This window comes from Neolamprologus brichardi, unplaced genomic scaffold (assembly GCF_056152115.1).
Source record: "Neolamprologus brichardi isolate AB-2024 unplaced genomic scaffold, ASM5615211v1 NODE_ptg000031l+_length_7269946_cov_1, whole genome shotgun sequence".
In the NCBI taxonomy this organism is placed as follows: domain Eukaryota; kingdom Metazoa; phylum Chordata; class Actinopteri; order Cichliformes; family Cichlidae; genus Neolamprologus; species Neolamprologus brichardi.
In genome coordinates, this window is record NW_028270136.1 from 2,154,514 (window position 1) to 2,208,797 (window position 54,284).

Consider the following 54,284-nt stretch of genomic DNA (forward strand, 5'->3'; position numbering starts at 1 on the left):
GTTGTGTTAACTTAGAAAAACTAAGTAAAATGGAAGTTTTGCTTCTCAGTGCAGAAGGATGAAAGATGTGTTTTGAAAATGCCACGTGACTACCGTCCTCCTCCCTCTTGGATCAGTCCGCTTGTTCATGTTAGGATGCCTGGGTCGTTGACCCAGGGTTTTTGAGTTTATTATATTATTTATAATTTCTAGTCTTTGGGTTTTCGTTAGAGTCATGTCTTATGGTTTGTCTCTGTGTAATCCTTAGTTGCTGTCTCCCCTGTCTGCTATATCCCTGTGTCCAGTCAGTGTCTGTGTCTGCGCTGGTCCCACATCTCTGTTCCCTCTGTTGTAGTGCCTGCATGTGAGTCTGTGTCTTTTGTTCAGTCTGTGTTATGTGTTTCCTGTTTTACTTTGAAGGTCTCTGTCTTATCTCAGTGTGTTCAGTTTACGCTTCCTTGTCTCGTCAGTTCTGATTTGCCCCAGCTGTGTTTCCCTCCTGTTGTCCATTCCCTGATTGCTCCCTCTATGTATTTAAGCCCTGTGTTTCAGTTTGTCATTGTCGCGATCTACCGTTTATCTAGCTGTGTGTTCTGTCAGTCTGTTTGTGTAAGTTATTTTTGGATACTCAGTTTTGTTGCTTTTTTTGAGTTTAACATTAAAGCTGTATTTAAGTTCACCTTTGATTTCCGTGAGTCTGCATTTTGGGTCCTTCATGTCACCACCCCTGCGTGCACACAGCCTTCACATAACAGAAGATCGCGACCATAACATGGACCCAGCAGACTCCGTGTGGTATCGGCAACCCGCAGCTTCTGCCTTCCTCAAGGAGAGCGTGAGGCAGGAGGCTAAGCATGCCCGGGAGCTCGAGTCACCTTTCTATGGTTCACGTTTGGCTTGGGGAGGGCCCCGCAGCCTCCAAACTGCCATGACTACGGCCGAGCCGGCGCCTATGCCTCGGGTGATCAGATTGAGCACGTGCTCATTCTCTCCAGTCGCTACACCTCTGCTTCCACCCCTGGATTACCAGTCCGACAAGAGGGTTAAGCGGCGGAGGAAGAAGGATTACGTGACGCCGGACGTTAGACTCACTCCACTGCAGTCCTTCGCTCTGTTTTTGGGTCTGCCACGTTCTGAGCTTCACAAACTCTCTGCTTCCTCATCGCAGCCCGGTCTTTTGGAGGATTCGCAGCCCAGTTTGCCACCTCCCACTTCCCGGAGAAAGCGACGCTCACGCGGTCGCCACTCTGTCTCTGCTGAGCCACTCCCCATGGTGAGGTATAATGACTGTTTTCATTCTGCTCCCTCTGAGCTGGAAAAAGACAATCATGTGCACACTGTAAATTCTGAGACTGTGAAAACTGTTAAGACTGTTAGACGTGGTGGTGGTAGGAAGCTAAAAAACATTTTAGAGGAGTCTGTGTTTGCTGAGCCTGCTCCTTTGCACTGTTGTGTTCCTGCTCCCAGGGCAGCTCGGGCCCAGCATTCCCCTGCACCTGTTTCAGTGCTTCAGGTGAGGGAGGCTGAGGTCCAGCTGGTCCCTGCTCCGGTGTCCAGGCCGGCTGAGCCTCTGCCTGTCGCTGCACCCATACCAGCTCCTCGGGTGGGGACAGCAGCTGCCCAGCCATTGACGGTGCCTGTCCCGGCTCCCAGTGTGAGGATGACCGGGAACCAGTTAGCTCCGGCACCCGTACCTTCTCCTCGGGTGGGAGTGGCTGGTGTCCGGCAGGTACCTGCACCTGTTTCTGACCTCGCTGGAGGCTCAGGTGAGCCCGTCCAGCAGTTTTCTTCAGGTTCTGGAGGCTCAGGGGAACTAGCTCAGCTTACTGCTGATCCACCTCCTTACCCACCATTACTACAATCTTTACAACAGTCAATACATATTAAACTTCTCTCCGTAGCTCAGACTTTAGCTCACCTATCAGCTCAGTCACCTGCTCAGTTCTCACCTCAGTCATTTCCTCCACCGCCTGTTCCTGCTGGAGGGTCCGAGGGGCCCGTCCAGCCTTTGTCTGCCTCCGCTGGAGGGTCCGAGGGGCCCGTCCAGCCTCCGTCTGCCTCCGCTGGAGGGTCCGAGGGGCCCGTCCAGCCTTCGTCTGCCTCCGCTGGAGGGTCCGAGGGGCCCGTCCAGCCTCCGTCTGCCTCCGCTGGAGGGTCCAAGGGGCCCGTCCAGCGACCTGCCTCCGCTGGAGGGTCCGAGGGGCCCATCCAGCGACCTGCCTCCACTGGAGGGTCCGAGGGGCCCATCCAGCGACCTGCGTCGCCTGCAGCGCCACCACCTGCAGCTCCCACGCCGTTCCCTGCAGCGCCGCCCTCGTCAGGTCCAGCCTCCGAGTCTTCGGCCGCGTCTGGTCCAGCCTCCGAGTCTTCGGCCGCGTCTGGTCCAGCCTCCGAGTCTTCGCCCTCGTCTGGTCCAGCCTCCGAGTCTTCGCCCTCGTCTGGTCCAGCCTCCGAGTCTTCGCCCTCGTCTGGTCCAGCCTCCGAGTCTTCGCCTTCGGCGTCGCCTGGTCCTGCCTCCGAGTCTTCGCCTTCGGCGTCGCCTGGTCCTGCCTCCGAGTCTTCGCCTTCGGCGTCGCCTGGTCCTGCCTCCGTGTCTTCGCCTTCGGCGTCGCCTGGTCCTGCCTCGCTCCGTCTATCTTCGTCTGCGCCTGAGGTCCCCATGCCGTCTGGTCCTGTCCGGCCTGCACGTCCTGCTCGTCCTGCACGGCCTGCTCGTTCTGCACGTCCTGCTCGTCCTGTCCGGCCTGTTCGGCCACTTTCCGGGCCGATGACTGGACATCATTGCCGTCACGGACGGTCCCCTGACCTACGTCGCCGCCGGTGCCTCCCGCCCGGACGGCCTCCTGACCTGCTCGGTCGCCGCCGGTGCCTCCCGCCCGGCCGGCCTCCTGACCTGCTCGGTCGCCGCCGGTGCCTCCCGCCCGGCCGGCCTCCTGACCTGCTCGGTCGCCGCCGGTGCCTCCTGCCCGGCCGGCCCCCTGAACTGTCCTCTTGGCTCTTGGGCCGCCTGCCTCCGGGCCGCCCCCCTGAACCTTTTCGAGACCGTTGCCTGGGCCTCTGCGCCTTTCATGGGCTTGTGGTCTGTTTTCTTTTGGACTGTTGCTGGGACTCAGTGCTGTTGTTTTGGGCTTTTGCTCCCTGTATTTTTTGTCACTGGCTCCGTGTGTTTGTTTCATTTCGGTCCCTCCATCCTGTTACCCCGCCGCCCACCCTGGTTGGGTTGTTTTTTGTTTTGGTGTTTCGGGTTGGGCTGTCTGGGAGCCAGCCCTTTAGGGGGGGATACTGTTAGGATGCCTGGGTCGTTGACCCAGGGTTTTTGAGTTTATTATATTATTTATAATTTCTAGTCTTTGGGTTTTCGTTAGAGTCATGTCTTATGGTTTGTCTCTGTGTAATCCTTAGTTGCTGTCTCCCCTGTCTGCTATATCCTCGTGTCCAGTCAGTGTCTGTGTCTGCCCTGGTCCCACATCTCTGTTCCCTCTGTTGTAGTGCCTGCATGTGAGTCTATGTCTTTTGTTCAGTCTGTGTTATGTGTTTCCTGTTTTACTTTGAAGGTCTCTGTCTTATCTCAGTGTGTTCAGTTTACGCTTCCTTGTCTCGTCAGTTCTGATTTGCCCCAGCTGTGTTTCCCTCCTGTTGTCCATTCCCTGATTGCTCCCTCTATGTATTTAAGCCCTGTGTTTCAGTTTGTCATTGTCGCGATCTACCGTTTATCTAGCTGTGTGTTCTGTCAGTCTGTTTGTGTAAGTTTATTTTGGATACTCAGTTTTGTTGCTTTTTTTGAGTTTAACATTAAAGCTGTATTTAAGTTCACCTTTGATTTCCGTGAGTCTGCATTTTGGGTCCTTCATGTCACCACCCCTGCGTGCACACAGCCTTCACATAACAGTTCATGGTGCCAGCATTTGTTATGGAATATGTTGAGCAAACCTGGAAAAGCGTCAGCTCAAGATATTATTGTTTTCATTGCTGTGAATCTTTACCTGATACACTGACTTGGTGAGTAAATGTTTACTTTTATTCAAACTGATTTTGTGGCTTCTCTTAGTTTAGGACCAGGTTTATAATCTTGCTAGCTAGCGGCTGGGCTCATGTTACTTAAATAAACACCACAGCCTTAAAAACCTTACATAAAAATATGTCTGTGAAATTTTCTGTTGATTGTTTGAAATAAAAAAGTGAGATAAGAGCTCAGACGAAAATCTTCGGGAGCTGCAGCCATTAGGGGTGGGGTGTGGGGGGTATTTTCAATCCATAGCCATAACTAACTAACTAATTATATATATCATGTTTAACCTGAGTAGCAAAAGACAGCAGGGGGGGTTGAAAACAATACGCCAGGAGTTAGCTGTGCTCGCGGACTCGATCAAGCCTTGACCTCCCGGTCAGCTATGGCGCTGGTGGATAACAGAGCTCACCGAAAACGTGGAAGCACTTTTGCAAATATGTGATATTTTGATAAATTAAGTAGATATTTGAGCATTACAAAGCTACATTCTCGCCTGAAAATATTTTTAAAAGATCAATAACAACAACAGTAGAAGCATGAGTTTCGTACGATCGGAGGGTAAGTGAATGCAGCACAGTCGGAATCAGAGAAGGTAAGCGACTCATGTTGTAACTGACGTCAGACGCCGGAGATTTTGGCGGAAAATTAAAGCAAATGGTAGTTTAGATTTGAACAAATTTCTTTAAGCTTCAGTATTACCAAATACACTTATCAATTGTCTCATAACTAACAATATTTGTCTAAATAATCTCCAAACACCCTGGAGAACAACGGGGAGAGTTTAGAGGCTCTCCAAGATTATATTGATCAGTGCTTTCAGGATCTCGTGATGAAGAAGGCCCAGAGTGCAGCTTCCCCGGCCAAATCTGAGACGCCGTCGTCGAAAAGACAACGCCCGGCAGATTCCCCCGGCACAACATCGCCAGCCGGCAAAGATATTGCCGACATACTGGAGTCAATCGACAAGCGATTGTCCAGTTTCGACGCAAGGCTGTCCCTGGTGGAGATTCTTCACCGGGAATTTAAATGCTTGCGAGAATCCCTGGAGTTCAGCCAGCAGCAAGTGGAAACGCTCGCTGCTGAAAATGCCACGCTAAGGGAGTCGGTGAAATCTCTCACAGAAAATGTTACCCAGCTCAATAGAGAAAATAAAAAAATAAAACAAACGGTTATTGATCTACAAGCTCGTAGCATGCGTGATAATCTAGTATTTTCTGGTATTCCAGAAGCCGCTGGAGAGGACGCGGAGACCATGGTAAAAAGCTTCATCAAAACCCACCTGAAGCTGCCGGAGGACACGGTGAAGAACATCGTCTTCGATAGGGTGCATCGCCTCGGCCCCATTCGGGCTACGGCCGGGAGACCACGTCCTATCGTGGCCAAATTCGGCCACTTCAAACAAAAGCAACATGTGAAAAGCCGCGGCAGGGAATTAAAAGGAACGGACTTCAGCGTGAACGATCAGTTCCCCAAAGAGATCTTGGAACGACGCAGGGTCCTCTTCCCAATTCGACGCGGCTTCATCCAGAAAGGCTCCCGCGCTGTCATCGCTGTGGACCGGCTGTACGTGGACGGACAGCTCCACCGCGACCCCAACATCACTCCGTGGCTGTATTAACTTCAGACCAGATAAGAATCCGCTACACCCTTTCCCCACTCACACTAACTTGCATTAACATCTGTTTAACTTACCGGTATCAAATCGCATCTTAAGTGTGATTTCATAGCAGTATTAACACCGTCACTCTCCGTCAGTGATTTAATTGGAATGTTTACGTTTTCTTTTCTCTCTTCTCGCTTTTTTTCTCTCTTTTCCCCCTCTTGTTTTTATGCTGCTCACCCTCGTCCTTGGTTTCTTTCTTTATTTCTTTCACTGCTTCGATCACCTGCTTCCACACTCATCCACAAACAACATCATTTATTTCGACACTTACTCACCGCACGATCACGCACAGTCATGCGCTCAACGGCAGCACATTTACATCAGTCAGACAGTGCACACAGACCTACAGGATACACACACTTAAGCCAAGCATACTCATATTAGTAAATATGCAAACACATAGTCAGACTCAGGGAGCATCTCGCCACACATTTTTTCTCTCTCTCCCTCTCCTTATTTATGAACAAGTGATGTATTCTCTCCACCTGTCTAAGCGACACACACAGAGTACACCCCTAGTTATGTACAGACATCTATGGGTGCACTAAGATTCGTTACATGGAATGTAAATGGAGCTGGCTCCAGAGAAAAGAGGTTAAAAATATTTAACCAACTCAAAAAACTACAGGCAGATGTTGTCCTTTTACAAGAGACCCACAGACCTCTTAGAGGTTCGAATGAACTTAAAACACCTGAGTTTCCTAATGTGTTCTCAGCTTGTTATAATTCTAGACAAAGGGGAGTAGCAATTTTAATCCATAAAAAAATTAATTTCACAGTACTCGATACAGTTATAGATCCAGAGGGCAGATTCTTAATCATTAAACTATCTATACTTGATAAAAAGCTATGTATTGTAAGTGTATATGGTCCAAATGTTGATGATCCCTCATTCTTTCACGGTTTTTTCAGTGCACTCTCTGAACACTTAGATGGCACACTTGTGCTTGGAGGTGACCTCAACCTTGGACTAAATGAAGAAATGGTTAGGCTCAATACAGCAGAAACTCAGCGTAATTGGCAGTCCACAAATATAATCAAACAGTATATGAGCGACTTTGGTCTTTGCGATGCATGGCGCTCCCTTCACCCCACCAGTAAGGAATATACTTTTTTTTCACATGTTTATCACTCCTACTCTCGTCTGGATTATTTTTTGGTCAGCAGCTCACTGCTGAGTGACGTTTCAGACACTGAGATTCACCCTATAGCTGTCAGCGATCATGCTCCTGTATCTTTAACACTAATGCACAAGAATAATACTATGCCAAGTAAAAACTGGAGATTTAATACATCACTGCTTAAAGATGAAGACTTTATTAAATATTTTAAAAAAGAGTGGACTTCATATTTAGACTTTAATGACACTCCCGGAACATCAGCTTCTGTTTTATGGGAAGCAGGGAAAGCTGTGATGAGAGGTAAAATAATTTCTTTCTCATCACATAAAAAGAAAAAAGAAAACAAAAATATTCAGGAATTAGAAAAAACCATCAAATCACTAGAAGAAGCCTACGCGTCCCACCAAGATCAGGAAACATTGAACAAAATACGCAAAACAAAACTAGAATTAAATGAGATAATTGATAAAAAAACAAAATTCTTAGTACAAAGACTACGCTTACAAAATTATGAACATAGTAATAAATCCGGTCAATTTCTAGCAAACCAGCTAAAAATAAATAAAGAAAAAACAACTATATGTGCTGTTCAAGATTCATCTGGGAACACAATATATGAACCGAAACAAATAAACAACATTTTCAGGGATTTCTATAAAACGTTGTATTCACCACAAATAAACCCATCTAAAAAGGAAATTGATCAATTTTTAGACAACATAACTCTCCCAAAATTATTAGACTCTCAAGCAATGGCACTGGATTCGCCACTGACATCAGGTGAACTCCAGGAAGCCCTGATAAGTATGTCCAATAATAAGGCTCCAGGTCCAGACGGCTTTCCTGCAGAATTCTACAAAGAATTCTGGACGATTCTAGCACCAGTTTTTTACAGAACGTTGTTAGAAATCAAAGAAAAGGGCAGACTTCCATCAAATATGAATTCTGCAAACATTAATCTCCTGCTAAAACCAGGCAAAGACCCTGTATATCCCTCAAGCTATCGTCCAATATCCCTTATTAATGTAGACCTCAAAATAATCTGCAAAGCTCTCTCGAAGAGACTAGAGAAAATAACCCCCCTCTTAATTCATCCTGACCAAACTGGTTTCATAAAAGGTAGGCACTCATCAACAAATACACGTAGATTACTTAATTTGATAGATTACTCATACAGTAAAAACCTTGAAACTACAATATTTTCCTTAGATGCAGAAAAAGCGTTTGACAGAGTTAACTGGAAATTTCTATTTGCAACTTTACACAAATTTGGTTTTCGATCTTCTTTCATCAACTGGTTAAAAATATTATATAATTCCCCAACAGCCTGTGTCAGAACAAATGACCAGACATCCTCCAGCTTATGTCTCCTGAGGGGCACCAGGCAGGGATGCCCACTCTCCCCTTCACTGTTTGCAATTTTTATCGAACCACTAGCAGCAGCAATTAGACAGAATTCAGCAATTAAGGGCATAAAATGCAAGAACGTGGAACATAAAATCAGCCTTTATGCTGATGATGTGTTACTCTTTCTCCAAAATTCACAAACCAATATCTCTGGGGTGATTGAATTGATAAACTCTTTTGCAAGAATATCAGATTACTCAATTAACTGGTCAAAATCTACAGTCCTTCCTATTAATTGCTGCTTCCATAATTCCTCTTCTACTCCACTGCAATCGGGAAATATAAAATATTTAGGTATTAATATTTCTCCCAAGCTTGCAGATCTAACTAAATTAAACCATACCCCACTTTTAAAGAAAGTAGAAGGTGATCTGGCTAGATGGAAATGTCTACCCATATCACTCATGGGAAGGGTTGCTGCTATAAAAATGATGGTATTACCAAAAATAAATTATTTATTCTCAATGATCCCAACTAAACCGCCGCAAGATTGGTTCAGATCTCTAGATTCATATATGTCCAAATTCCTTTGGAAAAATAAGCCCCCACGTATAAGCTTAAAAACACTACAAAAGACCAAGGATAAAGGAGGATTAGAACTACCTAACTTTCAGCACTACTTCTTAGCCAACAGGCTTCAGTTTATCTCAGGATGGCTAAAACATACCCTCTTAGATGAACCTTGGCTAGATGCAGAACAAGCACTTTGCAATAATCTAGAGATTTCAGATCTACCATTTATCAGCTCAAACATCCAACGACATGAATGCTTCAAAAGCATCAACATCAGCTCTTCTCTGACAGCATGGTGGGAGTTTCTGAAATTGACAGAGTCTTCATTATTCCCATGCAAACGTACACCTATCTGGAACAACCCTGACATATTACAAAACAATAATATGATAAACTTTTCAGATTGGAATGGTAAAGGAATCAAATATGTAGAACATATACTAGAAGGAACAGAATTTATTTCATTTGACAGACTAGTTACACAATATGGGATCAACAAGAAAAGATTTTTAGAATATCAACAAATTAAATCCATAATAAAAAAGAAATTTAAACCGGGTCAAGTTGAACTACAAACACCACCAAGTGTGGTTCAATTTCTTACTCTTAAAACCCCCAAATTACTATCCAAAATATACAGAATGCTTTCTAAAACAGATGAATCAATATCACTTCCTATTGCAAAATGGGAAGCGGATTTATCAGTTAACTTAGACCAAAACTTCTGGTCTCAGATTTGCTTAAAAACCTTTCATCTAATCAGAAATCCCAGTCTTCAATTAATTCAATACAAAATTCTACATAGAGTGCACTATACAGGTCATCGGATGTTCAAGATGGGCTTTGCATCTACCAACAACTGCTCACACTGCCAAACCAATTCACCGGAGAATTATATCCACGCTCTTTGGTTCTGTCCACCAGTTCAGAAGTTTTGGCGCGAGATATGTGAAGACTTATCAAAGTGTCTGAAATGTAACATTCCAACTTCCCCCTTAGTGTGTTTGTTGGGCAGCTTAGATAATGTCACTTCAGAAAAGAATATAGCCCATATGGTTTTCACTGCCCTATGCATAGCCAAGAAAACAGTCCTCATGAACTGGAAAAATAAAAACAATCTTAATTCTAACCAATATAGAAATTATCTATTAGATTACATTAGTCTTGATACAGCCTCTGCCACCACATCAGATCAATCGCTCTGGGCTCCTCTGATCAGCTCCATCACCTAGTGGGGGTGGGGGGTCATATTTTGGCCTCGCCTTCACTGTTGTGATTGGTGTGGGGGTAGGGTCAGGCTTAGGGCGTCAGGGGGTTCCCCGGGAGCATCTTCCTTGGGGGGCTCAGCCCGGGGTAGCGGCCATGGCCAATTAGGGGCTCTGTTGGCACTTAGGTGGCGGTTTCCTCGTGGCTACGTGCAGCGGGGCTAGGGGAGGGTCTGTGCTGACGGACGGGGGTTACTGACCTGGTAGCCTGGCTGCCCCTGGGTGGGTCCGGGACGGGCGTGAGGTTCTGGGGGCGCTCCGGCTCTGGCCTGGGGCCCTGGCCGGGCCTCGGGGGCCTGGGTCCTGGTTGGTGTGTTGCCGGGGTTGTGGGCGGGTGGGTGTATGGGGGCCCGGCCCTGGCGCAGGGTGCCACCGGTGCATCGAGCCACCTGGGGGGCTCTTCAACTGGTGGGCGGGGGGGTTGTCACATCTTGCAGGAGCTTTCCTCTCTCAGGAACTCTCTCTGCAAGAGGGGGAGATACAGGAGAGGTGGAGGAAGATCTCAGCCTGGGCGTCTATTGTCTTATGTAGTCTGGAAGATGAGTGGATGATGGGGTGGGTGCAGTTTTCTCTGTGGTGGGGTTGGGTGGACTACCCCGGGCTCTGTGGGGCCGGGCGGCGCCGCTGCTCTGGGCCCCGGTTCTGATGGGCCTGGGCCCCCCTTCCCTGGCGGGTCGCGGAGTATGGGGGTGCCTACTGGGGTCAGCGGGGGAGCTGGCCCCAGGGAGGGGTCACTTGCCCCTCCCTTCCTTCCCTCCCCATCTCCAGCTGCCTCCCTCTTCCCGCTCCACCACAACCACCCACACATGCAGGGCCTTGGAGTAGGGGTGTGTCACCAGGGTGCAGAGGAGGTAACCCCCCCATCTGTCCCCTTCTGGCTGCCTCTGCCTCAATTTTATCCCACAACTTAGACATTCACATTACTCACACTCTCATTACACATACATATAGGATCTTGGGGGTGGGCACGTTACACGGATGGAATCTCAATTACCATCAGGGTGTACACCTCACCCCTGGCGTTGTTGCCCACCTCTCAATTTTAAATACACGTAGACATTGAGGGCTAGCAGGAGGGACTATGCGCTTACCTGCTGCTCTCTGGCAGGTAGCTCCATGCCCTCCTGGGTTTTAAATGCACCTTAGAACACACATACATCAACACTACAATGAGCGGGTGGAGGGAGGTTAGGAGTCTTCTCTCACCCTCGTTCTCTGCGGCCTGCTGGAGCAGGGGGGCTAGGAGGAGGAGTTGGCCGTCCGACTGGGGTCCGGAATGTGGGGCCTCCCTGCTGCTGCGGAGTCGGGGCGGTCTGCTTCTCCCCACCGCAGGGAAAAGGGTAACACAACCTGGGTCTGGGTGCGGTTCCCCCCTCCAGGGGCAAGGGTACCTAGACCCGGTTCGTAGAGTACGCTTAGGGAGTGTGATTGTGTGTACAGCGTCTCTTTATGTCTGTCTCCACGTTGGTTGAGTGTGGAGTAAGTGCATATGAGAGCATGAGGGTGGGAATGGATGTTTGTATCTGTGTGTGCCTGTATGTCTGTATATATATGTCAGGTTGGGTATCAGACGCCATCTCTCTGAGGACATCTCAGGCCCTCCAAGGTTTAGAGGCCTATCTCCCCCCACCACTTCCCCTGCCGGGGGCGGACTCCCTCAGACATCGGTGCGTTGGTGGTTCTTTGTGTCCGGGGGTGGGCGTCCAGGTACACACCGGCTCACTCCTTGGCGGCTGCTTATCGGGGCCTGGAGCCTGGGGCTCGCTTGGGCCACTTCGGAGGTGGGGTGCCCCCGGCCTCTCGGCCTGGGGCTCGGTCACTCAGGCACAGCTGGCTGCCGGCGGGGCTCACAGGCACGTCACTGCAACCCCCCCTGGCTTCTGCTCCGTGGCTGCTGGGAGACCCCTCATCTGGGACTCTCCTCAGCTCTTTCTGGGACAGTGGCACGGCTGCCCCTCTGTTGGTCTTCCTTGGTCTCTTGTGTTCTGGGGGCCTCTGGATGTCTGGTGTTTTGATTTCCTCCATACCTGCTTCATGCCCTGGAGGACGGGGCGGTGGCCCCCCACACCCTCTAGCAGATCATTACATGAAGGAACCTTTTAAGAAAACAAGCGCGTCCATGCTCACAGGTGTACACACGGGTGATCACACACACAAACTACACCCTTTTTGGCTCCTACCTCAAAGCACACTGTGCTGTCGATCTTACGTGCTGCACAATAATGTTTAATATTTAGTATTTACTGTCATATTCCCATATATCATTGTGATGTTGTTTATTCTATTACTCTCGTTTTCTTCTGCTTGTTTTCTTTTTTCTTTCTCAACAGGTGATCCAGGTGATCGATATATGTATTTTTTATTTATATGTATTTTTTTTTTTTTTTTTTTTTTTTCTGCTTATTCTGTTGGTTTTTGTTTTTTGCCCTTCTCCCCCGTCCCTCTTCTCAACTGTTTTTCTTTCCCTCTTTCTTTCTCCCTTTTCTTTTCCTCAGTCAAGTCTGTCCCGTATTCAGCAAGTGAAAATAAAATAAAGAATAAAAGGTGAATCAAATGAACCATTACGGCAAAGCTGGGATGGTCAATTTGGGAAAGAAAATCCGTTGGGCATCTTTCTTCGCCTTTAGACAATAATTCTGATGGCAAAAGAGCCAAACGGGACAGGTTAAAAAAAAAAAAAAAAAAAAAAAAAAAAAAAAAGAAAATATTTTAAAAGGTTATTTTGTGACCCAGAAAGGGTAGTCTGGGGAAAAGGAGGATGGCATTTGTCGGCCACGGTTGTCGGAGCCTGTGCTACTTGTAAGCGCGGCAATGGCGGAAGAGCGCGGCTAAAAAAACTTATTAATTTTTCTGGGTCACAAAATAAACTTTTAAGATATTTTCAGGCGAGAATGTAGCTGTGTAAAGTTCAAATATCTGCTCAATTTATCAAGACATCACATATTTGCAAAAATGCTCAGACGTTTTCAGAGACGTCCATTTTTTTCATGCTTTGTGGCAGCTTTTGAACATCTGTGGCATCTATTAATGTCAAATCTAGACTTTATTTTACAACATAACTCTATGTTACAATGATTGCACAGCCATTAAGGATCAAATTAGTTTCTGAAAAATGTTCTGTTTTTTCTCCCTCTGCTTGCTTCTTACCGTCTTTGAGGCTCGGGACCAGCACTCCTGTTGTTGGACAGAAAAACATCAACTCAGTGGTAAGTATTTTGGTTTTCCAATATATTAGCAACTGTCAGTGACATTTATATTAATCAGGCTGGACTTTAATCATACTTTAGATCAGCCTGTTTTACTTATTGTTTTATTTGTGCTTTGGTTTGGGGAAGTTGTTTCTGTACTGGTCTTCTGTTATTAGACTTGAGATATGACTGCACTATGCTGTTGCTGTTGACTCCAGTTAATTCTACAAGACATGCTGTGTAAGTAAACAAACAACAGTTTGGTCTGCATTTCTTGAAAGATCACATCCCCCAAACTTAGTTTAGAGGGTCTACACTGCATATAGTAAAGTCTGCAAGTTTTCTAACAGCAAAATCTGTTTTGTGCCAAAAATCATTTTGCACATCATTAGAATAAAAGTTATTGGCAATGTTTGCATAGCCCTTTTTAAAATGATGCTTTCATGACATTATTGTATGTTGGGTGGTGGTACTTAAGGGAAGTTAAAGACTTTCTTCTGCACCTACATTTGGATCACCTCGATCCATGAGACTGCAGTTGTGACAGAACAACATATATTTTATTTTGATTATATAAGTAATGTAAGTACAAAACAAACTTGTGGTAGGCCTAAACTTATTTTCAGAATAATTACATCTGAGACTTTGTTTCATTGTAAGATTATAACCGTGATGGCAATATAATTGTTTGTTGTTCAGCAGAACAGTGTCCAGTATGTTGGCTGTTATACTTTGTTGTGTTTGAAAATAAAAGTTGGGCTCATCTTAACATCATTACAAAAAGTGTTGTTAATTATTTTTAATCATATTCAGGTTACCACAAATTGTTTTTTCATTTAGTTGAACTTGAACTGTTTGTCAGTAGGTAAACAATTAGTATTGTACAGTCAGAAATATCAAGTTATTCTTAATACTGCAGACTTGCAATGAATAAGTTGTCCTAACAGTCATCTTAAGTAAGCTTTACTTAGTATTTTTGAGGCAACAAGTTTCCTTAATTTTTTTGAGTTCTGGGAACTAACAAGGCTGTACAGTGTACTCAAAATGAGTAACGGTGTGTTCACACCGAACGCGATAGAGGCAGCCAGAGCGTCAGGTTTACATGTAAAGTCAATGGAAAGGCGCGATGACCCACGATTGCGGCTCCCGCGAAAATTCGGAAGCAGATTTGCGTCGCAAAAATGCCAAAACGTGTGAAACGCGCGTCAGTGTAGCGAGTCTGGCGTGTTTGACTCGCAAAAAAAACCACGCGCGTGAGTTTTTGTGTTGCTTTTTGTGCATATGCACATTTTGTGTCTACCACTCGAGTTGGAAAAATCTGAACTCCAGCGTCAAATCGCGCCGCGACAACCAATCAAGAGCCTGGTGACGTGGCTCTGACATAGGTCAAAGGGGCAGATCCAGCCAAAGCCCTTCATTCTTCAATGGAGGGAAGGCTAATCAACGCTGTAGCAAACCACCCGGAGCTGTTCGACACCAGCTGCTTTCTGTACCGAGACAGGAATATAAAGGACGAGCTTGGAGGAAGATATGTGAAGAGATCGGGCAACCTGGTAAGTTCATTCATTTCTCTTTTTACATTTTTGACTGACCCAGGGAAGCCGCACAAAAGCTAGCAAGCCACCGCTATTTTCCCACTGACGTACAAATACCGTTCTGCTTTTATACATGTTGTCATGCAGGAATATATTTTGTTTATTAATAAACAGCACACAGTGGTCCCGCTGTTCATCCATCACTGCTTCGCTTTTTCGCAGATTTTTTTATTGCACCGTACAGCATTGCATTCTGCAGCCTGATTGACAAATCTCCTCCGTGTCGTGTCTCCTGCGCTTGCCAAATTTATCACGTTTGGTTTTGATAACCTTCACATCCAATAGAAAAAAAACAGCACAAAAACAACCATAACTATGACCTTCATTCGGAAATAGACACCTGCGGATGGGTGAGGGGAAAAGGCGCACGAAAGTGGCAGGCAGATGAAGACAAAATGCGGCATAATAATACTTTTACGTTTTGCAATCTACAAAGGTTTGCACTTTGAGAATCATCTTGTGAGAACTGTGACTGATGTTCATGTTTGTGGGGGAAAAAGTGTATAAAGTGCGTGGCGAGGGGCTAGTAATTCTGAGAACCCGTGCTGCAATAAATGAGGGATCACTGTATACACTTTCTCTATGATTTATTCAACCTGTTAACATTTAATATGATAATATAATAATCTTTAAAAAGCTCTATTTTCTGTTGTCTATAATGTAGAGGATAACTGTGCCTCCACAACTAAACAGGAAAATCAGTAGAGTGAAGGGTTAAAGCAGGATTCGCCAGTGCGAATGGTGGCGAAACCCTAAGATCAGTTGTAGTGGCTCAGCGTGAGGAAAAGAATCATAACTCATAATAATTGAATAATAATTAACGTGAGGTCCAGTAGATTTTCTTAATGTGGAGGCGGCTCTTTGTGGATTTGCACAACTGCATTCAACAAGATATGAGCAGATCTTTCACATCTACCTTACAATATAAAGCGCCTTGTTGTTGTGATTTGGTGCTGTATAAATAAATTGAAAATGAAAATTGAAATTGAACACAATCTCTTTCATAAACTAACCGTATACTGTATATTGTTTTTATACTAGGCTGTATACAATTGGTGCAAAGGTAGAATTTAGTGAATTGATCTATGCATCATCAGCTTTAATGCAGATTAATTTCCTTTACTTCATGTAACCTAACACTAACCATGAGCACCGCAGCCACTGTGCACAAGCCCAAGACAGTACAACAAGCTGACCTGTTTATCCTGGGCAAAACTACCCAATATTTTCATGCAACATTGAAATAACACTAAGTTAGTAGAGCTTAATTTGTTTTGCAGGATGTTTTACAATAAAACATTTTTTAAATCAAAACACATGATGTAAAAATCCCATATGTAATTCGACTTATGATATTAAATGTAAGCTTAATTTTGCATTTAATTTAGTGTCACAGTCCTTACCTTTTGTGTCTCTGTTGATCTTGAGCTGATAGAAATGTTGCATTTGGAATTACCTGCTTATTAAAAAACATTACTCCCAAAATGCTTGCTCCTCTTCTTCAGGACTAGCTGCTGAAGTACCGTGACTTAACTTGTGTAATTTACAGGCGCCTGCACTCATTCCAGCCCATGTTAACCCCCAAGTAAAAACACTATAAAAGACACTGTTGAATATAATGTGTGTTTTGAAAATATAAGGATGACAAGTAAAAAGTTGCCAGAAAATTAAATACTCAAGCAGAATTCCACTGTAGACTTTTTTGAGAGCAGTGCTTAAAAGTGGACTTTTTATGTTTTTATATCTCCACCTACAATAACCCCTGTTCCCTGCTGGAAAATCTCACCTTGCAAAGTCTGTACATTTTGTTACAGCACTCTAATCCAACAGCATATCGATTACAAATGGCAGTGGAACTTTTCAATTAGTTTTTCCTACAGAATATAACCCAGAAATATCAGCTTCACTTCAGCTTGTTTAATAGTTTCAATGCATCTTCAGAATCCTTAATCGACCCTAAATTGTGTTTACTCTGTCTCACTTTTACCCAGTGACACTGCAGCAGCCCAGCATCTGCCTGACATCTCCTAACACCGGGCTGCTCCGGGCTAAAAGACTAGCCAATTTAGCTTCCACTTGGCTGACTTGGGGTTAGAAAAGCCTGGGACTTCCAGTGTTAACACTTAATTATGTTACTTCAAATTTGTTTTTCAGACACTGACCATGAACACAAGAGCCTACTGGTCATCAGTTCAGCATTGCTGTGCATTACTGTAAACTTAGCCACTATACCACTTCAGCCTGTAAGCATACTAAACTCCCCAGTTTTCATGCAACCTGTAATTAACACTTATTATGTTACTTCAAATTTGTTTTTCAGACACTTCATAAAATCACAATCTAGAAACAAATAATTTTTGGGGATATTATGAGTAAGCTGTAAATTGTCCATTGATGAGCAGTGTTTACCTTTGAAAATAATCTCTCATTGGCTTCTCCTATTCTTCTTACATCTTTCTCCATCACGGAGTGTCACACTTTAACTTATATTTTCTCGCTCTGTGAAATATGACTTTATAGTACCATATTATCCCAACAGAGTACTTATTGTTATTAAAGAACAACCACTGCGATTACACAAATGGTGATATATATATATATATATATATATATATATATATATATATATATATATATATATAAAAAAATAGAACTTAACTGTCCAAAATGATGTCTAGTCTAGAAAACATGGACATTACCAGATGCTGTTTTCTCCACCATGAGTAGCTGCTTGTGTGTGACGCTTCCTGAGTTAAGTTTTTTTTTTAAATTTATAACTGAAAAGCTTGCTTTATTATGTTAAGATCAGATGGGTGGTTTGGCCATTGAAAAATGGCTAAAGTTCCTTTAACCCTCAAGGCACCCAATGTTTATTCAACTAAGCTCGGACATCAGGGACAGTATTGTTTTTTTTATTGTTGCAATTATCATTTTTAATTAAAATGACAATACAATCTACAGGCCCCATCTTATCTTAATGACCTTGTAGTACCATATCACCCTATTAGAGCACTTCACTCGCACACCTCTGTCTCTCTTCCACAGCATGTCTTTTATCCTGTCTTTCTTCTCTCACCCCAACCGGTCGCAGCAGATGGCCCCGCCCCTCCCTGAGCCTGGTTTTGCTGGAGGTTTCTTCCTGTTAAAAGGGAGTTTTTCCTTCCCACTGTCGCCAGAGTGCTTGCTCATAGGGGTCATATGATTGTTGGGCTTTTCTCTGTATCTACTGTACAATATAAAGCGCCTTGAGGTGAGTTTTGTTGTGATTTGGCGCTATACAAATAAAATTGAATTGAATTACAATACAATTGTTTCAGACAGTTGTTTCAGGTCTCTCTCATAAAAAAGACATTGAGTCTCAATGGGACTATCTGTGTAAACAAACAAATGGGCAAAACCTTAAATGGCAGTCAGTGATTCTATGTCACTAGCAAATAAATAACAAAAATCTCCAGAAATTGTATTTTCCATAAAATGGTTTCTTAACTGTAGCGTCCATGGTTTTTGGATTGAAGGAACAATTCAACAAATGCTAAATTGGGGCATATTAACCCCGATTCTTTTGTCCCCGTGATAGAACAGAGAAAACTGACTCATAGTGTGTTACAACATTTATATTTCTTTTTATTCAATGATCTTCCGGAAGAGAGAGACCCCTGCACAGCTCAAACGGCAGTTGCAAGAGCTCTAACATTTTTAGCTCAACATGTGTCTTATATGGTGTTATTTCTGTACTTCAGACGTCACACAGTCTCAAGCATTGCTTATATGGCAAAGTTCCTCTTTTCTGTGTCTTATCTATTAATATGCCTGTGCACTAAAACTTCATGTTTTTCAGTCTGGCTGAGCACTTTGTGAGTCAAAAGTGGCCTTGCTCTACAAGCCTTCAAGTACATAAAACAATATAATAGGAAAATAAGGATACTAAGGATATTGATTTCATGACAGGCAGTGTAAGAGCTGGACAGCTTTGAGGATTCAATTCGTAGCTGTTAGAAGCAAAAATTTTGTGTTGTTTTTGAGTTTATTTCGTTTTGGTTTTATACAGCTGAGAATTCTCTGACAATACAGAAAATACAGAAAGTTGAACTTAATTGAAATGAATTAACTAACAAACAGAAACATACTGAACATTAGAGTCTGTGCTACACCACTGTCACTCATCATATCATGTGACGTGATAATTAATAGTCATAATTTCATCAGATTACTACTGTTTTTCCACATTTTGCTTTCACCTTGTCGAGTTACTGCTCAGGTTTGGATCTTCCTGATGCAGTGAGGCAGAAGAAGAGAGTGAGAGACATTCATATATTATAATAAGTAATGAATTTCAGGTATCTTTTCCACTTGGTTAACTTGCACAGACAAGGTTTTTCTATTAACTTGACTTGAACTGAGAAATCAACAAATATGTTTCATCACATTCTGCTGTGTTTGGCAGGTTTCTCTGTGTCACATTCCCGTGGAATTTTTCACCAAAGAAAGAAGTTTTCTTCCCATGTAGAGTGCACCTAGGACGCTAATGCTCTTCTCAGTTTTTACAGAGTCAAACTCAAAGTAATGTTGGTACTTCCAAGCATTGGTCATGTTCTGTCCTGCTCTCCATGTTATCTGTTATCTTTTAATTTAACTTTTTGTCCACTACAGAGGACATAATGAACGCTGGGTCTCAGGAGGATATGAGGATGATTGTGCTGGATGTCCAAATTGGGTGAGACGAGTTTAGGTTTGATTGAGTTGTATGATCCAAGTTCAATTTGATGTGATTCCATTTTATTTATATTGCGGCAATTCACAAGACAGTCATCTTATATTGTAAGGTAAGCCCCTTACAGTAATAGAGAGACAAGTTACTGGAAGTCCCCCAGCAGTCACAACCTAAAACAGGATAACTAAGGGTCAACTCAGGGTCAACTGATCCAGCTCTAACTATAAAATGCATCAAAAAGGAAAGTTTGGAGTCTCATCAGAGGAGAGTCTCTGTCTTCTGAATATAAACGGTGAGCTGGTTCCACAGGAGAGGGTCCTGGTAGCTGAAACTCTGCCTCCCATTCTACTTTTAAAACTCAAAGAACATCCAGAGTGATTCTCAACTTCTAATGAAGGACAGAGTTTTTAAAAAACGGAGTCTTTGTTTGTGACTGGTGGAAATAACCTCTTTGGGCACAGGTAGATACAAGCATACAATGAACATTCAGCTTTACTTTCAACTCTTACTTTAGAACACACATCTTCATCCCCTCTTTCACAATAATATGCTCATGCCAGCTACTAATGTGTTTCAAAGATTTGGACGAGGCAACAGAAATGTTCTTTGCTATCAACAACTGAAGAATGCAGTTAAGAAAAAGTTCCTACGCTTCACAGCCCTTTATAAGCACTTGCACATGTAAAAGTACACAAAGATGTACACTTAGGCCCCTCCTCAAATTCGAGTTGGTCTTTCCCTTTGGGCTCCTTGACTCCCCACTCAAACTAGCATTGCTTCCTGTCCAGGATGTGTACATCTTCATCATTGAAAGAGTGTCCACTGGCCTGTAGGAGTAGATAGACTGCAGAGTCCTAGCCTGACGAGTCCTGGCCTGTGTTGTGCAATCCGCTTAGCCAGAGGTTGATTGGTTTTCATGTATAAATGTATAAATCATGGCAATCCTCCTGGTATATAACAGCGTACACTATATTGTATCAGCATTATGTAACAATTTGATAGCTTTGTGCACTGCAGTGGGGGGTGGGGGGGAGATAAATCAATTTGATACCAACTGCGTTTACTAGAAAAAGCACAATGAAGTCAAACAAATGAAATACAGGTTTCACAACACACTGCACATAATTCAAATGGTTTTCAGTTAAACTACAAAGTTTTGTTTGGTTTTACTTCAGGGTTTCTACTGTGTCAAAAGCAACCACACCCTCTCCCTGAGGAGCTAGTACGCTTTCTCTGTATTAAAACCAGAGCATAGCTGTGTCGATACTGAATTACTAGAGTCATAACTACTGTAGGCATTTTAACACATGTGCATTATACCAGTACAAAGAAGTAAAACACAAAGAACATTTGAAAAAAAACATCAGTAAGTCCATGTTAATGTTATAAATTGCTTGTTCAGTATGTTGCTGTTTTGTTGTGCCCGTGTACACGAATAGCACCGCGTGCTGCCTTCTGTGGTTATCACAGAGATGTAATCATCTCTGTCCTTCCCCAAGGTTAAACTAATCGAATGTTACCATCTTGAATCAAATGGCAGAAATGGGGGAAAACTCACCTGTAAATAAATTACAAGAATGTCAACTCATGGATCCCAACTACTGTCAATATCTAAAAAAAAAAAAAAAAAAAAAACAAAAAATATGTGTTGACACTAGCAGTAAATTAAGTGAATAACTCTGTAATTGGCTTATATTCTTCTGGTTTTCTCTTTCAGAAGTGTCAGGCTTGACACATTGAACAAGTAGTCCAGCAGCCAATCTCAAGTGTCAGACTCAGTACCTTTTCTCTCTTTTTTGTATTTTATTTATTATCTTACTTTGTTAAGTAGTTGTTCAATAGTGTTGGCTGTATTTCTGCAACACATTGTGTGTTCAGCATATCCACGTTTATGTACAAGCTTGGGAACCTCCAAGCCATACTACATATCAGTTGACTTTTCAAGAGAAAAAGAACAAATACACACCTACAACAAACAAGCATTAAAATGAGACTTTCTTTACACAAAAAACACTACCAGTTACAGCAAGTTAGGGCCCCATGCTTAGTGTGCCACCTGGTGAGGTACTCATGACTAATGCTGCATCACCATCAGTGGTAGCCATCTGAGAGAAATATTTATAAACAGACATGGTGAATTGTACCACTACATGCAGATCATGACCATTTATGATGATCAGAAGTGTAAACATAAGTACAAGTAGACGTATACAAACACTTGGGTACGACGGCTTGGTATAAATGCACTGGGTACCTCAAACAGCAATGCTTTCCTAAACCTAATGCAAGCATCTAATGAAAGTAAAACTATGCACTGAATGAACCTAGATTCAAAATGTGGCGTCAAAGTTCAGTCTCATGATTTATGCTCCCCCACCAGCTTGTTGATAGCCACATTTAAAGCTACTATAAGAAATATAATTTGTACTTTTGAACAGCAATGTAGATCTATGGTGGACTTCCAAGTACAAACTTTTCTGTGTTGATTTTTGCTGGACTGGTCTTTGATAATAATCATCTGAATTTACAGCAAACACAAAGTGTCTTCATAGACTGAATGAAGAACCTGTTGTGTGTAATGTGAGCTGTATTGTTGTGTGACATAAGCTCCACAGTGATTGTCTATCTCTGTAGAGATACTAACAGAACAAACTTAACATGTGAATTGTTTGGTGTATTAACAGAAATGGGAAGAAAGAGCATTTTGTGTGTGTGCATGTCATTTACTGAAGTTGCATATGTCAGGGGCCTCTAACCAAATATTGATAGAAAGACTAATATTACTTGTGGTTCCTGGGATATTTAAAAGTAAAACGGCAGGCAGAGCCTTCATCTTCCAGGCCCCTCTTCCGTGGAACCAACTCCCAGTTTGGATTCAAGAGACAGACTCTATCTCTATTTTTGAGATTAGGCTTAAAACATTTCTAAAGCTTATAGTTAGCTGGACCCTCCCTTAATTACACTGCAATAGGCTAGGAAGCTTGGCTGCTCCCTTCATTGGCTTCCTGTTAAATCCAGAATTCAAAATCCTGCTCCTCACATACAAGGTCTTAAATAATCAGGCCCCATCTTATCTTAATGACCTTGTAGTACCATATCACCCTATTAGAGCACTTCGCTCGCACACTGAAGGCCTGCTTGTTGTTCCTAGAGTATTTAAAAGTAGAATGGGAGGCAGAGCCTTCAGTTTTCAGGCCCCTCTTCTGTGGAACCAGCTTCCAGTTTGGATTCAGGAGACAGACACTATCTCTACTTTTAAGATTAGGCTTCAAACTTTCCTTTTTGCTAAAGCATATAGTTAGGGCTGGACCAGGTGACCCTGAATCCTCCCTTAGTTATGCTGCAATAGACGTAGGCTGCCGGGGGATTCCCATGATGCATTGAGTTTTTCCTTTCCAGTCACCTTTCTCACTCACTATGTGTTAACAGACCTCTCTGCATTGAATCATATCTGTTATTAACCTCTGTCTCTCTTCCACAGCATGTCTTTATCCTGTCTTCCTTCTCTCACCCCAACTGGTCGCAGCAGATGGCCCCGCCCCTCCCTGAGCCTGGTTCTGCTGGAGGTTTCTTCCTGTTAAAAGGGAGTTTTTCCTTCCCACTGTCGCCAAAGTGCTTGCTCATAGGGCTCATATGATTGTTGGGCTTTTCTCTGTATCTACTGTACAATATAAAGCGCCTTGAGGTGAGTTTTGTTGTGATTTGGCGCTATACAAATAAAATTGAATTGAATTACAATACAATTGTTTCAGACAGTTGTTTCAGGTCTCTCTCATAAAAAAGATATTGAGTCTCAATGGGACTATCTGTGTAAACAAAGAAATGGGCAAAACCTTAAATGGCAGTCAGTGATTCTATGTCACTAGCAAATAAATAACAAAAATCTCCAGAAATTGTATTTTCCATAAAATGGTTTCTTAACTGTAGCGTCCATGGTTTTTGGATTGAAGGAACAATTCAACAAATGCTAAATTGGGGCATATTAACCCCGATTCTTTTGTCCCCGTGATAGAACAGAGAAAACCGACTCATAGTGTGTTACAACATTTATATTTCTTTTTATTCAATGATCTTCCGGAAGAGAGAGACCCCTGCACAGCTCAAACGGCAGTTGCAAGAGCTCTAACATTTTTAGCTCAACATGTGTCTTATATGGTGTTATTTCTGTACTTCAGACGTCACACAGTCTCAAACATTGCTTATATGGCAAAGTTCGTCTTTTTTGTGTCTTTATCTATTAATATTCCTGTTTTTCAGTCTGGCTGAGCACTTTGTGAGTCAAAAGTGGCCTTGCTCTACAAGCCTTCAAGTACATAAAACAATATAATAGGAAAATAAGGACACTAAGGATATTGATTTCATGACAGGCAGTGTAAGAGCTGGACAGCTTTGAGGATTCAATTCGTAGCTGTTAGAAGCAAAAGTTTTGTGTTGTTTTTGAATTTATTTCATTTTGGTTTTATACAGCTGAGAATTCTCTGACAATACAGAAAATACAGAAAGTTGAACTTAATTGAAATGAATTAACTAACAAACAGAAACATACTGAACATTAGAGTTTGTGCTACACCACTGTCACTCATATCATGTGACGTGATAATTAATAGTCATAATTTCATCAGATTACTACTGTTTTTCCACATTTTGCTTTCACCTTGTCGAGTTACTGCTCAGGTTTGGATCTTCCTGATGCAGTGAGGCAGAAGAAGAGAGTGAGAGACATTCATATATTATAATAAGTAATGAATTTCAGGTATCTTTTCCACTTGGTTAACTTGCACAGACAAGGTTTTTCTATTAACTTGACTTGAACTGAGAAACCAACAAATACGTTTCATCACATTCTGCTGTGTTTGGCAGGTTTCTCTGTGTCACATTCCCGTGGAATTTTTCACCAAAGAAAGAAGTTTTCTTCCCATGTAGAGTGCACCTAGGACGCTAATGCTCTTCTCAGTTTTTACAGAGTCAAACTCAAAGTAATGTTGGTACTTCCAAGCATTGGTCATGTTCTGTCCTGCTCTCCATGTTATCTGTTATCTTTTAATTTAACTTTTTGTCCACTACAGAGGACATAATGAACGCTGGGTCTCAGGAGGATATGAGGATGATTGTGCTGGATGTCCAAATTGGGTGAGACGAGTTTAGGTTTGATTGAGTTGTATGATCCAAGTTCAATTTGATGTGATTCCATTTTATTTATATTGCGGCAATTCACAAGACAGTCATCTTATATTGTAAGGTAAGCCCCTTACAGTAATAGAGAGACAAGTTACTGGAAGTCCCCCAGCAGTCACAACCTAAAACAGGATAACTAAGGGTCAACTCAGGGTCAACTGATCCAGCTCTAACTATAAAATGCATCAAAAAGGAAAGTTTGGAGTCTCATCAGAGGAGAGTCTCTGTCTTCTGAATATAAACGGTGAGCTGGTTCCACAGGAGAGGGTCCTGGTAGCTGAAACTCTGCCTCCCATTCTACTTTTAAAACTCAAAGAACATCCAGAGTGATTCTCAACTTCTAATGAAGGACAGAGTTTTTAAAAAACGGAGTCTTTGTTTGTGACTGGTGGAAATAACCTCTTTGGGCACAGGTAGATACAAGCATACAATGAACATTCAGCTTTACTTTCAACTCTTACTTTAGAACACACATCTTCATCCCCTCTTTCACAATAATATGCTCATGCCAGCTACTAATGTGTTTCAAAGATTTGGACGAGGGAACAGAAATGTTCTTTGCTATCAACAACTGAAGAATGCAGTTAAGAAAAAGTTCCTACGCTTCACAGCCCTTTATAAGCACTTGCACATGTAAAAGTACACAAAGATGTACACTTAGGCCCCTCCTCAAATTCGAGTTGGTCTTTCCCTTTGGGCTCCTTGACTCCCCACTCAAACTAGCATTGCTTCCTGTCCAGGATGTGTACATCTTCATCATTGAAAGAGTGTCCACTGGCCTGTAGGAGTAGATAGACTGCAGAGTCCTAGCCTGACGAGTCCTGGCCTGTGTTGTGCAATCCGCTTAGCCAGAGGTTGATTGGTTTTCATGTATAAATGTATAAATCATGGCAATCCTCCTGGTATATAACAGCGTACACTATATTGTATCAGCATTATGTAACAATTTGATAGCTTTGTGCACTGCAGTGGGGGGTGGGGGGGAGATAAATCAATTTGATACCAACTGCGTTTACTAGAAAAAGCACAATGAAGTCAAACAAATGAAATACAGGTTTCACAACACACTGCACATAATTCAAATGGTTTTCAGTTAAACTACAAAGTTTTGTTTGGTTTTACTTCAGGGTTTCTACTGTGTCAAAAGCAACCACACCCTCTCCCTGAGGAGCTAGTACGCTTTCTCTGTATTAAAACCAGAGCATAGCTGTGTCGATACTGAATTACTAGAGTCATAACTACTGTAGGCATTTTAACACATGTGCATTATACCAGTACAAAGAAGTAAAACACAAAGAACATTTGAAAAAAAACATCAGTAAGTCCATGTTAATGTTATAAATTGCTTGTTCAGTATGTTGCTGTTTTGTTGTGCCCGTGTACACGAATAGCACCGCGTGCTGCCTTCTGTGGTTATCACAGAGATGTAATCATCTCTGTCCTTCCCCAAGGTTAAACTAATCGAATGTTACCATCTTGAATCAAATGGCAGAAATGGGGGAAAACTCACCTGTAAATAAATTACAAGAATGTCAACTCATGGATCCCAACTACTGTCAATATCTAAAAAAACAAAAAAAAACAAAACAAAAAACGTGTGTTGACACTAGCAGTAAATTAAGTGAATAACTCTGTAATTGGCTTATATTCTTCTGGTTTTCTCTTTCAGAAGTGTCAGGCTTGACACATTGAACAAGTAGTCCAGCAGCCAATCTCAAGTGTCAGACTCAGTACCTTTTCTCTCTTTTTTGTATTTTATTTATTAGCTTACTTTGTTAAGTAGTTGTTCAATAGTGTTGGCTGTATTTCTGCAACACATTGTGTGTTCAGCATATCCACGTTTATGTACAAGCTTGGGAACCTCCAAGCCATACTACATATCAGTTGACTTTTCAAGAGAAAAAGAACAAATACACACCTACAACAAACAAGCATTAAAATGAGACTTTCTTTACACAAAAAACACTACCAGTTACAGCAAGTTAGGGCCCCATGCTTAGTGTGCCACCTGGTGAGGTACTCATGACTAATGCTGCATCACCATCAGTGGTAGCCATCTGAGAGAAATATTTATAAACAGACATGGTGAATTGTACCACTACATGCAGATCATGACCATTTATGATGATCAGAAGTGTAAACATAAGTACAAGTAGACGTATACAAACACTTGGGTACGACGGCTTGGTATAAATGCACTGGGTACCTCAAACAGCAATGCTTTCCTAAACCTAATGCAAGCATCTAATGAAAGTAAAACTATGCACTGAATGAACCTAGATTCAAAATGTGGCGTCAAAGTTCAGTCTCATGATTTATGCTCCCCCACCAGCTTGTTGATAGCCACATTTAAAGCTACTATAAGAAATATAATTTGTACTTTTGAACAGCAATGTAGATCTATGGTGGACTTCCAAGTACAAACTTTTCTGTGTTGATTTTTGCTGGACTGGTCTTTGATAATAATCATCTGAATTTACAGCAAACACAAAGTGTCTTCATAGACTGAATGAAGAACCTGTTGTGTGTAATGTGAGCTTTATTGTTGTGTGACATAAGCTCCACAGTGATTGTCTATCTCTGTAGAGATACTAACAGAACAAACTTAACATGTGAATTGTTTGGTGTATTAACAGAAATGGGAAGAAAGAGCATTTTGTGTGTGTGCATGTCATTTACTGAAGTTGCATATGTCAGGGGCCTCTAACCAAATATTGATAGAAAGACTAATATTACTTGTGGTTCCTGGGATATTTAAAAGTAAAACGGCAGGCAGAGCCTTCATCTTCCAGGCCCCTCTTCCGTGGAACCAACTCCCAGTTTGGATTCAAGAGACAGACTCTATCTCTATTTTTGAGATTAGGCTTAAAACATTTCTAAAGCTTATAGTTAGCTGGACCCTCCCTTAATTACACTGCAATAGGCTAGGAAGCTTGGCTGCTCCCTTCATTGGCTTCCTGTTAAATCCAGAATTCAAAATCCTGCTCCTCACATACAAGGTCTTAAATAATCAGGCCCCATCTTATCTTAATGACCTTGTAGTACCATATCACCCTATTAGAGCACTTCGCTCGCACACTGAAGGCCTGCTTGTTGTTCCTAGAGTATTTAAAAGTAGAATGGGAGGCAGAGCCTTCAGTTTTCAGGCCCCTCTTCTGTGGAACCAGCTTCCAGTTTGGATTCAGGAGACAGACACTATCTCTACTTTTAAGATTAGGCTTCAAACTTTCCTTTTTGCTAAAGCATATAGTTAGGGCTGGACCAGGTGACCCTGAATCCTCCCTTAGTTATGCTGCGATAGACGTAGGCTGCCGGGGGATTCCCATGATGCATTGAGTTTTTCCTTTCCAGTCACCTTTCTCACTCACTATGTGTTAACAGACCTCTCTGCATTGAATCATATCTGTTATTAACCTCTGTCTCTCTTCCACAGCATGTCTTTATCCTGTCTTCCTTCTCTCACCCCAACTGGTCGCAGCAGATGGCCCCGCCCCTCCCTGAGCCTGGTTCTGCTGGAGGTTTCTTCCTGTTAAAAGGGAGTTTTTCCTTCCCACTGTCGCCAAAGTGCTTGCTCATAGGGCTCATATGATTGTTGGGCTTTTCTCTGTATCTACTGTACAATATAAAGCGCCTTGAGGTGAGTTTTGTTGTGATTTGGCGCTATACAAATAAAATTGAATTGAATTACAATACAATTGTTTCAGACAGTTGTTTCAGGTCTCTCTCATAAAAAAGATATTGAGTCTCAATGGGACTATCTGTGTAAACAAAGAAATGGGCAAAACCTTAAATGGCAGTCAGTGATTCTATGTCACTAGCAAATAAATAACAAAAATCTCCAGAAATTGTATTTTCCATAAAATGGTTTCTTAACTGTAGCGTCCATGGTTTTTGGATTGAAGGAACAATTCAACAAATGCTAAATTGGGGCATATTAACCCCGATTCTTTTGTCCCCGTGATAGAACAGAGAAAACCGACTCATAGTGTGTTACAACATTTATATTTCTTTTTATTCAATGATCTTCCGGAAGAGAGAGACCCCTGCACAGCTCAAACGGCAGTTGCAAGAGCTCTAACATTTTTAGCTCAACATGTGTCTTATATGGTGTTATTTCTGTACTTCAGACGTCACACAGTCTCAAACATTGCTTATATGGCAAAGTTCGTCTTTTTTGTGTCTTTATCTATTAATATTCCTGTTTTTCAGTCTGGCTGAGCACTTTGTGAGTCAAAAGTGGCCTTGCTCTACAAGCCTTCAAGTACATAAAACAATATAATAGGAAAATAAGGACACTAAGGATATTGATTTCATGACAGGCAGTGTAAGAGCTGGACAGCTTTGAGGATTCAATTCGTAGCTGTTAGAAGCAAAAGTTTTGTGTTGTTTTTGAATTTATTTCATTTTGGTTTTATACAGCTGAGAATTCTCTGACAATACAGAAAATACAGAAAGTTGAACTTAATTGAAATGAATTAACTAACAAACAGAAACATACTGAACATTAGAGTTTGTGCTACACCACTGTCACTCATCATATCATGTGACGTGATAATTAATAGTCATAATTTCATCAGATTACTACTGTTTTTCCACATTTTGCTTTCACCTTGTCGAGTTACTGCTCAGGTTTGGATCTTCCTGATGCAGTGAGGCAGAAGAAGAGAGTGAGAGACATTCATATATTATAATAAGTAATGAATTTCAGGTATCTTTTCCACTTGGTTAACTTGCACAGACAAGGTTTTTCTATTAACTTGACTTGAACTGAGAAACCAACAAATACGTTTCATCACATTCTGCTGTGTTTGGCAGGTTTCTCTGTGTCACATTCCCGTGGAATTTTTCACCAAAGAAAGAAGTTTTCTTCCCATGTAGAGTGCACCTAGGACGCTAATGCTCTTCTCAGTTTTTACAGAGTCAAACTCAAAGTAATGTTGGTACTTCCAAGCATTGGTCATGTTCTGTCCTGCTCTCCATGTTATCTGTTATCTTTTAATTTAACTTTTTGTCCACTACAGAGGACATAATGAACGCTGGGTCTCAGGAGGATATGAGGATGATTGTGCTGGATGTCCAAATTGGGTGAGACGAGTTTAGGTTTGATTGAGTTGTATGATCCAAGTTCAATTTGATGTGATTCCATTTTATTTATATTGCGGCAATTCACAAGACAGTCATCTTATATTGTAAGGTAAGCCCCTTACAGTAATAGAGAGACAAGTTACTGGAAGTCCCCCAGCAGTCACAACCTAAAACAGGATAACTAAGGGTCAACTCAGGGTCAACTGATCCAGCTCTAACTATAAAATGCATCAAAAAGGAAAGTTTGGAGTCTCATCAGAGGAGAGTCTCTGTCTTCTGAATATAAACGGTGAGCTGGTTCCACAGGAGAGGGTCCTGGTAGCTGAAACTCTGCCTCCCATTCTACTTTTAAAACTCAAAGAACATCCAGAGTGATTCTCAACTTCTAATGAAGGACAGAGTTTTTAAAAAACTGAGTCTTTGTTTGTGACTGGTGGAAATAACCTCTTTGGGCACAGGTAGATACAAGCATACAATGAACATTCAGCTTTACTTTCAACTCTTACTTTAGAACACACATCTTCATCCCCTCTTTCACAATAATATGCTCATGCCAGCTACTAATGTGTTTCAAAGATTTGGACGAGGCAACAGAAATGTTCTTTGCTATCAACAACTGAAGAATGCAGTTAAGAAAAAGTTCCTACGCTTCACAGCCCTTTATAAGCACTTGCACATGTAAAAGTACACAAAGATGTACACTTAGGCCCCTCCTCAAATTCGAGTTGGTCTTTCCCTTTGGGCTCCTTGACTCCCCACTCAAACTAGCATTGCTTCCTGTCCAGGATGTGTACATCCTCATCATTGAAAGAGTGTCCACTGGCCTGTAGGAGTAGATAGACTGCAGAGTCCTAGCCTGACGAGTCCTGGCCTGTGTTGTGCAATCCGCTTAGCCAGAGGTTGATTGGTTTTCATGTATAAATGTATAAATCATGGCAATCCTCCTGGTATATAACAGCGTACACTATATTGTATCAGCATTATGTAACAATTTGATAGCTTTGTGCACTGCAGTGGGGGGTGGGGGGGAGTTAAATCAATTTGATACCAACTGCGTTTACTAGAAAAAGCACAATGAAGTCAAACAAATGAAATACAGGTTTCACAACACACTGCACATAATTCAAATGGTTTTCAGTTAAACTACAAAGTTTTGTTTGGTTTTACTTCAGGGTTTCTACTGTGTCAAAAGCAACCACACCCTCTCCCTGAGGAGCTAGTACGCTTTCTCTGTATTAAAACCAGAGCATAGCTGTGTCGATACTGAATTACTAGAGTCATAACTACTGTAGGCATTTTAACACATGTGCATTATACCAGTACAAAGAAGTAAAACACAAAGAACATTTGAAAAAAAACATCAGTAAGTCCATGTTAATGTTATAAATTGCTTGTTCAGTATGTTGCTGTTTTGTTGTGCCCGTGTACACGAATAGCACCGCGTGCTGCCTTCTGTGGTTATCACAGAGATGTAATCATCTCTGTCCTTCCCCAAGGTTAAACTAATCGAATGTTACCATCTTGAATCAAATGGCAGAAATGGGGGAAAACTCACCTGTAAATAAATTACAAGAATGTCAACTCATGGATCCCAACTACTGTCAATATCTAAAAAAAAAAAAAAAAAAAAAAAAAAAAATATGTGTTGACACTAGCAGTAAATTAAGTGAATAACTCTGTAATTGGCTTATATTCTTCTGGTTTTCTCTTTCAGAAGTGTCAGGCTTGACACATTGAACAAGTAGTCCAGCAGCCAATCTCAAGTGTCAGACTCAGTACCTTTTCTCTCTTTTTTGTATTTTATTTATTAGCTTACTTTGTTAAGTAGTTGTTCAATAGTGTTGGCTGTATTTCTGCAACACATTGTGTGTTCAGCATATCCACGTTTATGTACAAGCTTGGGAACCTCCAAGCCATACTACATATCAGTTGACTTTTCAAGAGAAAAAGAACAAATACACACCTACAACAAACAAGCATTAAAATGAGACTTTCTTTACACAAAAAACACTACCAGTTACAGCAAGTTAGGGCCCCATGCTTAGTGTGCCACCTGGTGAGGTACTCATGACTAATGCTGCATCACCATCAGTGGTAGCCATCTGAGAGAAATATTTATAAACAGACATGGTGAATTGTACCACTACATGCAGATCATGACCATTTATGATGATCAGAAGTGTAAACATAAGTACAAGTAGACGTATACAAACACTTGGGTACGACGGCTTGGTATAAATGCACTGGGTACCTCAAACAGCAATGCTTTCCTAAACCTAATGCAAGCATCTAATGAAAGTAAAACTATGCACTGAATGAACCTAGATTCAAAATGTGGCGTCAAAGTTCAGTCTCATGATTTATGCTCCCCCACCAGCTTGTTGATAGCCACATTTAAAGCTACTATAAGAAATATAATTTGTACTTTTGAACAGCAATGTAGATCTATGGTGGACTTCCAAGTACAAACTTTTCTGTGTTGATTTTTGCTGGACTGGTCTTTGATAATAATCATCTGAATTTACAGCAAACACAAAGTGTCTTCATAGACTGAATGAAGAACCTGTTGTGTGTAATGTGAGCTTTATTGTTGTGTGACATAAGCTCCACAGTGATTGTCTATCTCTGTAGAGATACTAACAGAACAAACTTAACATGTGAATTGTTTGGTGTATTAACAGAAATGGGAAGAAAGAGCATTTTGTGTGTGTGCATGTCATTTACTGAAGTTGCATATGTCAGGGGCCTCTAACCAAATATTGATAGAAAGACTAATATTACTTGTGGTTCCTGGGATATTTAAAAGTAAAACGGCAGGCAGAGCCTTCATCTTCCAGGCCCCTCTTCCGTGGAACCAACTCCCAGTTTGGATTCAAGAGACAGACTCTATCTCTATTTTTGAGATTAGGCTTAAAACATTTCTAAAGCTTATAGTTAGCTGGACCCTCCCTTAATTACACTGCAATAGGCTAGGAAGCTAGGCTGCTTGAGGTGACTGTTGTTGTGATTTGGCACAAATAAAACTAAACTGAATTCAAAATTTAAAACATCATCCAGTGCCTAATGAGCTGACTCAACAGCTATTCTCTGTATTGCAGGCTGCGGGGCAGGCACTGTATCCAATAACCAAACAGAGTTTGGTTTAGATGACTGGGAAAACATCTACGCCAAACAAAGTCAAATGCAGCAAGCTTGTAAAACAGAGACGTTATTAGAGGGTGCAAAGAGAAGTAACCAGCATTTAGATAGAAAATGTCTCACATGATGTCAGCAGGTACCGATTCAGTCTTTTATTGTGTATTATTTACAGGCATAGCATATGATTTATGACTCATGATTAGCATGATACCGGGTTTTAGCATCACCGATCAGCTGATAAAGCACTAGGTTACTTTTCACATACAGTATACAAGCACTCCTTTCCCATCAGCACTGCTTTGGTGGAGAAGACATGTGACCAATGTGTAAAATTTTGATTTTATTCACAGCAGAACACAGGAACCATGTTGAATGTTTAAACTGAGAAAATCTGTTTATCCAGCACATCCCACAGATAACAAACTCTCATTGCTGTGCTCCTCAAACCATTCCTGAAGCATTGTGTATTCTGACACCTTTCTATCAGAACCAGCATTATCTTTTTCACCAGCAGCTCGTCTGTTGGATCGGACCACATGGTGCCACTCAAGCCTCAGCCACTCATCACCCTGTCCCTGGTTTATGTTGGATTATAATATTATTTTTATGCCATGTTAGACCCCTAATTAAAGATTGTGAATTATTATGTAGTTTTAGTTTGCATTATTCTCCTGAATTAGAAGAAGGTGATAACTATTACATTTGTTAAACTGATTTGCATTACATTAGACTGCTGATTTATTGTGAATGAATGATATTGTTTTATGATGCATTATACGGCTGAGTTAGAAGAAATACTGTTCGCAGAAAGTCATCGCCTTATTTGTCTGATTAGAAGAGAACAGAACATACTGGAGAGGTTTTCTGCCCCATCTCAGCAGGAGCAGATAAACAGGGAGCCAAGGTCGTAGCTTAGGCGCTGTGTGAGAGAAAGAATGTGAATGTTTAGGCTTTTATGATTAGGTGGGGGCCACTAGAGGCTATAAGAGTTTGATCAATGCTCCACCATTTTGAGATCTGATGCTGTCTGCTGTATGGTGTCCATCTCCCACGCGTGTATTCATTAAATCATCGTTTGACTCAACCCGGCCGGACCAGTGTTGTTATTTTGGTTTTTCCTCTTGTATCCATCCCCAATATTTGAATCCGTGACAGTTTTGGGGGCTCGTCCTGTGGTATTGGGGTGGAAGTTTTGGAGGCTTGGACGGTCCGAGGTGGTCAGACGTGCAGACAGTATCCGGCAATCGAACTGAGTGGACAGGCGCCTTTATAAAAGAGGTAGGCACAGGCCTGTTGATTTTATCCGAAGTGTGCTGAATTGGACAATAAAATTAAATGTCTATTCAGTAAAAGTTGCCGGTGAGTGTCTGTTTTGATGAAAAAATCTCATGAGAATTGAAGCTGAAGTAATGATAAACAAGCGTTGAAAGTGACAGTACTGATGATTTAAAGCAGTTGGACTGTTGAGAGAAAAAAGCAGTTGGACTGCTGAGAAATATTAAAAAGCAGTTGGACTGCTGAGAGAAAAAAGCAGTTGGACTGCTGAGAGATATTAAAAAGCAGTTGGACTGCTGAGAAAAGTTAAAGCAGTTGGGCTGCTGAGTGAATTTAGCTTGATAGGGAATTGGTCATTTAGTGGGTTAAAGTCCCCATTGGTCATGGTTGGACCTGCCTCAGTTTTCAAATTCAGGCAAGTTTTTCGCTAAATTGTTTTTGGCACCATGTGTCCCTGAATCTCACAAGCAAGCTCTAATTCCTGGCTGAAGACATGGAATGCAGTTATTTAAGGTGGGAAATCAAAATTTGGGAAACAAAATAAAAACACACACACAACCAGAGAAATATATGAGAAAGGCACATGTTACAGAAATGCCTTGTTTGAGAAAAAAGTTAAAATAACCCACCCACAAACGCACACACACGCAATGAAGAAACAGCTTACATTCATGAACATGTGATGATTTTCCAGCAAGGTTAAAGCAGCGAAACTTAACATACACCTGTTGTTGAATGATAAAGTTTATCCACTACTAACAAATAAACTCTCTGGGTTGCAGGACAACAACTTAACTTCAAAAAGAAAGACACTGGTATGACCAACCAGTGATGAAACAACAAATTTAGTGGTTAAAAGAGTCAAATTGTGGCATGTTTTCTGCTGATTGATTAATACAAGTGATTACTGAATGAAATAAAATTCCTTTTTGGGTTATTAAACATGATTTTAAGAATTTTAGCATGTACCGGTGTTGTCCTGTCAACTTGGCGGGTTATGACTTGATTATATAGTGAGAAAAAACAAAAAACAGGGGGGGGAGAAGGCTGACACAGGGCCTGGCCCCTCTCTGAATAACACAGCCAAAACAACATCATTTTCCTTTTCGTCTGTTTTTGTTTTGTTTTTGTTTTTTCTCTTTATGCTTAATTACAGGCTGCTTTGTCGGCCCGGAAAGCCGAGGCTGACCTGGACTCCTGCTCTCCCCTCTACCATCTTTGCTCTCCCCTCTACCATCTTTGATGTGACCCTGACCAAATGCTACCGCAGCTGGACCCACAACAACAGCCTGAGAATGTCAACAGTGCTGCAGGAAAGCGATCTCATGCAGCGGAGACGGAGAGCGTTAAATCCAAGGCCCGTTTCACTACACGGGGGAGATTTCCAGACGGCTTCAGCTGACAGAACTGTGATGAGACGCCTATTAAGCCCGGATGAAAACTGAGGCCGAGCAAAAGAATGCTGACCTTAACAACTCTGCATTAAAACTGTGCCGGACAGTGACGGACCAACACGGATGATCGGGCAGCAAAAAGGGCGTGCCAGAGACAGGAGGAGTAACTGAGGTCAGGAGGCACCTCAGAATGGACAAAAGCACCAGAAGAACATAAGCTGAAGGCACAGGTGTCGGGGCTTGGCCAGGAGCTGACCTCTGAGAAGAGCCAAACAGCAGAGCTGCAGAAGGCCGTGGAGCAAAGCAAGGAAAACATCAATAAACTTCAATCTGACGTGTACGGAAAAGACTCTGAGGTTTCTGCCCTCAGTAAAAGCTCAAGGCATCAGAGCAGAAACTGAGCATGGCTTAGGAGGAGCTGGCTGCTAATCGAACCCATCAGTCAGGCTTGGAGTCCCAGATACAGGACTTGAAATCAGGCTGGAGCTTGCTGGAGCAGGAGGTTGCCAAACCTGACGAGAAGCTCCAACAGTAGGAGCAAACCCTGAAGGAGCTACAGAAGCAAAAGGGTCAAGTGAAGGAGGAGCTGGACTAGGAGAAGATGCAGGACACTGGAGAAAAGGACTGCCTCAGTTGGGGCCAGAACCAGTATGGACAGAACTTTGGGCAACAGCACCAATGGATGCAAACAGACTGAAAAGGAGGAGGGCAGGACCCCAGGGGCACGCTTCAGGCCGTGGTTTACCCAGAACACCAGAACAGGAAAGTGATGAACACAAACACACACAAACACACACATCTACATACACTGACTCAGGATGAAGAGAAACACACATATGAACACATGTGCACTCGTTGATTGACTGAGAAATGACACACACACACGCACACAAATCGAAATGCTGACTCAATTTACTGAGAAGTGATCCACACACACACACATACACACGCTTGTGCAATGAAGAGTGATACACACACACGCTGATGCAATGAAGAATGCTTTACTAACAAATGCACAGCCTGATAAGGAGCAGTGGTACAGAGTGAAAATGATGAATTAACGGTGTGGGCCTTATTTCGGAGCGCCACATTTTTGTGATTGAGATTTAATTGAAGGAGAAACATACTAAAAAAAAAAAGGGGGGGGGGGCAGCCCTTGGATTTACGTAGGCATCTCGCGTGTATTTAACACAATTGCCTCAGGCTTTAAAGATCTGTACAAAATTCAACAACTCAATTTGTTCTCATTGAGATGACACGATATAATCTAGTAAGAGTGGTTAGTTGCTGAACTCACGGAATTCACAAGACCGCATAAGATTTCAAACTGCAGGAAAATCACTGGAGTTATAAGAGGCAGACAACGACACACACACCACATGCATGCTATTGCTATTTATTGTGGATTAACCTGTCAAGGGCAAGAACAAAAGAATTCTGCATCAAATACAGGAAATCATAGCTTTCCTGTATTTCCTACATTGTTGGCATGCTGGTGAGTGCTGTTGCTCCACAGTAAGAAGGTCCTGGGTGCAAGTCCACAGTCTGGCTAGTTTGCAGTGGTTTCTCTCTGGGTATTCTGATTTCCTGCCACAGTGAAAAGTCATGCAGCTATTAGAGCTAGGTTAATTGATGATTCTAAATTATCCGTGAATGTAAGTGTAAATGGTTGTTTGTTTCTATGTGATAGACTGGTGACCTGTCCGGGGTGCACCCTGCCTCGTAACCTATCACTTCAGGGTTATTTCCCAGCCCTGCTGCAACCAGGATAAAGATAGGAGGATGGTAGTTGTTGTAGACCCATTCAATTTTTATGGTAACCAGGATCTAGACTTTGTTGAACCGCATGCAATATGAAGACAACATGTAGTATTTAAGGGACCAAGTAGTATTTGGATAAAAGTTATTGAATAGTGTTGAAATAAAATGACAGAATTGTGAAGGATTAAAATATTCCAGGAGCTCAACTTACTCCATCTGAACATGTTTCAATCGTGTTTTATGAACACAAAATGCACAGGTTTACTGAATATGAAAAGGTTGTGTTGATTTAACTCAGTTGTTTAAGTTTCTACAAAAGCAAAACATTTGTGTGCAACCGTGTAGGGGCGACCGTGGCTCAGGGGATTGGATTACCCTACTACTGGTGTTGGCCAGAGGGGCCGATGGCGCAATATGGCAGCCTCGCTTCTGTCAGTCTGCCCCAGGGCAGCTGTGGCTACCCGTAGCTTGCTTCCACCAGTGTGCGAGAGTGAATGAATAGTGGAATTGTAAAGCGCATTGGGTGCCTTGAAAAGCGCTATATAAATCCAATCCATTATTATTATTATTATTATTATAACCAGTGTCCACTATTGAATCAAATAAGTCCAACATGTTTTTTGTCAGTGCAAAAAGGAGTTATGGTACCTACACAATATTGTCCCAGGAGGGAGAAAAACTTTCTGGTGAAGTTTTGGTTGATTTTTGGGTTTTGCTTAACACTAGGTTGATTTTATCAGTGAGGTTTGGTTGTTTTCTTTCTCTAAGAGAGAGAAAGATGGTTTTATGCTTGGACATGTTTGCAACGGGCCCCAGTATTTGTTATTATATGAGTATTTTATTGGTTACGTTTGTTTTTGCTTTTGTTACAGTGCACTGAAATAAGAACATCTTAGAGGTGTGATCCACCGGTGGTGATATTTTGGTATTTTGTGAGTTCCTGATTTAACAGGCTCGAATAGGTTGCGCGTGAGACTCCATTATCAGCAATATCTGGTATGAATGTGTGAATGTAGGCATGTGACTGGACTGTGATGGACTGATGACTAAAAGTTTTAACTGACTTGATACTGAGACAAAAACGGTACCGACTTTAGGATTAGTAAATGTCCACAAACAATTCACCCAGCCTGTAAAAGAAGGGTGGATGTTTTGTCTTGCTTTGTTTTGTTTTTGCAGGAACAGAAGGATGACAGAGACTAAAGGGAGAGGCTGTAGCTTCACATGAGTGTGAACTGCAGACTTAACCCTTTGGTTGCTAATTTTGAGTTACTGATGTTTGCATTAAGAAAATTGTGTTTTATTAGCTGTGTTTTAATTAAGGTATCACATTATATTGTTGGGAATGTTAAATGCTAAAGTGAAGAAAAGCTTTGATTTCACTCATGACTGAACATGTTATTATTAACCATAGCAGGCCACTGTAAAGAGTCAATTAACATTTATAGAGGAAAAAGCCAAGAAACTCTATTAATATCTATGAATAACAGGGGAATGATAGACTCCATCCATCCATCCATCTTCATCCGCTTTATCCGGGGCCGGGTCGCGGGGGCAGCAGCCTAAGCAAAGAGGCCCAGACCTCCCTCTCCCCAGCCACCTCCTCCAGCTCATCCGGGGGAACACCAAGGCGTTCCCAGGCCAGCCGAGAGATATAATCTCTCCAGCGTGTCCTGGGTCTGCCCCGGGGCCTCCTCCCGGTGGGACATGCCTGGAACACCTCACCCAGGAGGCGCCCAGGGGGCATCCTTGTCAGATGCCCAAACCACCTCAGCTGGCTCCTTTCGATGTGGAGCAGCAGCGGCTCTTCTCTGAGCCCCTCCCGGATAGCCGAACTTCTCACCCTATCTCTAAGGGAGATGCCAGCCACCCTTCGGAGGAAGCTCATTTCCGCCGCTTGTATCCGCGATCTCGTCCTTTCGGTCACTACCCACAGCTCGTGGCCATAGGTGAGGGTAGGGACGTAGATCGACCGGTAAATTGAGAGCTTCGCTTTTACACTCAGCTCCCTCTTCACCACGACGGACCGGTGCAGCGTCTGCATTACTGCAGCCGCAGCCCCAATCCGTCTGTCGATCTCCGGCTCCCTTCTCCCATCACTCGCGAACAAGACCCCGAGATACTTGAACTCCTCCACTTGGGGCAGGACCTCATCCCCGACCCGGAGTGGGCACTCCACCCTTTTCCGGCTGAGAACCATGGCCTCAGATTTGGAGGTGCTGATCCTCATTCCCGCTGCTTCACACTCGGCTGCGAACCGCTCCAGTGCGAGCTGGAGGCCCTCACCCGATGAAGCCAACAGAACCACATCATCCGCAAAGATCAGAGATGAGATCCTGAGGCCACCAAAGCGAAAGCCCTCCGCCACTTGGCTGCGCCTAGAAATCCTGTCCATAAAAATTATGAACAGAACCGGTGACAAAGGGCAGCCCTGGCGGAGCCCATCACCCACCGGGAACGAGTCCGACTTATTGCCGGCAATGCGAACCAAGCTCTTGCAACGGTTGTATAGGGATCGAATGGCCCGTAGCAATGGGCCAGACACCCCATACTCCCGCAACACCTCCCACAGGACACCCCGAGGGACACGGTCGAATGCCTTCTCCAAGTCCACAAAACACATGTAGACTGGTTGGGCAAACTCCCATGCACCCTCAAGTATCCTCGAGAGGATGAAGAGCTGGTCCAGTGTTCCGCGACCAGGACGAAAACCGCATTGTTCCTCCTGCATCAGAGGTTCGACTAGCGGACGAACTCTCCTTTCCAGCACCCTGGCATAGACTTTCCCGGGGAGGCTGAGGAGTGTGATCCCCCTGTAGTTGGAACACACCCTCCGGTCCCCCTTCTTAAAGATGGGGACCACCACCCCGGTCTGCCAATCCACGGGTACTGCCCCTGATCTCCACGCAACATTGCAGAGGCGTGTCAGCCAGGACAGCCCTACAACGTCCAGAGCCTTCAGGAACTCGGGGCGGACCTCATCAACACCAGGGGCTCTGCCACCAAGGAGTTGTTTAACTGCCTCAGTGACCTCGCCCCCAGAAATTGGCGGGTCAATCCCCTCATCCCCAGACTCTGCTTCCTCCTCGGAAGACGCGTCAGTGGGATTAAGGAGGTCCTCGAAGTATTCCTTCCACCGCCTGACAATTTTCTCAGTCGACGTCAGCAGCGCTCCGCCAGCACTATACACAGTGCAGGTAGAGCACCGCTTTCCCCTCCTGAGACGCCTGACGGTTTGCCAGAACCTCTTCGAGGCAGTCCGAAAGTCTTTTTCCATGGCCTCTCCGAACTCCTCCCACACCCGAGTTTTTGCTTCAGCCACTGCCCGAGCCGCATTCCGCTTGGCCTGTCGATACCTGTCGGCTGCCTCCGGAGTCCCACAGGCTAACCAAGCCCGATACGACTCCTTCTTCAGCCTGGTGGCTCCCTTCACCTCTGGTGTCCACCATTTGGTTCGGGGATTACCACCACGGCAGGCACCAACCACCTTGCGGCCGCAGCTCAATGCAGCAGCTTCGGCAATGGAGGCGCTGAACATGGTCCATTCGGACTCGATGTCCCCCGCCTCCCTCGGAATGCTGTTGAAACTCTGCCGGAGGTGTGAGTTGAAGATCTCGCGGACTGGGGCCTCTGCTAGTCGTTCCCAGCACACCCTCACTACGCGTTTAGGTGCACCAGGTCTGTCCAGCGTCCTCCCCCGCCACCTGATCCAACTCACCACCAGGTGGTGATCAGTTGACAGCTCAGCTCCTCTCTTTACCCGAGTGTCCAGAACATATGGTCGCAGGTCTGGTGATACGATTACAAAATCGATCATCGACCTACGGCCTAGAGCGTCCTGGTGCCACGTGCACTTATGGACACTCTTATGTTCGAACAAGGTGTTCGTTATGGCCAAACTGTGATTAGCACAGAAGTCCAATAACAAAGCACCGCTCGGGTTCAGATCAGGGAGGCCGTTCCTCCCAATCACGCCCCTCCAGGTCTCGCTGTCGTTACCCACGTGAGCATTGAAGTCTCCCAGCAGGACAACAGAGTCTCCAGGTGGAGCACCTTCCAGCACCCCCCCCAGGGACTCTAAGAAGGCTGGGTACTCCGAACTGCCACTCGGCGCATAAGCGCAGATGACAGTCAGGACCCGTTCCCCGACCCTAAGGCGCAGGGAACAAACCCTCTCGTCCACCGGGAAAAACCCCAACGTACCGGCAGCAAGCCGAGGGGATATTAGAATACCCACCCCAGCCCGCCGCCTCTCACCAGGGGCAACTCCAGACTGAGACAGAGTCCAGCCCCTCTCCAGGAGACTGGTTCCAGAGCCCAAGCCGTGCGTAGAGGTGAGCCCGACTATATCTAGCCGGTACCTCTCAACCTCACGCACTAACTCAGGCTCCTTCCCCACCAGAGAGGTGACATTCCATGTCCCTATTGCCAGTCTTGGCAGCCGGGGGTCAGTCCGCCAGGGCCTCCGCTCCTGGCCGCCACCCGGCACACAATGCACCCGACCCCTATGGCGCCTCCTGCGGGTGGTGGGCCTGCGGGAGGATGGGCCCATGTCGCCTCTTCGGGCTGTGCCCGGCCGGGCCCCATGGACTAAGGCCCGGCCACCAGACGCTCGCCCTCGGGCACCCTCCCCGGGCCTGGCTCCAGGGCGGGGCCCCGGTAACCCTATCCCGGGCAGGGTAAACTGTTCCCTCGATGTTTTTTTCATTGGGGTCTTCTGAATCGCTCTTTCTCTGGTCCCTCACCCAGGACCAATTTGCCATGGGAGACCCTACCAGGGGGCAAAAGCCCCCAGACAACATAGCCCCTGGGATCCCTGGGACACACAAACCCCTCCACCACGATAAGGTTGCGATTCACGGAGGAGATATGAATGATAGACTTTCACATTCAAAATAGAGATATGTAATGACAAACACTGGTCCATGTCATTTAGGTTCTCCATTGAAATAGTCAGCAATTTAAAAGTAGGATAGAACTGACAGGGGCATGTACTGAGATGTGGTGCTGCACAAGAACAAGAGCAAAATAAAAAAAATTTATTGTGTTTAGCTTTAATAAATTCAAATTAAAATGTACCATTACACTCAGAGGATCAATATGAAATTCAATATATGCTAATTTTGTATGAAGTACATGACTGATAACTGTTCTGTCCTGAACTTTTGTTTTTACAGCACCCACTTGACCGCACCAACAGTTTCTCGCCACCAAAAGGGGGTACTTGCAAAGAATAGGGAGGAATATCATCAGAAGTGGGAAAGGTAAGCCCCGATGGGGGTGATAACAACCATTAATTTCACTTATGGTCAAATTCTTAAAATTTTACCCCAAACATGAAAAATTCTTCAAACATTTAGAGACAGAGTGGAGTTCTAGATAAACATAATGTAGCAAACCACATAAGGATGGAGCGTTGGAATCAATAAGATGGTGAAATAACACACAGGAAAAATGTTGATCATGTTGATTATGTTTATTCCAGTGTGCAGAGATTGGCTAATCTGACCAGGAAATGTTATAAATGGATTGTCGGAACAGTCAGCGTTAAAGTCACCTTTGACAGTCCAGACTAAGATGGCGTTGGAGATCTTTAGGACGGAAAAGGGTTGGTGTGACCAAGGTGTGGTTTGGCTTGTTGTATGTATATTTCAAGATGATATGGCTCTGGATGGACCAGTTACCAGGGCATGGAAGGAGGACAGACTCATTAAATGAGGAGAAGGAATTTTCTGGGGTTGGAGATCCTCTGGGTGGGTGGTTGACTAAAAGCATGCATAAAATAAAAGCTATCTTTTGTTATTGATTGGTAATAGATTGATAATTGGCCACATTTACAGCTGTGTTGACTTGTTGTGGACGTAGTCTACTTCATGTTTAAGCACTCTAATTAACAGATTGAAAATAGTGACATTAAAGGAAGAATATGCAGCGCCACCCTGTCAGATGCCAGTGACGGTGGGGCTCAGTGATGGATCAGGTGAGCTGGATTCATGGCTGAATCAAAACATAGATGCCCCTGCTGTGGTCAGTAAGGGAAAAACAGGGGGAAATAAAATTGAAAAGAGGCATTTATAAACGTTTATGTGTGAAGTTTATAAACGGGATAAAAAGGGGGTGTTTTACTGTTATTTTAGCATCAGCATTATTGTTACATCAGAATCATATAACAAGCATTGCATTAAACATTTATTGAAGCTATTGACATTACATTAACATTTGTATTACAGTGATTGTTATAACCTCATGTTAATCTTCTATTTACAGGTGTCAGAGTAATCATATGATCTTTCATTGCAGATGTAACCATGATCATCTTATACATATTGCAGTTTGTTGCTCATTATAGATTTGTGCTCAAGTTAATAAGGGTTAAAAGCTACAGTCAGCGCAAGGTCTGGCTGATCTATGGAGTGGAGTAACTTCAAGCATATAAGGCCGCACGCGCTTACATAACACTGATATCATGTTATTCTTTGTGATTTTTATTCAGTTATATCTTTTGTTAAGTTTTAAGTAGTGGCAGTTGATTAAACAACATTCATTTAATATTACATACCTGATTCAGGGCATTACACACAGATCAACTTAACAATCGGCAAAACCTTATAGCTAGAATGTTGTGTCTCAATAAGGGACAGTTGGCTCGAGGAGATAAGTGGGAGTCAGTGCCTGTCCTGGGGAAGGAGAGAATGTTCCTTTGCTGTGTCAAAAGTAGTCAACAAGTTCATATTGAAGTGAAGTTCATATTAATACAGGTTTTGTTTGTAGACAATTGTGAAGACGCAGGCTCTGGGTGGAGCCAGGAGTTGAACAGATCTAACATGACAATTAAATTGATTTCATTCCTTGGCACAGGATAACAAGACTGGAGCAACGACACTGGATAGGAGAAAGTCTGATACTTTCTAAGATATGAGGTCACTAACCTTTTCTTTTAATTTTCTAGCTCCGTTGAATTGACACATGGAAATGTGTCAAAAAGGGGGGGGGGGAGTTGAGTTTTAACATCAAACAAGGGTTATATGAACATTTTTATGACTTCATTTGTGTTTTAATAACTTAGGTATGGTAAAACTTAAGCTAATAATGACCCAAAAGGTTTCCAGATTTTTTAGAGAACCAGTGAGAAGCATGAATCATTATTTCCATGTTTAACCATTAATCATTGAAATGAACTGAATAGCGTTTAGAAGATAAAATGCCTGTGTTCACGAGAAGCTGAGTACCACACTGGAGAGGAAACCGTGGAACGGTAGGCGGAAGGAAACACATGATTTTTGTGAAAAGGGGGGGACACATATTAGAATCAAAAATGGCTAATTTGTTTTTGATGTCTTTTATTAGAATGAGTGGTTTTAATCATTTTCATACACACCTTGCAAATGTGCTTATAATGAGTTGGTACTTGGCCTTTTGAAGGTCATAAGCTTCGTTCGGCGATGGTCCGGACTGAAATAGTGTAGGAAATGCCTTGAGTGCAGAGGGGTAAATGCAAACACGCTCACACACACATACACTAAATTAGGATAAGTCCTTGGGACATTCTGAATATTCTAAACAATTCTGAACCACCAAAAGATTAGTAGATAACAACATTAGATTATTAGAGCTAGGAAGAGAGGTGTTTTGGTTTTCTGTCTTTTACAGAGAAAGGAACAGACACCAGACGCGGTCACAGATATACGAGGATCCTTCGCAGCAGAGACAGACACAGTGACTGCTGAAACACCAACTGGGTTCAAGTGTCATGGCATTTTGGGCTCCAGCTAGTCACCTCAAAAGGATGGATCCCATAAACACAGCAATAACCATGAAGGGGTTGGCGGAAATCCAGGAACACCAGACCAACGAGGTTCGAGAGGCTCTTGGTCAAAAGGGAGACACGTTCCTGTTCCTTTTTCTGGGGAACACAGCGGTGACCCCAGAATACACAGATCATTGTTTGAAATCGGGGCAGAATAATCCCCTGATCTGTGCAATGACTGAAGGGTTGTCTAACCCCTGAGGTTGAAGAAAGAAGAGCAGAGGATCACCCGACTGGAAGACACTGGTGCCTACAGCAATAAAATAAAGGCTAAAAGCTCCTCGGACAGAGGTTCTAGTCTGAGTACGGGTATAAGGTAGCACCGAAATAAAGCTGTGGGAGAACTGGGGAGTGTCATCTGTACCTACTATTGTTGTTGTAATAATAGTTTTTCTTGCATCTGAACTGCGCAAACACAGAGGTCATCTCACATATGGTTCACCCAGCAGGGGGACAAAGGGCCTCAGGGGTAAGAAGAAATGAACCTGGCAACACTGGATTGCAGGGTGTAAGTGAGCTCTTTAAGTTTAGAGAGCTCAACAGGGGGGATGTTGGATTATAATATTATTTTTATGCCATGTTAGACCCCTAATTAAAGATTGTGAATTATTATGTAGTTTTAGTTTGCATTATTCTCCTGAATTAGAAGAAGGTGATAACTATTACATTTGTTAAACTGATTTGCATTATATTAGACTGCTGATTTATTGTGAATGAATGATATTGTTTTATGATGCATTATACTGCTGAGTTATAAGAAATACTGTTCGCAGAAAGTCATCTGTAGCTTGCAATCTAGAAATGTTCCTTAAATGAAAGAAACAGCAACACAAGGTAGATTTCATATGTGATTAATGCCCAGAGAGGAAGCATACATGACACCAAGACGATAGTTACACCATCGTGTAACTATCCATCTGCAAATGCTTTGCTTTTTTATATAAATAGCATTGCGTGTGTAAACTTCAGAACAAGTGAAAATTTCAAAATAAAAGTTCAAATGTTTTTTTGACATATTATTTGGCAATATTATTAAAATTAATATTTTAATAATATTGCATAATATCCTTTGCACCTTTTATCACTTTGATTTGCACCAAAGCAGTTAAAATGTATGATTTTTTTTCCTAACTGCACAGAGTGATATCCTGGCTTCGTGTTATACTGTGATGATCCAGTATGCCCTTAAGTATCGTTTAGGTTTTATCCGATACCAGTACCAAACCGGTACTTTTGAAACGGCGCCAGTGCTTAAACGGTGTTCGAACCGGTGCTCGAACCGGTGCTTAAAGAATGGAGAACACAAAATTGGTCCAAAAACCTCTCATGTTCAGCTGTTTTTTTGTAAAAAGATAACAATGTTAGCCTGTTCTGCAGCTATAGGGGATTTATGGCATCACTCTTAGCTGGAAGCAGTGCTTAAACAATGGAAAAAAAAAACTTTGTCCAAAAACCTCTCATGTTTAGCTGTTTTCCACTTTTTCTTTGGTCATTTTAGCCTTTTTGGCCAGGGTGAAGGGAGTATCTGCCATCAAACAAGAAGACAGCCGCCCAGATAGCAAGACGACATTGAATTGATGTTGATTTTTCATCCGATCCATCGTTATGGTCAGGGTTGAAATGCCACTGTTGTAACAACATTGAAATACTGTGGTAAACCGACGGTCTTACTATAGGGATGTTGAAATGATGTTGATTTACCGTTTGGTTTTTTTTTCATTGATATTTGATCTATTTGTAGTCGACCAGGTGACAACAACAACGTCGAGAAAACGTCTATTTATAGTTGACCATCATTCCGCGCAGGTCACCATCAAAAAGCCATTGATTTGTAGTTGAAGGTTAAATTGCATTGCAACTGAGCGGGTATAAAGTATGGAGGACCACAATAGCCACGCGCATCGAAATAAAAAATTCTGAAAAAAAAAACATTTTCGAATTGCACTTTAATAAACTTAATTTCAAAAATCTTTTTCGAATTGCACTTTAATAAACTGCATTTCAAAAACCTTTTTCCAATTGCACTTTAATAAACTGCATTTCGAAAACCTTTTTCCTATTAGAACCAGCACTGAGGCCTGTTACATTTATACAGTGTTAGAGCAACAGCTGCAACCTACAGTCTTTAAACTAGCGATTAAAATGCTGACAGTAAACTCGTCAGTCCAGATGTTACCACATTGCTTTGTGATACTTAAGAGTTAAAACAACTGAGACAGGCTGATTAAAATAACAGCTGTCAGTTCTCACATTTAATATATCAAGACAGGAGATCACACTACTGATTTCAGTTCATTTAATATGTGAGTGCACAGATTCATTCTCAACTGGAGATAAATGATGATCAAAGGTTGTATATATGATGAAGTCATCAAATCCCAGCCTCTAAAACAGTGCGCTGACTCTTAGCTTTGAATGTCCAGTATATTCTAATCAGTGCAATTTCAGCATTCAGTGAACCTACAGTATCTACACCGGTGTGGCAAATGTGTGGTAAAGATACAGATAATGAAATTTAATTATACAATATACATCATGAAAAACAAAAGCTGAAATTGATTCAGTTTAGTACTTTTCTCTGTATGCTCTGTGATTATAAAGGCCTTAAATTCTGCGATATATACTGTAAATGATTTTCACAGAGGTCAGAAGTAGTTAAATCACTGCTGATAGTCTGGTTGTTTATATTTTCATGTTTTTGTGTCTGTAGGGCTGTTTGATGACGGTTTGGACTCCTCTGGGAGATGAGGACACACCCACGTCTGTTCCATACTGCAGCCATTGATGGTGTTACGGCTCTGAGTCAGCTTTGGGGCATCAGACGCACAAACTGTAAAACCAGCAATGTAACAGGCCTCAGTGCTGGTTCTACTAGTCTCAGCTGCTTCCAGCTTTATTTGTGAAGAGCACAGCAGCTTACAAAACACGTAGCTAGCTCATACAGCTGCGACGTAAAACTTTCATAAGCTAAGATGACCTTAAAATAACGGGGCTACGTGCGGTGATGCTAGCGTTAGCCATGTTAGCACGTTACCTTCACAGGTGGTCAGAGTGCATAAACAGGCACTCAGTCAGAGGCTGTGCTCTCCGTTTCGCTGCAGGGTCCCTTCATTCTTCACATATCCGTGTCGAGCCGAGTGTAAATCCCGAGGCTGAACGGCCTTTGTACAAGCACACAGGCTTCTTAGCAGGGCGAAGCTATGAGCTAGAAAAATCCAGGCTGGCAGACAGCCTGTGTCTGACCAACCAATCAGAGATCTCCTTACATCCCACAGTGTGGCTAATATGAATAACAGCAGGATTTTTAAAATGAAGTTGTTAATCTAACTGCTAATCCACATGTTAATCCCTGAGCGAACAGGAAAGGGAAATGGATTTTGAAATGCAGTTTATTAAAGTGTGTCTTGTCAAGGAATGTTATTTTACTGTCACTGTGTTATTATTCACATGCACGGTCATTATTTCATCATTACTTCATTAGTCTGTATCACTTATCATCAGGTTATCACCAATATTATCATGTATCATTTATCATTTAGTAAATCTGCCAGAGCACGCAGAATAAACACATTCTAGATATAATACTCTATCATTCATAGCACCAGCATAGATGTGGGTCCGGTCATGTCAGATAAGGACACTCAACTTTCGGTGGCCTGGACCTACAAGCTTACACAACTGCACACTCGTCTTACACAATTGTTATGTTCCCAAACACCGATGAGGGGAAACATCTGGTTTCAAGTCTGGGAAAGGGTTGTTGTTCTGAGAAGGTGATTTCCAGGAATTGTTCTGACGTCATAATGGCTATAAAGCTTTCTGTAACAGACGAAGATCGAAGTCCGGCTTCCCGCACTGTATAATAAGTGTGTGTTTAATAAATCACTTTTTGGACACCCCCTAGGACTCTGTCTGCGCTTACTTTTCCTTCCAAATCAAAAAGAACCTTACATTTTGGTGCCGAAACCCGGGAAAGAGAAAGAGTAGATCATGCTGACGCAGTGGCCGCACTTGCGACTCTTCCTGATACTTTGTGGTCAGCTGGGTCTACGGATGTGGGCCTGGCAACTTGCTCGCCGGTCTCGTTCCAGCTGAAGTCTGAGGTACCAATTTGGAAACCGCAGTACAGACAGAAAAGAGAAGCAGAGGAGGGAATTGCAGAGACAATAGAAGGGCTATTGAAAGTAGGAGTCCTTGAGCCCTCACAATCTTACTGGAACACGCCCGTTTTGCCAGTAGAGAAGCATGGGACAGGAAAGTACAGGATGGCACATGACTTAAGAGCCATAAATGCCATCCTACGTACTGATACTGTGCCTGTTCCGAACCCGTACACAGCTTTGACGGCATTAACACCAGAACAAAAGTGGTTTACGTGTATTGATCTAGCCAACGCATTTTTCTGTCTCCCCTTGCATGAGTCTCTTAGGGACATTTTTTCATTCACATACAGGGGGCAACAGTATAGATACACACGGTTGCCACAAGGGTTCGCCCTCTCCCCGGGCATTTTCAACCAAGTGCTGAAAGAAGCTCTTTCACAGTGTCAACTCCCAGAGGGGTGTACACTTGTTCAGTACGTGGATGACTTGCTCATCGCGGCTCCATCTGCTTCGGCGTGTACGGAGGCCTCGCTTACCGTACTGGAGAGACTCGCTGAGTGCGGGTTCAAAGTGAGTAAAGAAAAGTTGCAGTTGGTCCGACCAGAGGTGACATTTCTGGGCCGTGTGATCGCGCACCAGTCAGTGGGTTTACTGAACACCCACCGAGATCAGATTCTGACACATCCGAAACCACGCACAGTCAAGGAGTTGCTCTCCTTCTTAGGTTTAACGGGATACAGCCGTCAGTACATACCAAACTATGCAGGTAAAACAGCCCCTCTGAGGGATTTGGTAAAAACGGTAGGTGTCCGTAACCTTAAGGCTGAACTGCCATGGACATCGGCCACGGAGTCGGCGTTCATTGCATTGAAACAAGATCTCTCGAGATCTGCTGATCTTGCCATCCCTAATTATGACGAACCCTTCTATCTAGATGTTTCAGAAACAAATGGGATAGTGAATGGGGTTTTGTTTCAGAAAAAGGGAGGAGGGAGAGATGTACTCATGTACGTCAGCATCCGCCTGAATCACTTGGAGACAAGACACCCGGTATGCACGCAGCATGCCCTTGGGGTGTCAAAGATCATACAAAAAACAGCACACATAGTGAGGGACCATCCATTGAAGGTGTTGACCACCCACAGTGTGGTGGCATATGTTTTTTTTTTGTTTGTTTTTTTTTTGTTTGTTTTTTTTTTTTTGCCTGTCCCATTTGGTTCTTTAGCCGTCAGAATTGTTGTCTGAAGACCAACAAGGATACCCAATGGATTTATTTTGCCAAATGGATCATCATGGCATTGCCGTATTGGTCCATTTGATCAACCTTTGTTTTTATTATTTATTTTATTTTATTTTCAGTTGATACAGACGGGACAGACATGAGTGAAGGATAGGAAAGGGAGAAAGAAAGAGGAAGGAAAAGAAAAACAGAAGGGGAGAGGGACAGTGAGAAAGGGGGGGAAAAAAATATCTCCGGGATCACCTGTTGAGAGAAAAAGAGTAGAAAACAAGCAAAAAAACAAAACAAAACAAAGCAACATACTATACACCACACCATCACATTAATCTAGCTAAGTGTAAACAGCAGCAAATACCAAATATTGAACGTTGTTGTGCAGCACGCAGGACAGACAGCGCACAATGTGGTGGCATATGTTAACTCGCAAGCCTTCACCATGACACCATTGACACAACAGAGAGTGAGTAAAGTCTTAGACGCTCCCAATCTGACATTCACACATGAAGGAATCAATATGGCAGACTTGATGGGGTCGGGTGATCCGCACGACTGTGCTAAGAGAGCTGAAGTGGACGAGAAAATAAGAGAAGACTTGAAAGCAGAACCGCTGACGGGAGCTGAAGATTGGTTCACGGATGGATGTTGCTACAGAGATGAGGAAGGATTGAAAGCAGGCTACGCTGTAGTTTGCAGAAAGGGGACTGAATTTGAGGTAAAGGAGGCTGGGAGACTTGAAGGGCAGCAGTCGGCCCAGAGAGCAGAAGTAATTGCTCTAAGCAGAGCCCTGAGACTTGCGAAAGGAAGGCGAGTTAACATTTACACGGATTCAGCTAATGCCTTTGGAGCAGTGCATGTGGAGCTAGCCCAATGGCGGAGAGCAGGATTCAGGACAGCAGACAATGCACCAATCTGCCACAAGAAGGAAATGGAGGAACTCGAGCAGACCCAGAGGAGGTGAGTATCATAAAGTGTAAAGGTCACTCCTCGGGGACTGGCATGGTGGCCAGAGGAAATCAGGAAGCCGATCGAGCTGCGAAAGAGGCAGCAGGCTATAAAGCACTACGGCAGGTGGTGCAAATAAGTGTGGAGGAAGAAGTAGGAGTCAACATGTTGGAGGAGGCCAAGAAGGCCCAAGAGGAGGCGGCCCCGGAAGAGAAGGGGGTCTGGAAGAGTCGAGGAGCATGGGAAGAAGGAGGTCTCTGGCGAGGACCTGACGGACGACCGGTGTTGACTGCCAACCTAGCAGAACAGAAGATTGCAGAAGCACATGGGCTTGGCCATGTGGGTGTGGCCCAGATGGAGAGACATCTGTGCCATTGGTGGCATCCCTTTTTGAGGGATATGATTAAGGAAAAAGCTAGGACGTGCCTGATCTGTGGGAGGCACAATCCAAAGCCAGTGATTAAACCAGAGGCAGGTAAGTTCCCCATTCCAGAAAGACCAGGGGAAGAGATTGTCATTGATTTCACTGACATGATCGACGTGGGACCGGGAGGAGTCCAGTATTTGCTGGTAAGTGTGGATGCTCTGACGGGGTGGCCCGAAGCGTGGCCAACAAAGAGGGAGGATGCAAAAAGTGTGATTAAGTGTTTAATCAATCATTACATCCCCCGGCATGGTTTTCCCAAAAGAATTAGGTCAGACAATGGAACTCATTTCAAAAATAAAGATTTGGCAGAAGTAGAACAGAAGCTGGGGTTGCAGCACAGATTTGGGACGGTGTATCATCCTCAGTCCCAGGGGAAGGTGGAAAGAATGAATCTAAACTTGAAAAATAAAATAGCTAAAATTTCTGCTCAGACGGGGCTAAATTGGGTTGCAGCCCTGCCAATTGCATTGATGATAATAAGATGTTGTGTTAATCAATCCACAGGTTTCACACCATATGAGCTGTTGACAGGACGACAGTTTCCAGGTCCTTGGACAACAGTCCCGGTGGAAGAGAGTATAAAAAGTAATAGAAAGCATGCTGAATGTTGGAAAGAATTAAAAGCTCTTGTGTCTAGTTTCACACAACAGGTTGGAGTGGGGGTGAATGCGGTGGACAGGTCCGTCCCCGACGCCAAGGCGGTGTGGCTGAAGGTCATTAAGCGAAAGTGGAGAGATCCGAGGTGGACGGGGCCATACGAGGTGACAGCTCGTACCACCAGCGCGGTTCGGCTGAAGGGAAAGGGTGAGACCTGGTTCCATTGGTCTCAATGTGCAGTGGCGGACGAGAGCTTACTCGAGATAAGCTCCACCCAAAGTAACACGGGGGGGAACATAGAGGCAGAATAATCCTCTCCCCCTGTGCAGCGGTTCTCCCCAGCAGTCTACCTGGGGAGACGAAGAAAGAAGAGGAGCGTCACGCGCCAAGCATCAATCCATTCCAGGCTCCTGATAGGCTAGGGCTCGGGTCTAAAGTAATTGATAGTTTAAAGGAGTCGTAATAGTCATGTACGTTAATCGCATACTTTTATACTCATAACCTTATATTCTTATCACGAAGTTTAAGGTAAAAGTAAAAGAGCCTGGGAACAGTGATCATGAAACTGTGGGAAAATTGGAAAATAACGGGGGTGTTGGGGTTGATAAGTGTTGTAACGTGTTTGTTTGTTCATTGGCAGACAGGTGAATTGCCCAGACGCAGAGGTCTATCTGCTCCAGAGTCCAAACCGATCAAGTCGTCGAGAAAATTCAAGCGCGAGGTTGGCTCAGGTGGGAACGATGGGTGTCTCAAAGCCAGTGGGGGAGTTGAGTTTGGGTATGTTAGTGGGTCCACGACGGCATTCACATTCGATTTGTGTGAGGTAATTAGATGCCCAGGAGACGGTAGCAGCTGGAGAACATATGATGTGTGGATTTGCTATCACTCTATGGTATGCTACCCTAAGTCGGTGTGGGGCCCATCACAGGAAGGAGACATTTACAGTTATATAACGGATCAGTGGTGTTCTTGGCGGGATGTGGTTGCTTGGACAGGAGTAGGATGGCAGCCAACAGTGCCACAGGCCCTTGAAGGGATAGCCATTCAGAAGGATTATTCTGTTACACATAACCCTGTCACTCTTTCCCTAGGACCATGGAGCAAACTCCCTGAAGCGGGCTATGAGGGAGGTGCGTTCTATTTAGTAATAGGGGTAGATAAAGCAGGGACAGATCCAACAGGGGTAATTCGGGTGAACTTATTCAATCCAAGATCTAAACCGGTAGGGAACGACACTGCAATGAATCTCACAGAGCAAGTGGACCCCTTAGAGACAGTTACTTACCAGGACTCAGAAGAGAAATGGCTTGTTGCCACAGATTACACTAGATTAAAACCTCAAGAGTTAATAGAGCGTGCCACAGGTTTCGGTGATAGGAATCTTTGGTTAGATTGGGTGGCTCAAAATGCTAAAGAGCAGGAAGTGGTTGATTGTGTTGCTTGTGCTACAGCTAGACCTCGTCTGTTCACTGAACCCGCTCCTCTGTATCCAGAGGATGAGTGGGGTTATGATTGTATGTTGAGATTAACTAGAGAGGCGGTGAACACAGGTAACTGCACCACTTTGTCAGGTTTATATCCGCCAATTGATAAACGTACACAACCAGGTTCATTCACACCTAAACGGGATAATTATACATGTTTTGAGTTCTCTACAGACAGCGTGAGATATACGTTAGGAAGAATTGATCCAAGCTGGTGTCAGAGGACAATCCCAGGCAGGACTACCAATAATGTAAGTGACCCAAACACAATTATAGGCACCTGGGCAAGGGGTGGGCTATATTATTATTGTGGGCAGTACACCCTTTTGGTACAGGTTCCCCTGGGGAGTGTGGGAACATGTGCTCTGGTGCGCCTAGGTGCACCTTTGATGCTTATAGGAAATA

General features: G+C 43.3%; 1 protein-coding gene across 1 annotated transcript; it reads left to right on the top strand.

Moving 5' to 3' along the window:
• Nucleotides 1-751: 751 nt before the first annotated feature.
• Nucleotides 752-43,558, top strand: LOC148094683 (uncharacterized). The gene is made up of 4 exons (XM_087837402.1): nucleotides 752-1,745; nucleotides 2,367-2,601; nucleotides 2,704-3,058; nucleotides 43,547-43,558. The coding sequence occupies exons 1-4, from the start codon at nucleotides 752-754 to the stop codon at nucleotides 43,556-43,558; spliced, it is 1,596 nt and encodes a 531-aa protein (XP_087693528.1).
• The last annotated feature ends 10,726 nt before the right edge of the window (nucleotides 43,559-54,284 follow it).

Excerpts from the sequence above, each read along its gene's own strand:
- LOC148094683 (XM_087837402.1), top strand. The coding sequence starts at position 752 with ATGGACCCAGCAGACTCCGTGTGGTATCGGCAACCCGCAGCTTCTGCC. Across the intron at positions 1,746-2,366 it reads TGACCTCGCTGGAGGCTCAG|CCTCCGAGTCTTCGCCCTCG; the intron begins GTGAGCCCGTCC and ends CGTCTGGTCCAG. Across the intron at positions 2,602-2,703 it reads TCGGCGTCGCCTGGTCCTGC|TCCTGCTCGTCCTGTCCGGC; the intron begins CTCGCTCCGTCT and ends TCGTTCTGCACG.